Below are 72,089 nucleotides of genomic sequence, written 5' to 3'. Positions count from 1 at the left end.
ATTATTGTGAGTGTGCACTCCTTATTTTACAAACTACTAGATCCACCATCATTTTCTTCCGTTACCGTTGTGCACATAATTAATTAGGCGGTAGATAAGGAGGGGGTCGAATGCATGTCTCGTTCGCATGCAACATTCGTCTGAATTAAAGAGGTACAAACTCTTCTCCACCCCAGCACCTCGCAGAGTAGCGCATACAGTCTGCGTCCTCATTTATTTGCTAAATGTACTGCAGTTATTTTCTCTCTGTTTTCCTCTACAGCTTTTACCCTCTACAGCTCCCTCTAGTACCATGAAAGTCATTCTCTGATGTCTTAACAGATGTCCTATCGTACTGTTCCCTCTTGTTGTCACTGTTTTCCAAATATTCCTCTCGTCTCCGATTCTGCGTCAAACCCCGTCATTCCTTACCTTATCAGTTCACCTAATTTTCAACAATCGTCTGTAGTACCACATCTAAAATACTTCGATTCTCTTCTGTCCCGGTTTTTGCACAGTCCACGTTTCACTACCATACAATGCTGTGCTCCAGACGTACATTCTCACAAGTTTCTTCCTAAAATTAAGGCCTATGTTTGATATTAGTAGATTTCTCTTGGCCAGGAATGCCCTTTTTTGCCAGTGCTAGACTGCTTTTGATGTCCTCCTTGCTCCTTCCTTCATTGGTTATTTTGCTGCCTAAGTATCGTAATTCGTTAACTTTACCTGCTTCGGACCATCGAGCCTGATGTTAAGTTTCTCGCTGTTCTCATTTCTGCTACTTCTCAATACTTTCGCCTTTCTTCGATTTACTTTCGATCCATATTCTGTACTCATCAAACTATTCATGCCATTCAGCAGATCCTGTAATTCTTCTTCACTTTCACTCAGGACACCAGTATCATTAGCGAATCCTTTCTTTGATATCCTTTTACCCTGAATTTTGATTCCACCTTTCTTTTATTTGGTTCATTGCGTCTTCGATGTACAGTTTCAGTAGTAGAGGCCAAAGACTACATCCCTGTCTTACACCTTCTTAGTCCTAGCACTTCGTTTTTGGTTCAAAAATGGTTCAAATAGCTCTGAGCACTATGGGACTCAACATCTTAGGTCATAAGTCCCCTAGAACTTAGAACTACTTAAACCTAACTAACCTAAGGACATCACACACACCCATGCCCGAGGCAGGATTCGAACCTGCGACCGCAGCAGTCCTGCGGTTCCGGACTGCAGCGCCAGAAACGCTAGACCACCGCGGCCGGCCGTTCTTGGTCTTCGACTCCTATTAGCCCCCTTGGCTTTTGTACATATTGTATACTATCGAGCGGTTCTTGGCGTTACAGTCTGGAACCACGCGACCGCTACCGTCGCAGGTTCGAATCCTGCCTCGGGCATGGATGTGTGTGATGTCCTTAGGTTAGTTAAGTTAGGTTAGTTAAGTAAGTTAGTTAAGTAGTTCTAAGTTCTAGAGGACTGATGACCTCAGAAGTTAAGTCCCATAGTGCTCAAATCAATTTTTCTTTGTATATTATCCGTCTCTCCCTATATCTTACCCCTATTTTTCTCAAAATTCCGAACATCTCAAATCATTTTACACTGTGGGACGCTTTTTTCGGGTTGACAAATCCTGTGAACGTATCTTGATTTTCCTTTAGTCTTTCTTCCGTTATGAACTTTTGTAAAACCAAACTGATCGTCATCTAACACGTCCTCAATTTTCTGTTCCATTCTTCTGTATATTATTCTTATCGGCAACTTGGATGCATGAGCTGTTAAGGTGATCGTGCGACAATTCTCGCGCTTGGGCATATTAAAAATCACGTTTTTAGTGACCATACCAGGGCTATCGCTTTAGTCATGGTCCGAATGCGACGACAGTAAGCGGGACCGCGTGGCGATGCCTGTGCTGGGGAGTCGTGTTTCCAGTGTGTCGCAACCCATTGACCGTGTTGCACAGTGCGTTCACTTTATCGTAGAGGCGCCTTGCCTTCTCTCGAACGGACATTTTTAGAGGGACCATATTGGTGTTCTCGTCTAGGATAACAATCCTGGTGAGTGGAGGGGCATGCAGGCTCCACTGAAACCGGCCAAGGTGGGGGAGGGGAGGGGGGGTGTGTGCATCCGCGAGGCACTAATCGTGGCCCACGCAGAGGAACCGTAAGTGAGGGAAGGATGTACAATCGACTGGTACAGTAGGGGCTTGGTGTCTAAGGTTAGTTCCCCGCTGTTGAGGAGCGAGTACAATGGTTTTTATCCGCTTCTGCCCCTTCTGGGTGATGTATTCCGCATGTCGATGGAAGAGCAGTTTTTTATCCGTCCAGACACATAGATATTTGGTATCCGTGAACCATGTGACCTGGAGGCTTGCAATAGTAATGTTGAGGCGGGCGCTAGGTCGCCGTTTGGTGAAGCAGACCGCCGTAGTTTTGGCGGCATTGAGGGCAATCTTGTCTGAACGATACCAGGTGAATGTCGCGCCCGCCTGCCTCTGGAGACGAGCAGTAAGCTGGTCCGCGTTGCGGCGGTCGTATAGAACACCGTATCGTCGGTGTATTGCGCCAGATGACTGTCTGGGATAATGTCATATCATTCACATAAGCGTTAGAGTATAAAATCAGTGAAAAAACAGTCTAGATCTGGATGGTACTTTATTAAAATGACCGATTTTGGTCTACACGTAGGCCATCTTCAGACAGGACCATCAGGTGATGTTGACAATGCGTACAACGGCTTTTCATATCATTCTAATTTTTTTGTTTTTATGGTTCTTAGAATAAGAAGCAGTATTGAAAGTTGACTGCAAGAGGAGCAGTACGGTTTCAGACCGGGAAGATCAACAACGGACCTCATATTTGCGGTAAGGCAACTGCAGGAGAGGCACTATGAGTACGGGAAGGACTTAATCATGGCCTTTTTGGATATTGAGAAGGCGTATGACAGTATCTGTAGGGACAAGCTCTGGGATGTGCTGAACGCAAAAGGGATAGATGAAGAGATAACACGAAAAGTCAGAAAAATGTATGAGGGAAGTGAGAGTTGTGTGAAAGTGGGGAGGGAACGTACTGCATGGTTCAAGCTGGAAAATGGGCTGCGTCAGGGAAGTGCACTTTCGCCTTTATTGTTTATTATTGTTATGGATGAAATCCTACAGCAAGTATCAGATGCAATTGGAGATCATAAAATGAAAGCAGTGCTTTTTGCCGATGACCTGATGTTATGGGGAAATTGCGAGAAGGAGGTGCAAGAGCAGTTAGATGCATGGGAGGCAACGTCAGCACAATATGGAATGCATTTCTCTGCAAAGAAAAGTGAAATAATCGTCACAACAAGGAAGAAGAATAGGCCAAATGTGGGTATAACTTGTGGAGGGGAAAAACTACAAGTGGTAGAGAACTTCAAGTACCTGGGAAGCGTGATTGAAAGTAAGGGGGGAAACGCAATGGAAATAAATGAAAGGTGCAGAAAAGCAGGGCAGTTCTACAAATGCATTAGGGGGCTTATTTGGAGCAAGGAGGTGCCACAGAAATCCAAGGGAATTATATACCGAACCTACTTTGTCCCCATATTGGCATACGGAAGTGAGACATGGGTAATGCACGAAAGCGACAAAAGTAGAATACAGGCTAGTGAAATGAAGTTCCAGAGGAGCAGGTTGGGTGTAACAAGACGATACAGATTGCGAAATGTGTATGTGAGGGAAAGACTAAAGGAGGAACCAGTACAGGACACGATAGAAAAATCAAGACTGCAGTGGTATGGACACATGAAGAGAATGGATGAGGGAAGAATTCCAAAGAGGATGTTTGATCTGCAACTGGAGGGGAAGAGGCCCAGAGGAAGACCAAGGGATAGATGGGTGAAGGGAGTGAAGGAATGTGTGATGAGAAGAGGAGAGAACTGGACGAAGGTGGAAGAGGGGGAATGGTGGAAAGACCGAACACGTTGGAGAGGCTTGTGTTCCCGACAGACCCAGCCAGTGGCTGGAAACTGTCCAAGATGATGATGATTTTAATAATTATGCTATATTGTTCATTTGTGAGCCGTAGGAAAGATGGCTTTGAAAAGAGCGCCGCAGCGCTTAGCGTGAAGCACTCGCCATCCGTTTTCTGGCGGTGGCGCCGTTGTCGCAATTGAAGGCTTCGGTGCCTCTCTCTAGCGGGAAAGGGGAAAAGTGGGCTGTTCGCGTGGGTTTAAGAAGTGGCTGTGTGGGCTCTCGTAGAGAGTTGGAGTCGGGCATCAAGAAGCGACTTCTCTGCTGGGGCTAGAGGGACAGCACGCAGACCACGGCATCAGCGTAAGCGACGCGAGCAGCGGCTCCGTGGTATGGGGCGTTAGCTGCTCGTCACGAAAGGAATCTTCCTGAGCGTGGGTCCGCAAGGGCCCTAATCTGCAGTTCGGCCGTGTGCTGTCGACCGGCGAGGAGGTTCTGAAAATCGGCGCGCCTTCCTGCGTCCGTTGAAACGGCTGGCAGCGGGCGGCTCGGCAGAGCATTTGGAAGTGCTGCGTTGGTTCAGTCCTGGGAGTCGTAACGCACCAGAAGTTGAGTATTGATTGTTAACAGATTTTATGAAGTTTAATTGAATTAAATTTACTTATTCCTGTTAATTATACCAGCCGTACTTTTTTGGGGGGCTTCCCACCATTCATTTTCGTCTGCCCACCCGCAGGAAGGTGGTAATATTAGAAAGGGTGGTCCGTTTGTCACTTTTTGGGGACGAAAGGGGGGGAGTCAGAGTAAATCTGTGGTTCGGATTGGTTCTTTCCCCTCCCAGCTTACTTAGGAGTTTATTCGACTGTTAGCCTCTGCCATGTCTGTGAAAGTCTAAGCCACCTGTGACTGTACTGTTTAAAATGCAAGGCACTAAGACCTGATCCATTCTCTTGCCTGCCATAACTAGTATTACTAGACTCACGTGTAAAAAGGTACTCTAAGAAAGAAGAAAATTTCCTTTTGCCTCGTGGTAAGAATTAGTCAATTGCATTACGAATTCCTGCTCATCTGGAAGGTGTAACTTACGTAAATTTGTTTTTATGTATATTTGGCTATAATAAGCAAGGTTGTTAATGTACGCCGTTGTGGATGTTTATATTGTTTTTTGTCACCATAAACTGTTGTGTGTTTTTCCAATGCAACACCTTTTAAGGCTTTTACTCAACGTGCTTATGTGTTTTACACAGGTAGTTGATTATTAGTGTGTTTTCTTGCCATGCAAAAATTTGCCGTTTATTTTCGGGTAGAAATTATTGCCTTGAAAGGAGAATGTTGTAAAAGTTCGCAAGTCCTACCTGACGAAAGTGTGTGTTTTCCGTAAGTTAACTGCCAGAAATTCGTAAAATTCGTTTTTTATGTATTTTGAAATGTTAACGTTATTAACTGTGAGTGTCCCGCCCAACCCCCGTGTGCATGACTCATACGTTTTGGATTTTTCTGTTTTGAGAACTTTTGTAAACAGGATTGTCTTTATATGTTCCAGACAAGTTATATTCTGCGCCATTTAACGAATGGAATGAAATTCACCTGTAATTTAGATGAGCTTCAAATATTATACAGGGTCGCGTTGTACACTTAAATTGCTTGCCTGTACTTGCCTTTTACTGGCGGGAAATCTTTTATAATAATTCAATAACTTAAAACTCCTTTCCTATCGTAAATTGTGACTTATTTGTTAAATGATTGTTGGCCTTTTTTTTTTCAAAAAATGTCGTAAAGTCTTACACCAAATTTAAATAGTGTTATTGAAAATTGTAATTTCACCAATTATTCCTTGGCACCTACTTCCACTTTACATTTTCTATATTGATTGAGATTAATAACCTTTGGTGAACAGTAGTAATTTTAGCGTTCAATTTGCTAGATTGAGTCTTCTTTCTTTTTATATATATATATACAGGGTGATTCAAAAAGAATACCACAACTTTAAAAATGTGTATTTAATGAAAGAAACATAATATAACCTTCTGTTATACATCATTACAAAGAGTATTTAAAAAGGTTTTTTTTTCACTCAAAAACAAGTTCAGAGATGTTCAATATGATCCCCTCCAGACACTCGAGCAATATCAACCCGATACTCCAACTCGTTCCACACTCTCTGTAGCATATCAGGCGTAACAGTTTGGATAGCTGCTGTTATTTCTCGTTTCAAATCATCAATGGTGACTGGGAGAGGTGGCCGAAATACCATGACCTTAACATACCCCCATAAGAAAAAATAGCAGGGGGTAAGATCAGGGCTTCTTGGAGGCCAGTGATGAAGTGCTCTGTCACGGGCTGCCTGGCGGCCGATCCATCGCCTCGGGTAGTTGACGTTCAGGTAGTTACGGAGAGATAAGTGCCAATGTGGTGGCGCTCCATCCTGCTCTCTGCTAGCTCTGCGAGTCGATTTTCCTGGGCTGCGAACAAATGCTTGCTGGATGCGTGCTACATTTTCATCACTCGTTCTCGGCCGTCCAGAACTTTTCCCTTGCACAAACACCCATTCTCTGTAAACTGTTTATACCAACGTTTAATACACCACCTATCAGGAGGTTTAACACCATACTTCGTTCGAAATGCACGCTGAACAACTGTCGTCGATTCACTTCTGCCGTACTCAATAACACAAAAAGCTTTCTGTTGAGCGGTCGCCATCTTAGCATCAACTGACGCTGACGCCTAGTCAACAACGCCTCAAGCGAACAAATGTACAACTAAAGGAAACTTTATAGCTCCCTTAATTCGCCGACACATAGTGCTTAGCTCTGCCTTCTGTCGTTGCAGAGTTTTAAATTCCTAAAGTTGTGGTATTCTTTTTGAATCACCCTGTATATATATATATAAATTTTTTTTTTTTTTTTTTGAGCCTCAGTCGCTGAAAGTGCTGAAACTGAGTATAGGCCGAAACCGGTCATTTCTATAAAGAACCATCGCGATCTAGACTGCTTTTTCACTGATTTTATGTAGATTACAAGATCGCTACTTCCCGAAAATGTCACAAAAATTTTTGAATACTGAAGAGGCTGGGAGGCGACACTGAGCCTCGAGGGATACCCAGCAACGTGTGGCCTGCTGGGACTGGCACGGTTCTCCGCTTATACTCGTACGATTGCAGCGTCTGGCACCAATCATGGAAGGCCGAAACGACGCATGTGCAGAAGGCAATTTGGGCAGTTCGCAGCAGTTCCGGCCCGTTGTGGGACCGAGTGACATCAAGGGGCCAGCGCCAAGTTTCAAACTGCCACTCCCTCCTCTCTAGAAGCGTGAGGCATCCGTCTTTGCTTTCTTTCGAAACCCAGAGTCCACTCCCACGCCCTACGTGGTCTCTGATAAAACTGTTACTGTTTACTTTAATCTGAGATGTCTCTGTTGTAACGGTATTCCGATATATTGATGCATGAGCCAAGACTCTTATCTCTTCAAACAGAATTTTGTGTCTGTTTTCCAGGCAATGCTCAGCTACGGCCGAATTGTCAAGTTCCCTTTGTTTAATACACTCCTGGAAATTGAAATAAGAACACCGTGAATTCATTGTCCCAGGAAGGGGAAACTTTATTGACACATTCCTGGGGTCAGATACATCACATGATCACACTGACAGAACCACAGGCACATAGACACAGGCAACAGAGCGTGCACAATGTCGGCACTAGTACAGTGTATATCCACCTTTCTCAGCAATGCAGGCTGCTATTCTCCCATGGAGACGATCGTAGAGATGCTGGATGTAGTCCTGTGGAACGACTTGCCATGCCATTTCCACCTGGCGCCTCAGTTGGACCAGCGTTCGTGCTGGACGTGCAGACCGCGTGAGACGACGCTTCATCCAGTCCCAAACATGCTCAATGGGCTACAGATCCGGAGATCTTGCTGGCCAGGGTAGTTGACTTACACCTTCTAGAGCACGTTGGGTGGCACGGGATACATGCGGACGTGCATTGTCCTGTTGGAACAGCAAGTTCCCTTGCCGGTCTAGGAATGGTAGAACGATGGGTTCGATGACGGTTTGGATGTACCGTGCACTATTCAGTGTCCCCTCGACGATCACCAGTGGTGTACGGCCAGTGTAGGAGATCGCTCCCACACCATGATGCCGGGTGTTGGTCCTATGTGCCTCGGTCGTATGCAGTCCTGATTGTGGCGCTCACCTGCACGGCGCCAAACACGCATACGACCATCATTGGCACCAAAGCAGAAGCGACTCTCATCGCTGAAGACGACACGTCTCCATTCGTCCCTCCATTCACGCCTGTCGCGACACCACTGGAGGCGGGCTGCACGATGTTGGGGCGTGAGCGGACGACGGCCTAACGGTGTGCGGGACCGTAGCCCAGCTTCATGGAGACGGTTGCGAATGGTCCTCGCCGATAGCCCAGGAGCAACAGTGTCCCTAATTTGCTGGAAAGTGGCGGTGCGGTCCCCTACGGCACTGCGTAGGATCCTACGGTCTTGGCGTGCATCCGTGCGTCGCTGCGGTCCGGTCCCAGGTCGACGGGCACGTGCACCTTCCACCGACCACTGGCGACAACATCGGTGTACTGTGGAGACCTCACGCCCCACGTGTTGAGCAATTCGGCGGTACGTCCACCCGGCCTCCCGCATGCCCACTATACGCCCTCGCTCAAAGTCCGTCAACTGCACATACGGTTCACGTCCACGATGTCGCGGCATGCTACCAGTGTTAAAGACTGCGATGGAGCTCCGTATGCCACGGCAAACTGGCTGACACTGACGGCGGCGGTGCACAATGCTGCGCAGCTAGCGCCATTCGACGGCCAACACCGCGGTTCCTGGTGTGTCCGCTGTGCCGTGCGTGTGATCATTGCTTGTACAGCCCTCTCGCAGTGTCCGGAGCAAGTATGGTGGGTCTGACACACCGGTGTCAATGTGTTCTTTTTTCCATTTCCAGGAGTGTATGTCTCTTGTGTTCGATACAACGCTCTGCGACTGTGCGAATCGTCTGACCTATATAGATGGGACACCATTCACAGCAGGCACACGAAGGACTATGTCGTCTTTAACACGGCGTCGCATACCTCGTATCTTGAAGACGGGCCAGAAAAGTGGTTTCACTCCACGGCTCTGCAGCACGCGTCCTAACTTGCTGCTCGTTGCCTCACAGAATGATAATAAAGGAGGCGTCTGTGTTCGGTGGCATGCGTAAACGTTTTCAATGTCGTTGTTGCTGAACGGTTCTCTCTGAACAGTTGTCCCAAGTGCTGCAGTACAGATTGTATGTGGTCCTCGTCAGAAGTAAAGTTTGCTCTGTGTACTAACGTGTTAAGGATCGCTTTCTTGGGTACAGTGTGATGGAACCTGTCGGTGTTCGACCCGTGTGCGTCGGCTTCCTGTATAGTGAATGCCCAAGCCGCCTCCTGCCTTCCGCTCAGCTAAAATACGCAAGAACAGTAGCCATCTTTCTCCATCACGATAGAAATCCAACGATCGGATTAACACCGTTCATGATGTGATCGACGAACTGCTGCAGCACAGTTTCACCTTGAGGCCTCATCAGGAAAGTGTCATCAGCGTACCTTAGGCAGCAATACGGACGCAACGCTCTAGATTACAGAGCCTGCTCCTCAAAGTGCGCCGGGTGGAGTAGCCGTGCGGTTCTAGGCGCTACAGTCAGGAAACGCGAGATCTCTACGGTCGCAGGTTCGAATTCTGCCTCGGGCATGGATGTGTGTGATGTCCTTGGGTTAGTTAGGTTTAAGTAGTCCTAAGTTCTAGGGGACTGATGACCTCAGAAGTTGAGTCCCATAGTGCTCAGAGCCATTTGAACCATTTGTACCTCAAAGTGCTCTGTGAAGAAATTCGCGAATGCCGGAGAGACTGGTGATCTGCTATGCCATCCGTTATTTCACAATATTCGCTTCGATACAGGAAGTACATTGTCGTTAGAACATGGCGGAAGGTTGGCGGAGACAGTCACTGAAAGCTCGAGAACTTTATTCGAACTGAAGTGGCTTGAAAACCCAGAAGATTTTATTCAGACTTGCCGCCGCGAAAGACTCCGAAGACACATTGTCACTCCTCTAGTAAGCTTTCTGTCGACGAATTGTTCTTCTGAGGTGTCATTCTGCTAGGTACCGGAGCGTAGGGGAAATCAAAGCACCCAATGCAGCGTGTGTTCTTAAAGTAGGTACTTCGATTTACTGTCTCCTCATCATACTATACCCTCGCTGTTGATGTGCGAGATCAGGTGTCGGTGGGATGAGTGAATGGAATTGCCCGCATCTCGTGGTCGTGTGGTAGCGTTCTCGCTTCCCACGCCCGGGTTCCCGGGTTCGATTCCCGGCGGGGTCAGGGATTTTCTCTGCCTCGTGATGGCTGGGTGTTGTGTGCTGTCCTTAGGTTAGTTAGGTTTAAGTAGTTCTAAGTTCTAGGGGACTGATGACCATAGATGTTAAGTCCCATAGTGCTCAGAGCCATTTGAACCATTTTTTTGAATGGAATTAACAGCTATTAAGCTGCAGTCTGTAAAACAAAATATTTGGCCAGAGGGTCGCTCCTTAACGCCTCCGCACTTGTCTTAGGCTAGGGCACTATCCGACGAGGCACTGGGTCCTCCTTCTGCGAGTGGGGCCTCAAATGTATGGTGCTAGAAGTGTACAGTTTTTAGTATGCCACATTTTAACTGAATGTTTTTGATAGTCACGCAAGAGGTCAGATTATGAGAAGAATGTGGTAGACTTTTAAGATATCGTGAAGTGTCTAACTCACTATCTAAACTATTGGAAAGGATGTTTTGCTGTGATCAGGGTGACTGGCCCAGGAGATAAATTGAATATTTTCATTTTGAAACTGCCGCCATACGATTCTCTCATTGGTCCACCCTGTTCTTAACATTTCCATCCGTGCTGTGCTTGAAACCCCCAGAGTCTCGTTCGTATAGTCGTCCAATCCGTCACACGCGCTGGTCTGTTGTTTTTCGCCCACTTCAGTTGCAACTGCGAAACTAGGTATTTAGAGACGTCTAATAAAATAAATTTGTGGAAATACAGGAAAAATATATGTTATTTATGTATGATTATGAGAAACAATATTTTTCACCGTAATTCTGAACATTAAAAGTAGGGAGAAGTTAGAAATTTTCATGTGATTTGCAATTACTACCGATGCCTGCTATCGACAATGCGGTAATTATGCAATAAAAGTTTTAAATTAGATATAATCATTGCTACAAAAAGAACCAAATTTGGACATGAACTCTCTTTAATGACCTTTCACGAAATCCTTTTACTTCCGTGCGCAGTTTCTACCACAGCAGGTGATCTATACAAAGTGATGAGCTTTAATCCAATTCAATTTCTTCATTCCATAGACCACAGACTAGCTTCCTATAGGATTGAATCAACGTGAATTTCAGCAGTTCCTCAGACGTTTTGACGTTGAGTCTGGTGTTATCTTGTATTTTACGAAAGTAAAGTGCCTCAGACGAGGTCAGATGTAAAAAAGATTTTATTATATAATTAGTGAAATCAAATCTTTCATTATATTCAAAGCAAAATCTGTGCCAGAACTTGACGATGCCAACTGGGTGGCAGTTGCACCAATTTCACTGTATTTGACGCCTCAAATAGGCGACTTAATGGAAGAAACCTATTTGTCAGCGTCTTTCGAGCTACTGAAAACGTTCCACAGTCGATTTCAGAATTTTCGAAAAAAAAAATTTTTTTTTATTTGTGCGCCACGTTTTACAAACAGTGTACAGGGTTATTACAAATGATTGAAGCGATTTCACAGCTCTACAATAACCTTATTATTTGAGATATTTTCACAATGCTTTGCACACAAATACAAAAACTCAAAAAGTTTTATTTAGGCATTCACAAATGTTCGATATGTGCCCCTTTAGTGATTCGGCAGACATCAAGCCGATAATCAAGTTCCTCCCACACTCGGCGCAGCATGTCCCCATCAATGAGTTCGAAAGCATCGTTGATGCGAGCTCGCAGTTCTGGCACGTTTCTTGGTAGAGGAGGTTTAAACACTGAATCTTTCACATAACCCCACAGAAAGAAATCGCATGGGGTTAAGTCGGGAGAGCGTGGAGGCCATGACATGAATTACTGATCATGATCTCCACCACGACCGATCCATCGGTTATCCAATCTCCTGTTTAAGAAATGCCGAACATCATGATGGAAGTGCGGTGGAGCACCATCCTGTTGAAAGATGAAGTCGGCGCTGTCGGTCTCCAGTTCTGGCACGAACCAATTTTCCGCGGGCTACGCGTGAAACTTGCCCGCACGCGTTCAACCGTTTCTTCGCTCACTGCAGGCCGACCCGTTGATTTCCCCTTACAGAGGCATCCAGAAGCTTTAAACTGCGCATACCATCGCCGAATGGAGCTAGCAGTTGGTGGTTCTTTGTTGAACTTCGTCCTGAAGTGTCGTTGCACTGTTATGACTGACTGATGTGAGTGCATTTCAAGCACGACATACGCTTTCTCGGCTCCTGTCGCCATTTTGTCTCACTGCGCTCTCGAGCGCTCTGACGGCAGAAACCTGAAGTGCGGCTTCAGCCGAACAAAACTTTATGAGTTTTCCTACGTATCTGTAGTGTGTCGTGACCATGTGTCAATGAATGGAGCTACAGTGAATTTATGAAATCGCTTCAATCATTTGTAATAGCCCTGTATATACGTGTCAAGAAGATTTTCAGATGGAATTCGTAGATTTTCAGTCTGGCATCTAATTAGAAGAAAACTTTTATCATGTACCTTCTTGGACTCTTCGAATCATATCCACTGAGAGACAAATATCCGTGCTGTGGAGTCAGGCGTTATACTTACTATGAGTAAGACATAATGCCCTGGTGACACATTTGTCTGAGCGCCAATGCAACGACTATACTAATATCCGTAACCAAGCGTCGCGCAACCCTTCATATAAACACGGAATGTTGAAGAAGTTCCGAATACTTTGACAGGTGGTAGTACTCGCCGAAAGAAGAAAAATAAGTTGCAATGGATAACCACAGATCCGGAAAAAGCAAACTTTCTGCGGAACACACATGTTTACAGGGGGAGTTCAACATGGCGTCCATTCGTGATAATGCACCCCTCTGACCTCCGGCGTAAGGAATGACACACTATTTGCAGTACACCCGGTTATTGTACCTGCTGGCACGCATTGAAAAAGCTGTCCTGTAGTGTCCGCACATCGTTGACTGGCGTGGCATAGACCAATTACTTCAAGTATCCCCATAACCAAATGTCTAGGGGATTAGTACTACCTAAACATTTAAATACCTCAAATGAAACTGTAATTGAATATGCTGTGGTATTTATTTTCCAGATTCCTGCCTCCTATCGAAGTGAAACGTTGGACTGTGAGATTCTGGACCATCTCGACCTCTGAAGTTAACACTAGCCGTAGATTTCTGGAACATTTTTTGGCTATGAAGAGCAGTTGAAGCTCTAAAAATTATAATTTCAGGTACATAGCCAGTCAACAACTGCATTTCGTCACAGTACCTGTCAAAAATTATTCACTCTACTATGCTCTGTAAGTCGTTGTCCATTCATAACATTCTTGCCCTGGCGTTAAAATTCACTAGGTTAAGCGGAAAATCTTATTTCAGGATTCACAATCACCTCAGCCGCCTGTGCCAACTGATAGAGTCATAGACAGTTGGATTGAAAGTGAAGCTATTTGATACATTGTGGGGCCGTAGTGGATAACAGTCTTCAACAATTTTATGTCAAGAATAGCATGCCCATTTTTACGATCGTCAGACTAAATAAACATACATACAAAAAGCATGACTTATTTCTAATTAAGCTCCCTTGAAAGTGTTTTACATGATTTCAGTCACTAACACCAATTGCAGTAATACTAATGTCATCTGCACTTCAACAGCCCAACAGAGTAAATAATATGTTAGCACTTGTATTCCTATACTTTTACTTGCAGGATAGCCCTGTTGTGGTAAGTTTGCCACCTGGAGCTGGACAAAGTGCCAGTTCTGAATGTAGAACCCCATTACGTTACTAAAGGCAAGGAAGGAAATGCAGGAGGGAAAATGAAGGCCAAACCATAGTGGCAATAGTGCTGTAAAGAGTGAATGCCAGATTCGAAACAGGTGTGGAAGAACCTATCGCAAAATTTGTTGCCAGTGAACAAAAAGGAATAGAGTGCAAACCCTTTTTTCATTAACAGGTAAAACTAAAATTCTCGAAGCATTCATACAATAGTAGAATGAACCCTGTGCTGAATTGGAAACAATAAAATGGTTTTAAATCATGTTCAAAATCTGAGTTTTTGTATACTTTCAAATTGACTACTGTGTAGTTTCAAATTGACTACTGTACAGTTTCAAATTTCCCACTTCCTTTCCTATACAGTTTACTGATTTGTCCTAGGATTTACTGATTTTATTTACTTCATAAGGTTGCATTGTAACTAAATGTGCATGAGAAAGGTTCCTCCTTTTTGCACTGTTGATAAGCCAACAAGGTGTCGTATCTATTGCCTAGGAGGTTGAAGTCATCTTCTTCGGGACTGAATGCTTACCCACTTTATGAATGTTTTATTCAGGAAGCATTTTCCTACTACATATGGAATGTGAATGTTGTCATAATGTAACATTGCCAAGGGATATACAGCCTGTAGTGGTGATCACAAAATTATTTGCCGCAGTCTAGTTATACCAAGTTGCACGTATTTCTGATAAATCAAACCATATGATCAGGAAATAGGAACTTTATTACACAGAATTAAGTCAGGTAATAAAAATGAAGGGTTAATGGTATGTATACAACAGTGGCAACTTGTCTATATCATGTCTCCAGCCATGATGCAATGCTCTTTAACTTATATTTTAATCACAACCTTCCTGCATAGTCTTGTTCATGAATTCAGCAACCTGAATTACATTTTTCAGTTGGCTGAAAATAACTTGACTGACTTCGGAATTCATTTGAATGACTTAATAGATTCTATGTACTTATGAAAAATATGTAAGTCCAAGAAGTCATTGTGGTACACTTGTGTTTCTAATTATTACCAAAGTACAGCACATACTATAGAATCACGATAAACATTTGAGGGTACTTACTGAAATATTGCATACAGAAGTAACTGACATTTACATTTGCAGCTAAGACTGTATTGCTTTGAACCATTATCAGATATGTTGCATACACCTATTTTGTTTTTGACACCGAAACACTGGATATTAGTTGTGAGGATATGATGGAAATATTTCAGGCACACAGATAAAATGCCTGGCCTTTCTTTACTACTCATGCTACATTATTACAGAAAATGTTGTGGAATACATACAGAAAAACTTTCATCGGTGTGGGATGATACTAGCAAATGGAGGAAACATAAATACTACTACCTGACATGAAACTTAGTAATGGAAAATGGAATCCGTTAGCTGAACTTTATTGATATTGGGAGATGCTGATTACATACAATTACATTAAGAAAATTCTCCAAAACTCTCATTTTATTTAATGGGCAAAGAAAGACTATTAAAAAAGATTTTTTCAATAGCGTTTTCTCTTTTTTGAATTGGCTTCCAAATTTTTAACACACACTATGCATTTTAAATTCATTGCCTGACAAACCTTAATAGAAAATCTATCATTCAATAAATTTCTGATCAGTGGAGGAGGTAACCCATATGCTTACAAGCAGGAATAAAATGTATCTGATATACAGTTTTGCTGAACTAAATTATGAATCACTTGTTTAGCACAGATGCTTATTTATTTCTTTATTACCTGTTTCGGGGACGACTACTATCCACTTTCAGATTACAAATTTACAAGGGAGAAAATTTAATTGTGATTTGAAGATGGAGAGTAGTCATCACCAAAACTGGTAATACATAAATTAAAAGGCATCAGCTGCTGAATAAAATTGCTCTATAATGAAACCATATAGAAGTATTATAGTAGAACAACGAATTGTACTTTTAGTGTGTGTGTAAGTCTGTCTATGCACCAGGGCTTTTTCCCCTCAAAACTGAATCTATTATTAAACTAACACTTTATGCACAATATATACACTAAATTTTACAATCATACTGACAATGCATATATCTAATGATAATACATGTATGTATTGTACTACATCTAATGGCTGTCAAACAAAATTAAATACAAAGGTTTACTTCTTAATAATTAAATTTCTTATCGACTCCCATTGCCATGGGACATACCTGTTACTATTAAAAAACCGACGACACCAGTCATGAACATCTCTCACAGTACATGATGTTCGATTTCGACCCTGTTGAGCAATGCCTGACAGAGTAGTCTCCAGCCTCCAAGCTCCTTGCACTACTGTGCACAAGTCTGTGTCCTCACAATCTGCAGCCAGCAAATAGGTGCCAACTGTTCATCAACTAACAAATTGTGCAAGATGTACAATTAGTTCTACTGTCTCAACTGGCATCCATATTGCACCAAGAAAAAATTCTGAATCATTTACGAGGATGCCAAATGTATTTGCTGCCACTCTCCTTGCAGTTGATAGACAGTAATTTAATATTTTTGGCTTTATCACCTCCACAATCTGGGAATGGTTTCACGATTTGTGGCTTCAACCTAAAAGCATCATCAGCCACAAATCACTTATGGTACAGTAATACTGCTGCACCCCAAGGATTTTGCCTGTGTGGCACTCATTCTCCCGCGGGGCAGCTCGTACTTTACACTTATTAAAACTGCACAGTTACTCACGCGTCCATTGCACGAAGTCCACAAGCTGAAATCTGTAACTTGTATCCACCACTGCAAGTAGCACAAGACTAACGCATTTTTTTTATAGCTGTAGTATTGTGAACCTGCGGTTCGTGGAGGTGTGAATGCAAGTGTTTACCATCCTTGGCACCTAAGAAAAAATTGAAGTTTGAAAAAATTCGTAATTCTGTGAGGTAGCACCAAATTTAATCGGAACTCGAAAAACTTAACGTACCAGATCCAAATTATGCGGATCCTAGTACAAAGGAAAACAGTAGTGTTGAATTTACAAGGTTTCACATGAATAAAGCCAAATGGCTACAGTGGTCATGGTGAACTAAGTACTTGTGCTTTATATGGTGCTTATTCCATAGAAAATAATTGCAGGTGTACTTTCCCACAAGTATGAAGTATCAAATTATTCTGTGAAGCTCAGTATAAGAGTAAAATACTACGTTTGAAATAGGTTTTTTCTTGTATACTGAGGTAATAACAAGCAAATCGATACTTGCCAAAGCAGTACCAATCACATTACAATGCAGACAGTGGGTTCTGTTTTAGAGCAACCATACTTTTTTATTTAAAAAAAATCATTCCAACTTAGTACCAAATACTGGAGTGGAGTTACAGTCAATGTGTGCTGCCAAACACACACACACACACAAATTTTGTCTATGTAGTCAAACAATTTTTTGGAATGTTTAAGGTGTTCACAAGGGATATAATTTAATCAAATGAACATCTTGCATACCACGCGATGTGAACATCATGAAATACATATTTCTGCTGCATAGAATGTGTCAACTACGGCATATGTAGTAATAAAACAGTCAACGTAAATATGTCTGACGAAGTGGTCTATTACACTATATGAAATGCATAGAAAATTTTTGCATACCTTTGTTTATGTAATTTCTCAATACTTAATTTAAAGTATTTATATTTCTTTAGCAGAGTTGCCTCAGTACGAATTACATGGGAGAGTGACATTTTAGAACTGTTGCATGTATACTGAATGTATATGACAGGTATGCAGGAAGTACACCAAACTGCAGAATACGGCTACACATGGAATAAATTCCATAATTAGCCCAGTAAGTATGGGACATTCCAGTAAGTCCTTGACTGGCAAAAAAAAAAAGGCAAGCTTGAACACCTTTAAAAATTACAACAGGAACTGAATTTTTCTGCTTTACATTACTTGAAAGTTGGATAAGAGAACTGCAGTCTGAAATTCAAGTCTGAATGCATTTTCCTAAGTAAACCTAATTCTGTAGCCTTACTCTGCAGGTACAGTATTCTACAGTTTAGGGGCACCGTTTTATAGAGACAGCTGGTGGGCTCTGAGCAGCCATCTTGTAGCGCGACGTGGTCGCTCCACGCAGGACACCCGAACTGTTCGCCCGATGCTGCTGCTTGTCGCTGGAGTGTCGCGTATCCATAAGTTGCTCGCTGTCGGTCACTTCTGTCGCTCACGTAGGATACGGCCATAATGCTGGATACGGCGTCAACACCTCGCTTTGCTCCAGCTGCGGCGGTACAACCGGACGGTCAACAACTACCCGCAGCCATCGCGCTAACTCGGCCACACTATCCGATGTATCGGCACCCCGTACACTTACTTCTTACAGTGGTTCCTCCGTCCGCAACTCAGACACCCCAGTCACCTCTCTGGCTGCCATGCAGAAACTATACAACACCAAACTACTATTGGCTTTACCAAAGATAACAGTTGAATCTTAGTGAACTGTCATTAAAAAAATAACATACTTCGTACCACCCCTACGGCCTCACACCACAACCAAGCTCTGCTACCATTGTGCTACAGAGCATTAAGTGGAAGGGGTGGGGGTGAGGAGGTAGGTGTAATACAACAGTTGCTGCTTATACCACGCTTGTCCGCCCTATTCTAGAGTATTGCTGTGAAATTTCAATCACCAGTTTTTTCACGAGAAGATCCCGACGCAACGATAAACGACTTTGTTTTAATGATCACGTATCATGTCTGTGACGCTATCTTCCCTATTTCACGATAATGCCAAACGAGCCGCCCTTTTATGTCCTTTTTGAATGTCATACGTCAGTCCTACCTGATACGGATCCCACACCGCACAGCAATACTCTAGAATAGGGCGGACAAGCGTGGTATAAGCAGTCTCTGTAGTAGACCTGTTGCAATTTCTAAGTGTTCTGCCAATGAATTGCCGTCTTTGGTTTGCTCTACCCACAACATTATCTATGTGATCGTTCCAATTTAGGTTATTTGTAATTGTAATCCCTAAGTATTTAGTTGAAGTTAGAGCCTTCAGATTTGTGTGACTTATCGCGTAATCGATATTGAGTGGGTTTCTTTTAGAACTCATGTGAATAGCTTCATACTTTTCTTCATTCAAGGTCAATTGCTACTTTTCGCACCATACAAATACCTTATCTAAATCATTTTGAAATTCGTTTTGGTCATCTAATGACTTTACAACGGGTAAATGACAGCATCATCTGCAAACAATCTAAGAGGGCTACTAAGATTGTCTCCTATAAAGTTAATATAGATCAGAAACAATAGAGGGCCTCTAACACTTACTTGGGGAACGCCGAATATTACTTCTGTTTTACACGATGACTTTCCGTCTATTACTACGAACTGGAACCTTTCTGACGGGAAATTACGAATCCAGTAGCACAACTGAGGCAGTATTCCATAGGCACGCACTTTGGTTAGAAGAAGCTTGTGAGGATTGGTGTCAAAAGTGTTCTGGAAATCTAAAAATATGGAATCAGTTTGATATTCCCCGTCAATAGCACTCATTACTTCACGAGTATAAAGAGCTAGTTGTGTTTCGCAAGAACGATATTTTCTGAATCCGTGCTATTTGTCAATAAATCGTTTTCTTCGAGGTACTTCATAATGTTCGAATACAGTATATGTTCCCAAACCCTACTGCAAATCGACGTTAATGACATGGGTTTGTAATTGAACGGATTACTCCTACTTCCCCTTTTGGGTATTGGTTCACTTGAGCAAATTTCCAGTCTTCAGGTACGGATCTTTCTGTGAGAGAGCGGTTGTATATAATTGCTAAATATGGAGCTATTGTATCGGAATACTCTGAGAAGAACCTGACCGGTATACAATCTGGACCAGAAGCCTTGCCTTTATTAAGTGATTTAAGCTCCTTTCCGACAACGAGGATATCTACTTCTATGTTTCTCATCTTGGCAGTTGTTCTTGATTGGATTTCAGGAATATTTACTTCGTCTTCTCAGGTGAAGGAGTTTCGGAAAACCGTGTTTAATAACTCTGATTTAGTGGCACTGTCATCAGTGACTTCACCGTTGTTATCGCGCAGTGAAGGTATTGATTACGTCTTGCCACTGATTCAAATGGTTCAAACGGCTCTGAGCGCTATGGAACTTAACATCTGAGCTCATCAGTCCCCTAGAGCTTAGAACTACCTAAACCTAACTAACCTAAGGACATCACACACATCCATGCCCGAGTCAGGATTCGAACCTGCGACCGTAGTGGTCGCGCGGTTTCAGACTGAAGCGCCTAGAACCGCTCGGTCACACCGGCCGGCCTTGCCATTAATGTGCATTATTTATGACCAGAATCTCTTTGGCTTTTCTACCAGATTTCGTTATTATTAAAAGCATCTCGCATTGAAGTACGCTCTATATTTCGAACTTCCGTAAAACTTTGCCAGTCTTGGGGATTTTGGGTTCTTTTAAATTTGGCATGCTTTTTTCGCTGCTTTTGCAACAGCGATCTGACACATTTTGTGTAGCATGGGGGATCAGTACCATCACTTGTTAGTTTATGTGGTATATATCTTTCAATTGCTGTCGATACTGTCTCTCTGAAATCATTCCACAACTTTTCTACGCTTACATGATCAGATCGGAAGGAGAGAAGACTGTCTCTTAATACGGCGTTAAGAGCATTTTTATCAGCTTTTTAAAAAATAGATATATTTTACGTTTCTTTTTTATGTTTGTAGGTGTTACGGCATTCAGCCTAGCAGCAACTGCCCTGTGGTTGCTAATCCCTGTATTCGTCACGATACTCACTATTTGTCCAGGATTATTTGTTCCCAAGAGGTCAAGTATTCTTTCGCAACCATTTACGCTTCGAGTGAGCTCATGAAATAATTGTTCAAAATAAGTTTCGAGAAAGAAATTATGGATGACGTTTTATGCCTGCCGCCGGCTTAAAACGTATAATTTTCCATCATATCGAGGGTAGATTGAAATCACCACCGGCTATCACTGTGTGAGTGGGATACGTATTTGAAATAAGATTCAAGTTTTCTTTGAACTATTTAGCAACTAATCAAATGAATCATCCCGGCATTTGCTTGAAGTGATTTGGGGAAATCACGGAAACATAAATCGGGATGGCCGGAAGTGTGGTTGAACCATCGTCCTTCCGAATGCGAGTCCAGTGTGCTAACCACTGCGCAACCTCGCTCGGTCGTAATTCAGATATAAGTTTTATAAACACTGTATCACTGTGTAAGACGTCGTGGTCTCCTGACCTTCATTGCTTACATGTTCCGCCCTCACAACTATATTCCGCACATCAAGACGCTTCATTCGAACCCAAACTCGATTAGATAAAGTCAATGTTGTATGAATTCATGCAAACGATACACAAATAACAAGTGCGCACTGGGGTTGAGATACTCGAGGCTGTCATACACACACACATTCAAGACACGACGGTCACAAGAGCTTTTAGTTCAGGAGATGGTGGTGGTGGTTGTTGGGATGTTTAAGGGGGACTAAACAGCTAAGGTCATCAGTCCAGTTCAGGAGAAGTGGATCGCCGTTCCCTTCAGAGGACGATTCAGCCTATCTACGTTGGACGTCGACCGCGCGTGGAGCGGACAGCGTTTGCCCGAATGAAAGGGGACAACGACCCCGTGTTTGGCTTAAAAGCAAATTCCGCTACATTGTGCGGGAGCGCCCAGCCTACGCATTCTTTACAAACATAGCACGCAGTTTCAGAGGTTTTCACACAGAGACAGCAAACGCCAAACGCCGATGCTACAGATTTCCGGATTGGTCGCCTTAAACGAAACGTCATTCTCCCATTTTAGAAGAGCAATGTTGATTGGCAGACGATATTCCTGACGCCTTGAGCTGAAGGAATAATGGAAGAGACCAAAAGATATACCCCTTCTCATGTGGAGAGGGGGCCGTTCCGTTGTCGTTCTTGGAGCGAGAACACGTAACAAGAGAGTGCGCGGTCGTACATGTACTCAAAGAGCGAGGAACAAGTCTCTCCTCAGTACTTCACTGGGAGAGCAACTCTGTCGAGAGCAAATCAGAGTGCGACTCTCTGTTGAGTCCATGCGATTAAGCGTTGTTCACTGTGTTGGCCGCCACACTTATTGTGCGGTGTGAACGGACAGAGTTATAGTTAAACGTCTGTGAGCGAATTTTTTAGTGGCATCACGGTGGACTGGTTATCTGACAGGTGTACCATGCCAGTAGTTAGACTAGGGGCGAATAGGAGTCCTTCATCAAGGCATAGGGAGAGTTTGATTAGCAATGGTCAATCCAGATAGAACGAGAGTTATCTTATTTGTCAGTAGCGAGCGGCGCAGACAGCAGTCATCGCAGCTTACGGTACTGTGCACTACAGCTCTTGCAGGCCCCATATTTTCTCCACAACAGTACACTTCACTGCATTTGACATGCGACTGCCTCCCATTCTGCCAAGTCAATAACAGTCTTAAACTTTGTACAGAAATTCCATTAGCGAATCCTATCCTTAAGAGGTAACTTCACACTCCGAAAAGAACCCAGGAATAACTTGTTCAGTTCACAACTAAAGGTACAATTATGATTTCTCAGAATTTTTGCAAAATAATTTTCGTTAGTTTCATGTTTTTCTTACACTGACTAGCACTACTCCAGTACCCAAGCATCTCACTAGTTACGTAAGAAATTTTGTGAATTTTTGTGTCATTTCCTTACAGTGGACGACTCCAGAAGATATTTATTGCTGAAAGTTTTTCAGGCATTTCTCTTTAGAACATTAGGAGCGTCTGTCTGACTTCTGTAGTAGTGTGAGGGTGGAAATTGCGTATTGCGGGAGCCATGGAGTAAAGAGTACATATCAGATTAATCCTTTGCGCAGAATGACAGAATAGCAAAATCGCACGCTCACAGCTGGTACTGGTAGAAACTAGAGATGGGCAAAACTGTTCTTTTCAGAGATCGGATCAGAACTGTTCACTCCCTGAAATGAATTAGCTCTTTTTCATGACTCACCACTCATTTACAATAGAAAATAAATGGAAGGCACATTGCCCTTTAAACTTGGTTTATTCCAGTACTATACCTGTATTTTGATCTTATTTGATCCTATTTTGAAGTAACACAGATAATGAGTAAGAATTTTGTATTGTTTATTGAAATTTCCAGAATATGACAAAGTTTTTGATTATTGATTTATTTTGCACTATCATGGTTTTTTGGGTGATCGGAAAATGTTGTAACTTGAGATTTACATCAACAATATATTTGGCTATAAAGTATTAAAATTTCATTAACCTCATACAAATACATCACAAGCCATATATTTTTAAAGTGAATGTTTCCTTCCGAAGACGACTAAAATCACAAAATCCGTACCAGAATAAGAAAAAAATATATAAATTTGACTGTAAAACGAAAGTGCTGCATATAGCCTTACGCAGAATAAAACAAGGAAAATATTGGTGTATCACATTTTGCGATACGTTTATCGGTTCGCTCGTAATTAAAGCGAAAATTCGAGTGTCCATAATAAAAATCCTATAGTAAGAGGAGTCGTCAGGAACCTAATCTGATCAGTTTAAACAAATAAAAATAAAATAAAAACAAATGATATATACATAACATAATAATGTAATATACATAGCGGTATTACTACGAAGAACAATACCCAGTAGAGACGAACTCCGATGCAGAAGCACTGAGTCGAGCAGGTCGAGCCGCGAGCTGTATTACTGCGTGAACTAAGACCGCAGAGACCAGAGTGACACCAGAGTTGCTTTGCTCAACGCTCTGGCTAGAGCCGAGAATGGTGGGGTGAGCGTTGAGCGGGCGAGTTCCGTGGGTGGGGGGAGCGGTGAACGGCCACCACTCACCCGCTCCGAGACAAATCGTCCGTTCTCTTGCGAGCAGGTTGTTGCAAGTAGTTCCTATGTTATCCGCTAGGTGGCTCTCTGTCCTGTTGCTCGCATCAACTGCCCAGAGGGCAGGACGTGCGACTGAAATGATCGCCGACAGAGTACGATGCGAAGTTAAGCTGCGCCAGACACTGCACGCGGCAGACGATGCACAGAGACAGCACGGCATATGTGAAACACAAAATCCAATGGGGCACTGCACAATGCAGGCAGCCAAGGTAGAAGCAGGTCAGAGGCCGGCGCTGGCTGTGTTGTGTGGCGTGCACTGTGCTGTGACCAGCAGAGGCGCTGCTGATATGCTGCGTCTCTCTCTCTCTCTCTCTCTCTCTCTCTCTCTCTCTCTCTATCTCTCTCTCTGCCGTGGGAAACATTTGGAGCTACCGTTCTTTTTTTCTGAATCACTGATTGTTCACTCCTTTGAAAGATTCAACTCTATGAATCAGTTCAAGAGCCGATCCCCCATCTCTAGTAGAAACGCAACGCCAGTGACACACACTGTGTGCTACTCCCAAGGTCGACGAGACGGACGTGTCACCCCGCTGCGAACCCTGCCGAGGCCGCCTTCTCTTCCGAGGCGCAGTGCGCCGTATTTATCGCCTGGGGAAAACTGCCGCCGCGCTGCCAAAGTGCGGCCTGATCTCTTCCACAATATCGGCCGCTTCTCCGCGCCGGCATTAGAATACAGGCCTCCCGTGGCGGCGCGCAGCTCTGCCGCGCGGCGCCTAAAGCGAAATCAATGTCGAGGGCTGAGGTCCCCGCTGGGTCCGCGCCAGGCCGCCGAAGGAACCGCCGGAGGGCAGGGACCCCGGCGCTCGTAAACTGGAGAGCGACTGTCGCGGGAGCTGTGCCCCGCAAAGCCGCTTTTGCTGTCGACCGTTTCCAGGGGCTAGCGCACTATCGATGCCTTAATGTCCATGTGGTGTGCGTGCTGTAAGAACTTTGGTACACACATCATCAGATTATTTGACTTGTCGCTCTAACAAAGTAGGCGAGTGTCAGCAATATGTCTCGTGATCTTATCGTGGCGTGTTTATCTTCAGCCATTAGGTCAGACGATAGAAATGCCACTTGCACGCTTAGAGTAGCAGATTGACGGTGACCAACCTTAAACAGAACTTGATTAATTTTCACACACATTTATTAAAATAATAAAAATCATAGATATTGCGTAACTTGATTCTGGATGCTATTTACAATTGACAATATGAAGTTCCTTTGGTCTTGGTACATTAATCTTACTCTCACATATCTCTGATACTTGACAAAATTATCTATACATTTGTCTTCATGGCTATGTACAAGAATATGGTAATCTTATTAGGTGCAGACTGAAACTTGACTGCAGACAAATGCAGACTAATGCAGACTGACTAATCGGAGGTCTGTACACTCGTTATAATACCTCGAGCGTTCAGGTATCACTGCGCGAGTGTGATCCGCGAGGAGAAAAGGTTCTACGTTAGCAGCAATCTCATTGGCTGAATTACATATTAATACGCGGATCGGCGGAAGCAGAATTTGGTCCGTCTCTAAGACAGCACCATCTCGTAGTGCGGAGATGGACGACCGCTGCGCCTCGCTGTTGTGCTTCGCGGGGCGCACTCTATTGGGAAAGTTGTGTACGGGCTGACTACGCGGAACTATGTACACAACAGTCCAACATTTTAAACCTGCTATACATCTTCAGAAAAAATTGGTACTACAAAGAGCTTTTTCTCATCATTCGTTGTGTTTGATTGTTACACTATCCTTCTGTATTTTTTGATAAGAAAAGCTCTCCATGCCCGCTATCAAATGATAGCTTAAAGTTTCAAAATCCAGTGTTAAATGATGGATCCAGGGATGTACAGGGTCTCCACAATAAAAGCTCTACACTTATGCTCATAAATTAAGGATAACGTGGTGCCACACAATGAGGCACTACACAGAACTGGCGCTAATGGCATAGGCACATAGGGAACACATACGACACAGATCTGTAAGTCCACGGTACTGGTGATAAGTTGAGAAAACCGTCCTGAAACACATGTGCTACAAAACGCCACTGTTTCCTGCGCATGTGCCCCGACATCAATATGGGATATGATCGCCATGCACTCGTAGGTAACAGGCCGATCAACGGCTTGGCATACTCTGCATCAGGTGATCGAGCAGCTGCTGGGATATAGCCTCCCAGTGCCTGTTGCACGTCCTGAAGTGCCCAAAAAAAAAAAAAAAAAAAATTCAGATGTGTGTGAAATCTTCTTGAGACTTAACTGCTATGATCAGTCCCAAAGCTTACACACTACTTAACCCAAATTAGCCTAAAGACAAACACACACACACACGCATGCCCGAGGGAGGACTCGAACCTCCGCCGGGACCAGCCGCACAGTCCCTGACTGCAGCGCCTGAGAACGCTCGGCTAATCCCGCGCGGCCCTGAAGTGTCGTAGTGATTTAAGACGTGCAGCGATACATCGACTGAGAGCATCCCAGATGTGCTCGATGGGGTTTAGTTCTGGAGAACAGGCAGGCCACTCCATTCGCCTGATATCTTCTGTTTCGAGGTACTCCTCCATGATGACAGCTCGGTGGGGTCGTGTGTTATCATCCACCAGGAGGAAGGTTGGACCCACTGCACACCTTAAAAAATTCGGATACTGGTGCAAAATTACGACCCAATACACCTGACCTGTTACAGTTCCTGCGTCAAAGACATGCAGGGGTGTAAGTGAACCAATCATAATCCCATCCCACACCATCAAGCCACGGCTTCCACACAGGCCCCTTTCAAGGACATTAAGGGATTGGTATCTGGTTCCTGGTGCACGCCAGATGAAAACCCGGCGAGGATCACTGTTCAGACTGTACCTGGACTCGTCCGTGAATATAACCTGGGACCGTTGTTCCAGTGACCATGTACTGTGTTCTTGGCACCAGGCTTTAAGGGCTCTCCTGTGACCAGCGGTCAGCGGAATGCATCTTGCAGGTCTCTGGGCGAATAAACCATGTCTGTTCAGTCGCCTGTAGACTGTGTGTCTGGAGACAACTATTCTAGTGGCTGCGATAAGGTCCCGAGCAAGGCTACCTGCAGTACTCCGTGGCCGTCTGCAGGCACTGGTGGTGAGATATCGGTCTTCTTGTGGTGCTGTACACTGTGGACATCCTGTAGTGTAGCGTCTGGACACGTTTCCTGTCTGCTGGAATCGTTGCCATAATCTTGAGATCACACTTTACGGCACACGGAGGGCCCGTGCTACGACCTGCTGTGTTTAACCAGCCTCCAGTCACCCTAGTATTCTACCCCTCATAACGTCATCAATATGTGTTCTTTGAGCCATTTTCAACACACAGTCACAATTAGCACGTCTGAAAACGTTTGCACACTTACTCGCTGCACCGTAAACTGACAAGCACCAACACACCTCTGCGTATGTGGACTGCTGCCAGCGCCACCGTGCGACGACCGCAGATCAAATGCCCTGCATGGTCATACCCCAAGGTGATTTGAATCCGCAAACCGCCCACCAGAGCGTTTTTCCACCCTGTATCTGCATTATCCTTACTTTATGAGCATGAGCGTAGTTTACAAATACAGTATAAATATGTGAAATTTGCACAGCATACTACTGACGCTGGGGGAAGCGTCATGGGAAAAAAATTAATGAAAATTTTACCAATAGATGGCGCTCTAGTGTCCTAACATCAATAGAGTCCGCTACAAATGACAGATGGATGGCATACAACAGCTATAGTTTGCGCTGCACATTACATTGTCCATACTATTCAATGTATGTAACTACGCAAGTTCAGAAGTCAACAGTTATGGCACTGTTAGCTACTTAAGCCCAGGCACCAAGTCAAGGTCGTATCATATCGGATGGGAAAAATCGGTTGTTAACTGTCCTGAGGCCAAACATCGCATAAAAATCAAAATGACATCATTTTTTTACTTTCCTGTGGCCAAAAGCCGCAACAAATCAAAATTATATCAGTTTTAACTGTCGTGAGAGTGGCGCAAGACATGTTCGATCTCCTAACCACCGTTTGCTGCCACAAGGTGAAATTCATAAACGGCATGTTCCGAAACACATCGTAGTGTCTCAGGGGTCACATTCGGAATGCGTTCCGCAAGGCGTGCCATTAATTCAGCTACGATCGTAATTACAGCATTGCATGCAACATCTTTCAGTTAACTCCACAGCCAGAAGTTATACGGATTAAGATCATTTGATCTGGATGGCTAAGCTGTAGTGAAATGATGGCTGATAAATATAGCATTTCCGAATTGCCTCTGCAGCAGCTGCTTCACTCGCTGTGCAGTGTGCGTAGGAGGGCCTTCTTGCATAAAATTGATTTTGTCCACGTAACACGTTATTGAAGGCTTGGAATGATGTCGGTGTCCAAAAGACATTCATAGCGTTTACCAGTGACGGTACGGTAAGAGGACTGGTAGGACTCACCTCCTCGTAAAAATGTACGCCGGCAGCAGTAGAATCGATCTGCAGTTGGCTTCAAATGCTGATTCTCTAAATCTACGCAGAATTGCCTCGGCGAAAATAGCGTCGTCTTCCCTTCAGGGATACCCATTTGAATTCGCAAAGTATCTCCGTAACACTTGCGTAACCGGTAACAAACTTCGCAGCACGCCTCTGAACTGCTTCGATATCCAGGGTGATTCAAAAAGAATACCACAACTTTAGGAATTTAAAACTCTGCAACGACAAAAGGCAGAGCTAAGCACTATCTGTCGGCGAATTAAGGGAGCTATAAAGTTTCATTTAGTTGTACATTTGTTCGCTTGAGGCGCTGTTGACTAGGCGTCAGCGTCAGTTGATGCTAAGATGGCGACCGCTCAACAGAAAGCTTTTTGTGTTATTGAGTACGGCAGAAGTGAATCGACGACAGTTGTTCAGCGTGCATTTCGAACGAAGTATGGTGTTAAACCTCCTGATAGGTGGTGTATTAAACGTTGGTATAAACAGTTTACAGAGAATGGGTGTTTGTGCAAAGGGAAAAGTTCTGGACAGCAGAGCACTTCATCACTGGCCTCCAAGAAGCCCTGATCTTACCCCCTGCGATTTTTTCTTATGGGGGTATGTTAAGGATATGGTGTTTCGGCCACCTCTCCCAGCCACCATTGATGATTTGAAACGAGAAATAGCAGCAGCTATCCAAACAGTTACGCCTGATATGCTACAGAGAGTGTGGAACGAGTTGGAGTATCGGGTTGATATTGCTCGAGTGTCTGGAGGGGACCATATTGAACATCTCTGAACTTGTTTTTGAGTGAAAAAAAACCTTTTTAAATGCTCTATGTAATGATGTATAACAGAAGGTTATATTATGTTTCTTTCATTAAATACACATTTTTAAAGTTGTGGTATTCTTTTTCAATCACCCTGTCTTTTTTGAATCTGGCCTGGTGAGAATCCCAGACACACGAGCAGTGCTCAAGAGCGAGTCGCGCTAGCGTTCTACAATACGTCTCTTTTATACATGATTACACTTTCCCAAAATTCTTCCAATAAAACCAGGATGAGCATTCGCTTTCCTTATAAGCAATCTGATTTTTCCATTCCATTTCACATTGCTTTGCAACGTTACGCCTAGATATTTAACCGATGTGGCTGTGTCAAGCAGCATGCTACTCATGCTGTATTCTAACGTTAGGTGATTCTTTTTCTTACTCATGCGCATTAACTTAGTTTTTTTTGCATTTAGGGCAAGAGGTAGTTTATAATACCAACTAGAAATTCTATCTGAGTCAGGCAATATCCTTCTAAAGTCACCGAACGACGACATCTTCCCGCACACCGCAGCGTCATCAGCGAACAGCCGTAAATTGCTGTTCACCGTGTCCGTGAGATCATTTATGCATATAGAGAACAAAAGCGGTCATATCACACTTCCTAACGATACCATCGTCTCCGATGAACACTAACCATAGAGGACAAAGTTTTTGGTTCTGTTGCTCACATGTCTGGGAAATTAATCCGTATGCTCGAACTTCCGACAACAGTCTGTAGTTGGTGGACAGCGTCATACGATTTCCCAGAATATGGGAATATGGAGTCTATCTGTCACCCTCCTTCCGTAGGTCGGAGTATACCTAGAGAGAAAAGGGCAAGCTGAACTTCGCGCGTGTGATATTTTCTAAGTTGTGGACAGAAGCTCTTCTGTCTCAAGGAAACTTGTTATATTTAGACACAGAATGCGTTCAAGAATTTTACAGCAAATCGATTTTGATGAGATTGTTCTGCAATTATGCGGGACCGTTCTTTTACTTTTCTGATACACAGGAGTCACATGTACTTTCTTCCAGTCGCTTGGCGATTTGCACTCGGAGAGAGGGACTCGCGATAAAGGCGAACAAAGAAAGAAGCAAGCGTGGTCTACTGGTAGCGTCTTTGAGTAGTAATCAAAACGTCGTTGGTCCTAGGTTCGAACCCCTCCAGTGCTTAAATCCTGAATAAAAGTCATCAGCAATGGCGGCCGAAGACTTCCGGCATGAGAAGTCACATTCTGCCGGTGGCCTTGTCAAAGAGAGCAGAGGAGCGAACAGAGGTTGAGGTTACCCTCTTGCCCTCGGAGTGGAAAAGTGGAAGAATCAAGAATGATCAACAGCATGAGCGTGTAGAAAAAAAAAAGCACTCCGTCTTCAGGCCACGAGTGGCCTACCGGGACAATCCGACCGCCGTGTCATCCTCAGAGGAGGATGCGGATAGGAGGGGCGTAGGGTCAGCACACTGCTTTCCCAGACGTTAGGATGGTATTCTTGACCGAAGCCGCTACTATTCGGTCGAGTAGCTCCTCAATTGGCATCGCGAGGCTGAGTGCTCCCGAAAAATGGCAACAGCGAATGGCGGCCGGGATGGTCACCCATCGAAGTGCCGACCACACCCGACAGCGCTTAACTTCAGTGATATCACGGGAACCAGTATACCCACTGCGGCAAGGCTGTCGCATGAGCGTGCAGAAGGCAATGGAAACCACTGCATTAAAGGTACACACCGTCTATCCGCAGGACATGTGGCCTGTAAACGAAAAAATGTCATGGCTAAAGATTACGGATCTCCGGAAGGGAACTGCCAAGGGGGAGGTGACCACGAGAAATAGATTGAATAACCAACGAAAGAATAATGTTCTACGAGTCGGGGAGTGAAATGTCAGATGTTTGAATGTCGTAGGAAAACTTGAAAATCAGAAAAGGGAAATGCTAAGGCGCAATCTAAATATAGCTGGCGTCAGTGAAAGGAAATGGAAAGAAGACAAGGATTTCTGTTCAGACGAGTATAGGGTAATATCAACAGCACCAGAAGAGGTATAACCAGGGCCGGCCACGGCGTGCCAAACATCACATTGTTCTGTATATCAAGAAGCACTCTGTGCTAAATTTGCATGTATGGAGTACTTGACGAAATCGATAGTATGAATACAAAAGTTTTGAAGTCGTATCCACTATTCTATATTAGTTGCAAACATTTTTCAGTGGAAATGAATGAAGAGTATGGACACTTCATGTATTACTGCAAAGTAAGGGGCATGCCTGGAACGATTTATCGATTTAAATCTCGCTATCGTTGAATTTGTGAAGGGAAAAGGAGCGCAGGAACGAAAGTCAAAACATCCGGAATCGATTGCAGATTTTACATTTGAAGTGGACTTGACTGCACGCTGTCCACACTAAGACACTGTAAGATAACTTCTTTCTGATTTAATGGGGATGCTTTTAAAAAGAAAATAATGTTGCAGAAGGGACGCATTCTGACAAAGACAATCCAGCTCCCTAAGTTCACTGGCGTTAAAGAGAGTGCGAGGTTTGAAGAATTCATTGTGGCCTTGCAAGAATTACGATAGTTTTATAAAGGTTTTGAGGACACTGTCACTCTTACATCTGTTTCCAAACTATTTTCGGGACCATTTGATTATTCATTTGAAAGCGCCCCTGTGCATCTGCAGAAGTAACTGATTCAACTGCAAGGTAACGCCACTTTTAATTACAAATCTTTTTACCTCAAAAATGTCCATTACAGTCTACTTTGCTTTTCTCAGGTAGATTTTCCAAGTCTGCATAATGAATTTGCAATAGTGCTACAATATTTCAATCGACATAGTAGTGTGAAAGATCTTGTTACGATTATGGAACTAAGTAAGTCACAATTACGTAGCAACCCGAGTGCGAAACTCCGTGAAATTGTCTATGTCTGTCCATATGCCAACGGTTTATACCAAATAAAAGATATATTATGTCTTTAGCGGGCTAAAATAATTAATTAATACTGAAAACATGTTTTGTTTGCACTATGTTGTTGAGAAATGTGAAATATAAAAGAAAGTCGTACGCAGTACGACTGTAGTGCCATTTAAATGTAGCACATTCGCTTTTTCCAGTGAGGCGTGGTGGTGGGGGAAATGCGAAGCGAGACTGAGTGTTTTTACACTTGACCCCGGACATCTCCCGTGAGCTGAATGCTTGGCTACCCTTGTTATAACGGGAGTAGAATTTTAATTCAGAGATATGGTTATTCTCATGAGAACCGACAGCAAGAAATCACCGACAACAATAGTTCAGGTATACATGCCGACGTCACAAGAGGAAGATGAAGAGACAGCGAAAGTATGTGAGGCTACTGGACGGGTACTTCAAAACGTAAAGGGAATGAAAGTCTTAATAGTCATGCGGGACTGGAATGCAGTTGTAGGGGAAGTAGCAGTAGAGAGGGTTACATGATAATATGGACGTGGTAGTAGGAATGAGAGAGGAGAGAGACTGATTGAGTTGCGCAATAAATTTCAGCTAGTAATAGCGAATGCTCTGTTTAAGAATCACAAGATGAGCAGGTGTACTTGGGAAAGACTGGATGATACAGGATGATTTCAGCTAGTTAACATCATGATCAGGCAGAGATTCCGAAATCAGGTACAGGGTTGTAAGGCGTACCCAGGGGCAGATATGGACTCAAATCAAAATTTGGTAGTGATGATGAGTAGGCTGAAGTTTTAAGATACTAGTGAGGCAAAATCAATCCGCAAAGAAATATGATATGGAACTGTTAAGCAATGAAGAGATGTGCTTAACGTTCACTGAGGCTATAGATACTGCCGTAATGAATAGCTCAGTGGGCAGTACAGTTGAAAAGGAATGGACATCACTAAAAAAAGGCAATCACAGAAGTTGGAGAAAAAACGTAGCTGCAAGGAAAGTATCTGAAAGAAACCATGGGTAGGAGAGGAAATAATCCGGGTTAATGACGGCAGATGGAAGTACAAAAATGTTTAGGAACCTTCAGTGAAATTAAAAGCAAGGCCAGTAAGACTGAAGAGTGCAAGGTAATTCCATTGTTAAATGCAGAGGAGAGTGCGAATAGTTGGAAAGAGCACATTGACAGCCTCTATCAAATTGTGGACTAGCCTTATGGCCCGATAGGAGATGAAACATGATTCGATAGGAAAGAGACAGGGAATCCAGCATTAGAATCAGCATTTCGAAGAGGCCTGGAAGATTTACAATCAAATAAGGCAGAAGAGACAGATAACATTCCGTCGGCATTTCCAAAATCACTCACGGAAGTGGCAATAAAACAATTATTCAGTTTGGTGTGTAGAATCTACTAGTCTGGCTATATACCATGGCACTTACAGAAAAAAATCATCCCCACTGTTCCGACAAGCGCGAGAACTATCACACAGTCATCTTAACAGCTCGTGCATCCAAGTTGCTGACAAGCATAACAAACAGAATAACGCAAAAGAAAATTAACGCTACTTTAGACGACGATCAGTTTGGCCTTAGGAAAGTTAAAGGGACTAGAGAGGCAGTTCTGCGTTGTGGATGAGTCTGGAAGTCAGAATGAAGAAAAATCAAGACACGTTCATGGGATTTGCAGACCTGAAAAGGCGTTGGACAGCGTAAAATGACGCAAGGTATTCGAAATCATGAGAAAGATAGGGGTAATATGTCGGGGAGACGGGTATTAATTATACAATGTGTACAAGATCTAAGAGAGAACAATATTAGTGGAAGACCAAGAACGAAGTTCTCGGATTAAAAAGGGTGTAAGGCAGAGACGTCTCTCCCCCCTGCCGTGCAGTCTACACGTAAAAGGAGCAATGACGGAAATAAAATAAAAGATCAAGAGTAGGACTATAATTCATGGTAAAAGGATACCATTGTTAAGATTCGTTGGTGTCGTTACTATCCTTAGCGAAAGTGAAGAACAATTTCGGGACTTCTTGAATGTAGTGGTCTAATGAGTAAGGAATATGGGCATAAAATAAATCGAAGAAAGATGAAAGTAATAAGAAGTAGCTAAAATGAGAACAGGAAGAAACGTAACATCGTTATTGGTGATTACGAAGTAGATAAAGTTAAGGAGTTCTGCTGCCTAGGCAGCAAAATAACCTATGACGGACAGAGCAAGAAGGACATAAAAAGCAGACTGGTACTGTCAAAAAGGGCATTTCGGCGAAGAGAAGTCTACTATTATCAAACATAGATCTTATTTTCAGTACGAAATTTCTCAAAATATACGTTTGGAGCACAGCATTGTGTGGCAGTCAGACATGGACTGGGAGAAACCCGGAAAAGAAGAGAATCGAAGAACTTGAGATGTGATGCTACAGAAGAATGTTGAGAATTAGCTGGACCGATGAGGTAAGGTACGAGGAGTTTCTCAGCAGAATCGGCGAGGAAAGGATGATAGGACACCTGTTGAGACATCAGAGAATAACTTCCAAAGTACTAGGTCTGTAAAGGTTAAAATATGTAGAGGAAGACAGAAATTGGGCTACATCCAGCAAATAATAGAACACTTAAGTTGCAAGTGCTATTCTGTTATGAAAAGTTTCGCGCAGGAGGGGAATTCGTGGTAGGCCGCATCATACCAGTCAGAAGACTGATAACTCAAGGGGAAAAAAAGGTGAGGGCCCGTTCTGCAAAATCGAAATGGGATTTCATCAATGTTTTTTGTTTTCAGCTCCTTCAGTTGCTTCTCTATGCCAGGGATGCCTATTTCTATCCTCCAAGCGGGAGGCTGCACGACTGTTAAACGGTGGTATGTTTGTACGATCCTCCTGTGGGACTAATTTCTTAAACGCGAAGTTTAAAACGTCAGCGTTCTCTTACTGTCTTCAATTTTCAGCCGTGACTGGTCGAGGGAGGAGTGGATAGATGTCTTCGACCTGCTTAGTTATTTTACGTTCGACCAGTATTTTCTCGAGTTCTCGACAAGATCATTCGCTAGGGTATGACGGCGAAAGTTACTGTGTGCTTCGCGGATTGATTCTTCCAGTATGAATCGAGAGAGGAAGTTTAATTACAGCCGGCCGTGGTGGCCAAGCGGTTAAAGGCGCTACAGTCTGGAACCGCGCGGCCGCTATGGTCGCAGGTTCGAATCCTGCCTCGGGCATGGATGTGTGTGATGTCCTTAGGTTAGTTAGGTTTAAGTAGTTCTAAGTTCTAGGGGACTGATGACCTTAGAAGTTAAGTCCCATAGTGCTCAGAGCCATTTGAACAATTTTAATTACAGTGCGCCGAGAGTCATTTAATCAGTGGTTCTTTACGTGTCAGACCCTACAGTGGTACTGTATTCGCCTTTGTTTGTCTTTCGTTCGGCCTAGACAATCTCCCATTTAACATACGCACTCATATGAAAATCACGTTCTTTTGTGCTACCACGTGGAACAAACAACTGTCAGTGTTGACAGTGTTCATACTACGGTATCTCGTAAATCACTTGCTCTAGACTCCTTCATAAACACCACTGACGTTGTAATTTAGTCCACTTTGATTACGGTATTGTCAGTTGGCACTGTTCCATTCAAATATTTGTACCTTTTGACCCAGGCGTGGCTCGTGTTCGTGCCATATCTTATGTGACATCCTGTTTTTACTGTACTACCATCTAGTTATGTTAATTTCAATTACTGGTGTCACTGAATTGCCGCCTTGCCTGCCCGTGAGCGGCAACGGCGGCGCTTATCGATATAAGCCCTGGCGTATTATCTTTGCTGACTACTATCACTTCCTGGTTGTCGTGTGATCAGGTTAGTTCGTATCTGCCAGTGAATTGGGAGACACTAGCAGTGCAGTTCGGACCTGGCAGTGTTTCACTTGGGACGCGGCAGAAGTTCACTCGGGGAGCGCGTGCAGCAGGGGCGGGCAGGAATCCTGCACATGTGCGGTGCACTTGCACGCGTGCAGTTAACAGGTGTTTCGCGTGCACACAGGGGCAAGCTGGCCACCCGCTTATCTCCAATCCCCACCATACCTTCTGTCCGCTCCTTGCTCTGTAATGCGTTTTGTTTCCTAGCTTGCTTTATTGAGTGAATGAATAAGGTTAGTAGGAGTGCTTGAAAGAAATCATGGTTTGAAAGAGTACCTATTACCTACGATACGTTTTATTTAATTATCACAGGTGGAGTTTACAATACGTTTAATAACTGGAACAAAATTTCTACATACAGACAAACACAAACAGTTACGTAAATTTTCATCACTGATGTTTGCTCTTAACCGAGACTTATTAATTCAGCAAACGGTTTTCCAGCTCTCGCTATATTAAGCGCAGTCTTATAACTTGCACATACCGCTGGGCTATTATTGTTGTCGTCCTGAAAACTTGAAAACAGTGCTCCATAAAATGTTAAATCAGTTAGATGAGAGACATGACGAGAGGAAGTCGCAGATCTCTCGTGACAACAGCAACTACGACAAATTCAAATGGCTCTGAGCACTATGGGACTTAAATGCTGTGGTCATCAGTCCCCTAGAACTTAGAACTACTTAAACTAACCCAAGGGCATCACACACATCAATGCCCGAGGCAGGATTCGAACCTGCGACCATAGGGGTCGCGCGGTTCCAGACGTAGTGCCTAGAACCGCTCGGCCACCCCGGCCGGCCAACTACGACAGATTCATCTGATATCGTCAGATCGCTCTTCTTAAGCTCAATCAATTCCCCATCCGCTTAGAATCCGACAATAAATTGTACTCGTCCTTGTGAAATTTATTATAATGGCCTTCAATACTAAACATCCGTTGACCAGCGAGAATACTGCCACATATTAAACATTTCGAATTTTCACGTTTTTGCACAACGAAAAAATGATTCTCCCATTACTTTTTAAAAGGTAGCAAATCTCCACTACTCCGTTTCTTGAAATACAACGTTCACTACATAGTGCTCGCTTCGCATCAACGTCCGCAGCTTAGCCTGGCACTACACTGCCGCAACCTGCCGGCTGTCTCCACAGCCCCGGTCGACGCCTGCACGCGAGCAGCACACGTGCAGCGCTGTGCACTCATGAGCCGCGTGCAACGTTTGCCCGCCCCTGGCCTGCAGTGAGGTGCGGAAAGCCATGACTCGCCCGACGGTTGCCCATAAATACCACTTGAGTGCGGGTCACCTTGGTTGGTCGTCGGTCGGCCGTCTTCTCGGACGACGTGTATTTGGCTGGCGATCGCTTGTGGGTTGGCTGTGTGTGCCGACTCGTGATTCGTCCCTGTTATTATACAGTCACGGCCATTGGCGTTGTTTAGTTCTTCGTGCAAGTGTTCGTGAAACTGTGTGTAGTTTGTGTGATTTTGACTGACAAGTTATTTTAAAAGTCGGCGTACTGGCTCTGAATGGTCGGTCGTCTCATCGGGCGACGTGTAACTGGATCTCTGAGCGCTTCTGCGCCCCCTTCAATTACCATCTTGTGGAACTTGGATCGGTCTTTTCCTGGTGCAGGGATGTCGCTTAGCCAGTGGGCGTGTTTCCTCTTCATGGTTGGGTCCGGGCCAGTATTTACGCCGTCGTGTGTCTGTGAGTGGGAGACGTACCAGCGGTGCTGTCGCGACGGAGCAGCAGTCGCAGACGGACCAGCAGGCAGTTGGTCGGTTGGCACGGAGTAGCGAGGAAACCTCGGCGCGTGTTTTGGCCGACCCCGATGGCCGCGCCCACACGCTGTCGGAGTCTGTACTGCTGTTCCCACTGCTACGAGGTCCGTGGCTCACCGATCCAGGACACGAAAGTCAAGTTTAACTTAGTCTACCAGCAAGTCACGACTGTTCGCGTTGTGTCGTTTGGATTTCTTTGTCGCCTGCTGGGACATGTTATCTTGTCGGTGTGTCCGTTGACTGTCGGTCGGTTGGGTTGCCGGTGGATTTTATTTTATTTATTTATTTATTGCCAAATTATAGACCTGTTACCCGATGTTTAAAACAGGTCGTACATCTTACAATTTTCGTTTTTCATCTTTTTACAGTTTTCTTTCCTTTTGTTTTATCTATAAAATTTACAAAGAATGACACTTTTCAAAATAACAATAATTTAAGGTTGAAATATAAATAAAATTTTGTTGTTTTTTAAGAAGAATATAGAAAGAAGTAGGATAGATGAGAGATTTGTTAGTACCATTGTAACGTCTACGCTCGGGCGTACGTTAACTCTTTAAAGCCTGTACTATGGTAAGTTGACGGGCTTCACCTTATAAGAAAGGATTTTAGTAAATATGTTGACCGCGTGTACCTGAATGGAGGCAAAATCAGACTTACACCCACTCAGTAACAACAATGATACGTCAAGCAAGTCTAAAGTGCAACTACACATTAGAATGGACAAGAAACATACACAGCAGTTGCTACCAATTGTTAATAATACGGTCGCCAGCCTAATTAGGAATTAACTGAGTTTCTTCTCTGTACAAGAGGAAGTATGTTCAAGCATAACAACACATAGTAACATTGCATTATATGGTAAATTTTAGAACCAGAAAAATGTACTGAACTAATATTTTCACTTTCTGTACTAATATGGACAAGCTATAAATACACAACATTACACTGCAATGTTTACTACAAACTTCGTATTGTCTATTGACCTGACTGAAATCGGGCATAGGTTACCCTAGAAATAGCGCTTTTGAAACACACATACAAAGTCAGTTGTAAGGAGGGAAAATACTGATAAATTTAGGTTTTATATTGACTTTAACTTTGCTGGTCGGATCAGTTCAGTACACTTCAGAATTCAAATGAATAGAAATGAAAGAAAAGGGGGGGGGACCCTGAAACTATTATGATCACTGTAGTGAAAGTTTGATTATTGAGAGCATTAAGCATTCAAGATTTTCAAAATATGATTTACCACTCTTTTTGTCTTATTTCCTGCTCATTTAACTACCGTTATTTTTGTCTCAATTTAAATAAACTTCATTACTAAACCAATTTCAACATTATCTTTCAACTTTGTCATACCTATATTATTCGTCAAGTATTCATTAACAACAAAGTTCTTTAAACATCATTTTAACATTGATAGGTCTGCAGGTAATTATTATTAACATAAACTTTAAATCTTCATCATGGGACACTCGGATTGCACAACATATGGAAAGGACCCTGTCTAGGTTAGTTGTGAGGATAATTAATTGATAGGACAGTTCTGGTAAAATTTAAGTTATTATTGAATAGTATGTAGAAAAAGTAACACTGGTCCACACGAATACAGTACTAAAAGTTTCAACCTGTTCGTATCGATGAGGCGGTCGGCAGGCGGCGAGGCACAAAGCAGACGTGCAATTACAGCAATGGCTCATGAAATATCGGCACTTTACTTCTTCATGGCGTCGCAATGCTTTTCCATTTAGTGCCTATGGAATATTGTCATGCTGTATAGACGTCGAAAACAGCGCATCCGAGGCTCAACGAAACCACTTTTTCCAGGAGAGCCTCCTCGATCCAGCACGTGTTTCTCAGATCGATGCCCAACTCCGACTACTACTGCTGACCCCGTTATGCCGTACAGCGCCCGTGTGCATTTTCCCGTGCTCGCCTGCCTCCACCTTTTACCGCTCCCCTACAGACAGGGTATTCACCAAAGGTTTTACATTCTACTTATCCTAATACATTGCCTACGTATGGACCAGGCATACAATTACAACTTCCACATCTTACAATATTTCCAACATTAGTTACACTTCACTACGATTACAACATTACTTGAAATTGAACATAAATATTAAATTTTACATCGAAAATTGTTTATAGCTTCTTTAACATAATGGAATGAAACAAAAAAGAAATGAAACCAGAATATCGATTATACTAATTTATCGAAATTCAGAAGAAAAAAATTTATTATATATACAATTGTATAACGTTAGTGTTGTTACATCATCACCGATGTGACTGACGGTGAATACCTCGGAATGGTTTCTTCGAGCCGTTGACCGTCAGTCATACACAAATGATTATTAATAGAGAAATAATGTTGCTTATCCTATTTGTTACTAATCCTATGTATTAACTACCGGCGGATCGGATATAGTTGGGCCGACTACCTGTCTGCCCATAGCGAACGTTAATATTCCAAGTGGAGACCAACCCCCAGAAACTTCTCAGCGCCGCTGGCTGTACTGCCTTTTCTTATTGGTTTATAGCCGATGGTTTGAATTTGTATGCTTTTAGTTGGGTTTTTAATAATGGGCCTTCAGCCGCTTTAAAACTGAAATTTCCTTACTTGTCAAGTATTGCAGTGTTTGGGCCTCCTGCCTTTTGAAAATTTATTGTTGTTGTGTTTCTCAAGAATGGGCCTTCAGCCACTTTAAAATTTAAATTCCTTATTTGTTAAATCTTAAATTGTTTTGGCCTTCAGCCTGTGTAAAATATTGTTTAAAGATAAGCTTCGGGCCTTCTGCCTACTTAAAATTATTTTAGTTGTCTTCAGTCATCGGCCTTCAGCCGTTTTTAAATTAAAGTTCTTGTCTTTCAGGTATCAGACTGTATGGGGCCTTCAGCCTAATTGAAGATAAGGCCTTCTGCCTTGTGCTTTTTTAAATTAATTTTACCTGCAGTTTTAAATCATGGGCCTTCAGCCGTCTTTAAATTAAACTTGTTTGCTTTTCAAGTGTTAGATTTGTTGGGTCTTCAGCAAAGTTATATAACTTACTTACGTAAGGCCTTCTGCGTTATAAATGTTCTGAGTCTGAATTTTAAGTTAATGGTTTTCTGACGTTTGTAAATTTAAGTGGTTGTGCCCTTAAGGCTATTTACCCGATAACTAAGTTCAAAACCTTTTTCTGTATTATTTGGACAACTAAATGAGATTATGTGTGTTTGAGTGTGACTGACAGCCCCCTTTTGGCCCCTTTCCACAATTCCAACTACCTGTTCTGACCTGCGGATTTAAGCAGGACGTTTAACCCTTTTTTTAAATAAATACATATGTGATATTCATAACACTCTGTCATTGGGCTGCATGGGCGGACCCGTGCCTACCATTCCAATCTGTGAATTCCGCACGTCACTGGCGCCTTCTGTTATTGAAATATTTGCGATGCAAGTTATAGGCCATTCACCCTGTATACTACAAAAGCTGGTTATCGAAACCGAACACGGTGTTAATAAACACGAAGAGGACGAAAAGTAAATATTGCAATGTTGTGTACATTATTTTATAGTAGTTCATTGCATTCAGGAATTAGAAGAGGAAAATTAAAGAAGAAATTCGACGAGACGGAGGCAGACGAAACAAGTTGGCAAGGTGTGTGTAGTAGAACAGTCATTTACTGTATGTTAAAGCAGTTTTTAGCCGTTAAAACAAGAACACATTTCTTATACAAAGTAACACAATTTATCTGGCGCCGTGTGCAGTGCAGTGTGGATAACGGGAATCACGAGACAGAAAGTAGTCGCTTCGTTTCCCGGTGTAATATCAGCCAGTGCGGCGCGTGTCTACGTTTCCCACACACAGCTACTGGAGACGGGGTTGACACGTGACGCCACGGCCAACTCGCTCCTCATCTGAAGGAACAACAAACGCCAAGATCGACCAAGACGGCAAGAGAAACTTGGGTCGGCCCAGCACAATATGCAGGGCGGCGCATCCGCCGCAAACTCCTCCACACCTCCTATCCCCCGCCCAACACACCCCCCTCTACGCCCCACGTTTTCCCGTACCAACAGCCCGGCTCCGCCATTATAATTATAAGCCGGTCCGCTGCGCCGCGCGACTATGAGATGGCGAGGGCATCACTAAATGCTACAGCAATCCATCATCCCGCCATTTTTACTTGTCTCCGCGTCATCCCTGCTGCGCTCCCCTGTGTCCTGCGGCCCGCCCCCGCTCTCAAAACACGGACGCCGCGGCCGCCGGCGTGGCCCGAGCGATGTCCCTGCTCATATAGGCGCCCGTCCTCTCCTATTTAATTGGGTTTAATAATTAGTTGCGTGCCTTACACTCTTGGTAATTGCAGACAATAGGACGGGGCGGTCGCGGCGCGCCTCGCCTCGAAGCGGCGCTGCTGTCGCGCGCGGGTGTTGGGGGTGGGGGAGGCCGGGTAGTGGAGGCGGCAGTGATTCCTCCCCCACTCTCCTCCGCACGGTCTCATCAGTGGCCAGTTCCACCCCGCTCCACCGCAGCTTCGCTCCCGCCGCAGAGCCCTCGCGCTCGCAAAGTCACTTAAAATATGCCGAAGCTCCGCAGATTTTCCAAGTGGACATCGCGCGGCGGATGGGAAACGTCACCGGAGAGAAAAGACGAGAACGCTGCCGGGCCCCGTCTGGCACTCATCACCGTGCCGGGGGGGGGGGGGGGGGAGCGAGAGTGCGAAGAAGGCGAGAAAGCGAGGAGAGGCGCGCAGCGCCGGAAGAGGAGGGGCGGGGAACAAAAGAGCAGCGCGCAGCAGTTTCCTTTGTCAATTAAAAACGCCTCTCATTGGCGGCGCCCGCGCCCGCCGTTCTTTTATCTCGGCAGCCTCTCGGCGCGGCGCGGCCCTCTCGATGTGCGGATTAGAGCGGCTTATCGAGAGTCCCAGCAGATCCCAAAGTAGGCCAGGGCGACGAGAGACCACTCGTACCGGCCGCCAGTCGATAGCGAGTAGTCGACTCTCACGCGGCTACGTCAGCAGCCAGCGACTCCTTTTATTTCCGCCCCCACTCGCTGCGCCACCCCTGCCGGCTACTTAGCACACCTGACCTACTTTCTCAGCATGATACGAGGACGTCTGGCTGGATTGCACCGTCCTTCCACGCAGTTATCATTTGGCTCACACTTAAACAGAGTGCACGACTACGTAAGCCGAATAAATAGTTTCAGCAAGAAAGTGAGGTGGGCAACAAGATTAGGGGTTCAATGCCCCGTCGACAGCGAAGTCATTAGACGCGGAGAAAAAAAAAAACAAAAGGAAAAAAAACAGATAACCCACGGGTGAGGAAGGCAATGCCCGTCCGCTTTCAGAGGAACCATCTCGGCAACCAGCTTAAAGCATTTTTAGGATGTAAGGGTAAATCTAAATCCGAAATTTCGTAACATATGTTTGGACTATTGCCCTTCTAAACACGAGTCCAGTGTCTTCAGCTATGCTTATGGCTGCACTCTACCAAAACTACGGTTCGTAGATTTCGTACACCAAATAAATGACGTAGTTAACCGTAAGATTATCAGTACTATTGACAACACTGGTGGGGCAAGAAATATAAATGAATGTGTAAGAGAGAAACAGAAAGCCGTCAATAACTCTGTGTTTTTTTCATTTCTTTGGTCGTTTTTCACGTAACTAAAACGGCACACCACTCGGTCTTAGTTCATTGTGTATATTATATCTTCCCTGAATATAAATTGCACTTTATAAGTTGTAAAAATTAGTTGATCGCGTAACTTCTGCGCTTTTATGTAACCAAAGCAATTACTTTTGATGCAAGTAGAGTTTACATGCACATACATTATATATAAGGGCAACGGCCTTGCCGCAATGGATACACCGGTTCCCGTGAGATCACCGAAGTTAAGCGCTGTCGAGCGTGGTCGGCACTTGGATGGGTGACCATCCAGGCCGCCACGTGCTGTTGACATTTGTCGGGGTGCACTCAGCCTCGTGATGCCAATTGAGGAGCTACTCGACCAAATAGTAGGGGCTTCGGTCAAGAATACCATCACAACGACCGGGAGAGCGGTGTGCTGACCACACGCCCGTCGTATCTGCATCCTACACCGAGGATGACACGCCGATCGGATGGTGCCGGTAGGCCACTCGTGGCCTGAAGACGGAGTGCATATATATATATATATATATATATATATATATATATATAATTGTTATTTAGTTCTCTATTGAACTCCTTCATCATGGTCAATGCAGAAGTATCCTGTTATTACTGATAACAATGAAAGATGTTTGAGAGGAACAGAAGCACGGTTTTTACAAGTTCGACAACTACTGAAGCGATGTCTGGTATATTTTTGTTTTGAATTTTTTAAATTTTAACTTCTTTTTGAGGAAACAGAGCATTCTAATACTAAATTGGAAATCTATGCAGTTTTCCCCATTTTTGCTACAGCAACCCGTTGTTGCACATTACATATCGAAAATTGTCGAATGAAACCTGAATTAAACATTGGCAAATTCAGTTTTGCCATATATTGTTAATTTTAAGTAACATGTAGGCAGATAAATATTTAGAACAAAAATTTACCGTACGTTACGTTGTTGTTGTTGTTGTAGTCTTCAGTCCTGAGACTGGTTTGATGCAGCTCTCCATGCTACTCTATCCTGTGCAAGCTTCTTCATCTCCCAGTAGCTACTGCAACCTACATCCTTCTGAATCTGCTTAGTGTATTCATCTCTTGGTCTCCCTCTACGATTTTTACCCTCCACGCTGCCCTCCAATACTAAATTGGTGATCCCTTGATGCCTCAGAACATGTCCTACCAACCGATCCCTTCTTCTGGTCAAGTTGTGCCACAAACTTCTCTTCTCCGCAATCCTATTCAATACTTCCTCATTAGTTATGTGATCTACCCATCAAATCTTCAGCATTCTTCTGTAGCACCACATTTCGAAAGCCTCTATTCTCTTCTTGTCCAAACTATTTACCGTCCATGTTTCACTTCCATACATGGCTACACTCCATACAAATACTTTCAGAAATGACTTCCTGACACTTAAATCTATACTCGATGTTAACAAATTTCTCTTCTTCAGAAACGCTTTCCTTGCCTTTGCCAGGCTACATTTTATATCCTCTCTACTTCGACCATCATCAGTTATTTTGCTCCCCAAATAGCAAAACTCCTTTACTACTTTAAGTGTCTCATTTCCTAATCTAATACCCTCAACATCACCCGACTTAATTCGACTAAATTCCATTATCCTCGTTTTGCTTTTGTTGATGTTCATCTTATATCCTCCCTTCAAGACACCATCCATTCCGTTCAACTGCTCTTCCAGGTCCTTTGCTGTCTCTGACAGAATTACAATGTCATCGGCGAACCTCAAGGTTTTTATTTCTTCTCCATGGATTTTAATACCTATTCCGAATTTTTCTTTTGTTTCCTTTACTGCTTGCTCAATATACAGATTGAATAACATCGGGGAGAGGCTGCAATCCTGTCTTCCTCCCTTCCCAACCACTGCTTTCCTTTCATGTCCCTCGACTCTTATAACTGCCATCTGGTTTCTGTACAAATTGTAAATAGCCGTTCGCTCCCTGTATTTTACCCCTGCCACCTTTAGAATTTGAAAGAGAGTATTCCAGTCAACATTGTCAAAAGCTTTCTCTAGGTCTACAAATGCTAGAAACGTAGGTTTGCCTTTCCTTAATCTTTCCTCTAAGATAAGTCGTAGCGTCAGTATTGCCTCACGTGTTCCAATATTTCTACGGAATCCAAACTGATCTTCCCCGAGTTCGGCTTCTACTAGTTTTACCATTCGTCTGTAAAGAATTCGTGTTAGTATTTTGCAGCTGTGGCTTATTAAACTGATTTTTCGGTAATTTTCACATCTGTCAACACCTGCTTTCTTTGGTATTGGAATTATTATATTCTTCTTGAAGTCTGAGGGTATTTCACCTGTCTCATACATCTTGCTCACCAGATGGTAGAGTTTTGTCAGGACAGGATCTCCCAAGGCCGTCAGTAGTTCCAATGGAATGTTGTCTACTCCGGGGGCCTTGTTTCGACTCAGGGCTTCCAGTGCTCTGTCAAACTCTTCACGCAGTACCATATCTCCCATTTCATCTTCATCTACATCCTCTTCCATTTCCATAATACTGTCCTCAAGTACACCGCCCTCGTATAGACCCTCTATATACTCCTTCCACCTTTCTGCTTTCCCTTCTTTGCTTAGAACTGGGTTTCCATCTGAGATCTTAATATTCATACAAGTTGCTCTCCAAAGGTCTCTTTAATTTTCCTGTATGCAGTATCTATCTTACCGCTAGTGAGATAAGCCTCTACATCCTTACATTTGTCCTCTAGCCATCCCTGCTTAGCCATTTTGCACTTCCTGTCGATCTGTATTCCTTTTTGCCTGCTTCATTTACTGCATTTTTGGATTTTATCCTTTCGTCAATTAAGTTCAATAATTCTTCTGTTACCCAAGGATTTCTACTAGCCCTCGTCTTTTTACTTACTTGATCCTTTGCTACCTTCACTACTTCATCCCTCAGAGCTACCCATTCTTCAAGGCTGTACTTCTTTCCACCATTCCTGTCAATTGTTCCCTTATGCTCTCCCTGAAACGCTGTACAACCTCTGGTATAGTCAGTTTATCCAGGTCCCATCTCCTTAAATTCGCACCTTTTTGCAGTTTCTTCAGTTTTAATCTACAGTTCATAACCAATAGATTGTGGTCAGAGTCCACATCTGCCCCTGGAAATGTCTTACAATTTAAAACCTGGTTCCTAAATCTCTGTCTCACCATTATATAATCTATCTGACACCTTCTAGTATCTCCAGGATTCTTCCATGTATACAACCTTCTTTCATGATTCTTGAACGAAGTGTTAGCTATGATTAAGTTGTGCTCTGTACAAAATTCTACCAGGCGGCTTCCTCTTTCGTTTCTTACCCCCAATCCATATTCGCCTACTACGTTTCCTTCTCTCCCTTTTCCTAGTCTCGAATTCCAGTCACCCATGACTATTAAATTTTCGTCGACCTTCACTACCTGAACAATTTCTTTTATCTCATCATATATTTCTTCAATTTCTTCATCATCTGCAGAGCTAGTTGACATATAAAGTTGTACTACTGTAGTAGCCATGGGCTTCGTGTCTATCTTGGCCACAATAATGCGTTCACTATGCTGTTTGTAGTGGCTTACCCGCAAACCTATTTTTTTATTCATTATTAAACCTACTCCTGCATTACCACTATTTGATTGTGTGTTTATAAACCTGCATTCACCTGACCAAAAGTCTTGTTCCTCCTGCCACCGAACTTCACTAATTCCCACTATATCTAACTTTAACCTATCCATTTCCATTTTTAAATTTTCTAATCTACCTGCCCGGTTAAGGGATCTGACATTCCACGCTCCGATCCGTAGAACGCCAGTTTTCTTTTTCCTGATAACGACGTCCTCCTGAGTAGTCCCCGCCCGGATATCCGATTGGGGGACTATTTTACCTCCGGAATATTTTACCCAAGAGGACGCCATCATCATTTATCCATACAGTAAAGCTGCATGACCTCGGGAAAAATTACGGCCGTAGTTTCCCCTTGCTTTCAGCCGTTCGCAGTACCAGCACAGCAAGGCCGTTTTGGTTAATGTTGCAAGGCCAGGTCAGTCAATCATCCAGACTGTTGCCCCTGCAACTACTGAAAAGGCTACTGCCCCTCTTCAGGAACCACACGTTTGTCTGGCCTCTCAACAGATACCCCTCCGTTGTGGTTGCACCTACGGTACGGCTATCTGTATCGTTGAGGCACGCAAGCATCCCCATCAACGGCAAGGTCCATGGTTCATGGGGAAGCATATAAATCACTTAGAATGACATAAATCGTAGTGCAGGAAACTCGTGACGATAAGGTTTGCAAGAAAAATGTGAGAGAATAGAAAAAGAAATAACCGTCGTAAGGACTGACTCAGCATATAGAAAAGTCAAATCAATCTTTGGTGAAATTAAAAACCAGAGTGGCAATATAAGAATACAACGTTAATTGCACTGTTAAACGCAGAGGAAAAGGCGGATGGGTGAAAAGCGTGTATTGGAAGTCTCTTTTTTAAGGGGGATGTTTGTCTGATGACATGGGAGATGAAGAAACTTGAGTCGATGAGGTTGTCATAGGAGTTCCAGTGTTATCGTCAGAATTTAATGTAACTATGAAAGATTTGAAATCGAATAAGGCAGAAGGGGTCGATAACATTACATTACATCGAAATATCTAAAATCCTTGGAGGAAAACACAAACGACTTTTTAACTCAGTGTCTAGAATCTGATAGACTGTGGACAAACCGTTACAATTCGGAAAAAATCATCCACACAATTTCGGAGATAGCAAGGGCAGATAAGTGTTAAAACTGTTGCCCAGTCAGCTAAACAACTCATTCATCCGAGATGCTGACGAGTGATACACTATATGGAAAAGAATCAAGAGGGAACAAGAAGATTAAAAGACCAAGAACGAAGCGCTCTGCTTGACATGCGTGTAAGGCAGGGAAGCAGTCCTTCGCCCCTACCCTCCTAGGCATCTAATAAGAAATAGTGGAAATGAGTGACATTTCTGGATGAAAGGATATCAATCATCAGCTTCGCTGATGACATTTCTATCCTTATTGAAAGTGAATAAGGGTTGCAGGATATGTTGAATGAAACGAGCGGTCTAATGAGCACGGAATATGGATAGAGAGTAAACATGAGAAGTAGCAGAAACGACAAATCGAAATTAGTGGTCACGAAGTAGACAAAGTTAAGGAATCATTCTACCTAGGAAGCAAAATAACCCATAATACTCGAAGCAAGGACGACATAAAAAGCACGGCCAAAGAGCGCAATCCTGGCCAATAGTAGTCGATTGCTATCAGACATAGGTCTTAGTGTGAGGAAGACATTTCTGAGAATGTACGTCTGCAGCACAGCATTCCATGGCAGTGAATCATGGGAGTGTAAAAACCGGAACATAAGGTAATCAAAGCGTTGAGTTATGATGCTACAGAAAAATGTTGAAAATTAGGTGAACTGGCAAGATAAGGAATAAGGAGGTTCTCCACAGAATACGAGAAGGAGGGAACATATGGAAAACACTGATAAGACGAAGGGACAGAATGATAGGGCATGTGTTATAGCATCAGGGAATAACGTCCATGATTCTAGAAGGACCTACAGAAGGTAAAACATGTAGGGGAAGTCAGAGATAAGAATACATTCAGAAAAGAATCGAGGACACTGAGAGCAAGGAGTACTCTAAGCCGAAAAGTTTGCCGCAGGAGAGGAATTCATGGCGGGTTTCATCGAACCATTCAAAGCAATGATGACGAACATTCGACAAAGGATTCACAGTTTAACGGTAGATCTCCACTGACTACTGGTACTAGTGTCGTTGGTGGGATAACAACGTCTTCCACCGCTGACCATCTTTCTAACGAGTGCTTACTGGAATAGCTTCGTCAATTTGTAGCTCTAATCTTCCACCGTCTGTGACTGTTTGAGATGCCTGCAAGAAGTCCCAGCCGACAATGGTTCAGATGGCTCTGAGCACTATGGGACTTAACATCTGAGGTCATCAGTCCCCTAGAACTTAGAACTACGTAAACCTAACTAACCTACGGACATCACACAAATCCATGCCCGAGGCAGGATTCCAACCTGCGACCGCAGCAGCAGCGTAGGTCAGGGCTGAAGGGCCTAGAACCGCTCGGCCACAGCGGCTGGCCATTCCTGTTTCGTCAGACCCCCTGTTTTCTGGCGCATTCCTCTGATTCACTGTCACCATATGATGAATTCCTGTGTGACATCCTTTAGCAGAAGTGCTCGGTAAATTTCTTCTGTGGGTCGGTTCATCAAGAGTGAGACTTAGCCTGCTTCTGTTATGTTAGGATTCACGATGTGGCGCAGGATCGAAACATTCTTCATGTACGACTGTATGTTTCCCCACGATTTTGGGACCGTCTACTTTAACTGTTCTTCTGCTAAGCGGACTTTCTGCTGACTGTCACTAGTTGTTTTCTTCAGATCTGCCTGGAATGTCTCCTCTTCTCTTCGTCGTTCTCAAACCACTGTTGGATTGCGCCGTCATAAAACTATAAATTTGCCAAAAACATCACGTCAACCCACCTGTTGTATTTGGCGGGTCCTGACTAGTTTCTCTGGAATTCACTGATCGATGCCTCATGTGCAGATGATTTACTGCTGGTTTGGGATTCATCTTTTCCGGAATACAGAGATATTAGAATATATGTACTCCTTGTATTCCGATTCCTGTCCGTGTAGGCGACAACTTTTTCGTTGCCTAATTGCAGTCATAATATTGTAGATATTTTGAACTGCCCGGCGTCGCCGACAGACAGTTCCACGTTTAACCCACAATTAAGTTCAAATTCTAAGGTGGGATCGTCAGTCAAATTCAATACTTAGGACACAGAGCACTTTCATTACTGACACCAAACGTACAGTCGGAACCTCCTGGATGGAGAGTGCAGATACTGACATAAACGTCGAATATTCCAGAACGCTGATATTTGTATCAACATCGAATAGTAAATGATGGGTACTACACAACAAATAACTGTTGGTAGTAAGGTGTGAACTGGCAACAAACAGCTCGTCATCCAACGACGGAAATCACTACACCAATGAACCAAAACTTGCGGCAAAATTCAGCAAATATCACTCTACGGAGAAAGAGACAAAAGTACAGCTTTTTCGGTGAGGACAGCAGATATCTTGCTCGATAACCTATGTTAAAACCGATGTAGTAATAGCTCCCGAACGCTGGTCAGATGGTGTTCACTTTTTCCAGCACTATAACCACCACCTTAATATCGATACATGCAGTCATTCGTGAATGAAATGTTTTTACAAGATATTACTAAACCCCACGTAAAACAGCTTCGAACAAGTGATTAGTTTATAAATGAGTTAACACCTTAGGTACGTGAGGTTAAGCATGTAAAAGAGAAAAAGTTTAGAAAGAATTTGCAATTATGTTTAAAGTTTGTTTGAAGGCTCTAAACAGTTCTTGCTCTATAGTTTGGGTAATTTGCCCTCCAATCTAAGAAAATCTAGTTTTTCACGCGTTTCAACGTTTGTGAAATGATATATCCTGATATATGGGTCTTACAGTGATATTATTTAGCAATGCTCTTTGTACATACCGTCCGCAGAGAATGCGCAATTCCAAGATTCGCACCTTTATTACAAATTAACATTGGATCATGAGTAATACAGACACTTGCACTTAACCTACTTCCAGACTGAAAGTTTGCTTCTAAACCAACAGGAGTTAAGGAGATCCATAATTTCTTTGTAAATGAATTGTGCGGCAATGAATCAAATTTAGCTTTACTCAAAAACTGGCTTAATTCATTTGTCGTGAATTGTGCTCCAGATGAAAAAAACTTTTTGCTACAACTTTGTTATTATTTTCAGGAGCAACAACATCAGATCTCTTATACGCATAACCCCATACAAAAATACATGTGTATTAACAATTATAGTACTATTTTGTTTAATTTGCTCCACTGATTTCCATAGTTGAAATGGACAAGATTGTGCAAATTTAGTACCACTAGTTGATGATTCGGCATTATTACTACCGTGACGTAGTTGTTGAGCAGGTCGCTGTTGTTCATCAACTTCCATTTCAGCATATGCAGGGGTACTGGGAATGTGTAACCCTTGATCTTGTAATTCGTTGTCTATTAAAGTCGGTTGATTGTCGGATCTTGAAGATGGACCTGGTGTAGGTTCGTTGCCTTGAGAGTATGCTTCGTGTCTGAAGGATCCTCATTAAATGAATCACTCAAATGAAGATCTTGCAAAGGTCGAAAAAGTATTGATCACCGGTAGACAGTTCTAAACTCTCCTCTAAATTGCCTCTTTTGCGTTTTAGTCGTTCTCTAGCTTCCTTATATTTTCTATTAATTTCTCTTATTGCTAACGACGCTAATTGTTTTAATTCGCCGGCCGCTATGGCCGAGCGGTTCTAGGCGCTTCAGTCTGGAACCGCACGACCGCTACGGTCGCAGGTTCGAATCTGCCTCGGGCATTGATGTGCGTCATGTCCTTAGGTTAGTTAGGTTTAAGTAGTTCTAAGTTCTAGGGAACTGATAACCTCAGAAGTTAAGTCACATAGTGCTCAGAGTCATTTGTTTTACTTCACCATGGACAAAACAACTTTTAAACTTCGTACCGCTTTTACGACGACGTGTATCCATTACCCATCGTAATATTGACAGATACTGACAAAGAGAAGGGTCCTCTTATATACACGCTTAATATCTGATTAGCAATGTGAAACGCTAATTTGCGTAACCGATTACTTACCAACGACTCGCAGTGACCAGCCGAATCTCATCCGTGACGTCACGGCTTCCATCCAGGTTTTAAACTCGTGCTTTCGGCAGCGGCAGCCGTGACAGAATTAGTAGTAAAGGATTATTAAATCAGAACATCATGTCTCACGCTGAAGTTTGCTGCATGAAAGTGAAAATGTACTATGCGCCAAACTTTTTTCCTTTCATCGTTTTGTGGGCATGAAAAAGCATGAAAAAGTTTCGTAAAGATTTGAAATTATGTATAAAGTTCTTTGGAAACCGGTAAGTGCTCTTGTTCTCAAGTACAAGATCAAAAGTGCTGCATCCACACAAACAAACTGTGTGTAACTTTAATACTTGTCTTATTGTGTTCAATTTTAGCATAACATTATACCCCTCTTGTGGAGATTACGACAACATTTTACATTTTTATATTCTGCCAATAATTACAAGAAACACTGAAAGCCAAATTTTTGTTGCTCCTGGAAATAACTAGACAAGCAACATGCAATTGGCGTTGGGTTCCTGGTGGTCGCTTAGTAATATACTGTAGATAATTCTATGGGTTAATCTTCTAATTTCTGTAATTCAATCCTTTCGTAGCTTAAGTATCATGCAGATTATGATAATTATTATAGCATCGTGAGAAACTGTTGGCCTACGACTTTGTGATTTCCAGTTCAGTAACTTGCAAAGATGGAGTCGTTACATGTCACAGCACAGTAAAAACTGGTTGAGCAACTGGCTAACTAATTCCGACGGAAAAGAAGTCTAACTTAAACGAGTGGAGTGTTACCTAAATATCCAATACGGAAATTGTTTTTGACTATGAAATCTCTGATCTGCGGAACAGAGTGCATCAACTATAATTGAATGGTACAAGTGGCTGAAGACAGGGAAGGACGGTTGTATCAAGATAGTGTTGCTTTTAGTGTCTGATGACAAACCTCTACTACCAATTTCTATATACATTATTTGAAGCTATATTTTATGGATATTTGCTACTGCGTAGGTGTCAGTTTGAATGCAATTATACTGATAGAATTATCCTGAATAAAGAATATTTCATAGGATTCAGAGGTCTACTTCTTGTTACGCGATCGAGCATTAACCTGAATGTTCTGCACAATCGTGATCTTGTCTTGTCCGAATGACGCTTTTGCCTTACTGCACTGCGCTATGTTTCACTTTGTTGCAGAAAGATACGGCAACGATTTTTGATAGCTAGCAGTTCATTATATATGAAATTAAGTATAGACTTAGTGAGCGTTGCAATACAAATTAGTCTTCTTTATCTGTCAGTGATCTCTTAAGTGGTCTTTTTACCTTATTTACGTTTTTTTTGCGAAGATATGATTGTACCGAGATTGTTTTGTTAGTTTTCAATATAAAAGTGTTGTTGATGTAGTAAGTCAGATGCATCGTAACGGCGGTGTTGGCAACATTGTTATTCAGCATATTGTTGTTGTCTTCTAGTGTAACAATCATTTTCTTTCTTTTCCTAAGGTGTCTCTTGGAGATTGTAACGGATCTATGGGCTATTATACTATTGTATTTCCCTTATTATAAGGTGTACTAGCTAGAAAGAAAGAAAGTTCATCAGTTAGATTTGGTGTGGTATTGTTCTTCATACTTTTTTAAATGCAGTAATTTACTTCGCGTTGAAATTGATGGTAGAAATGTGTAGTACTCCTTTGAAGAATAAAGTTTTATTATGGATGAGTAACCGGATGCATCACCTTGATTTTTTTGGGGGGAAGAAAGTTTTCTTTGTCTCATGTATACCTGTGTATACGTCGTCTAGAGTGGAGTGTGACAGCAATTTAGGACTCACGCAATTCATTGGTTCTACAGATAACGTATGCGAGTACAGTTGTTTGTTCAGTGAATCCTTCGGTTTGTAACGTGATTCTGTTTCAGATTCTACCTGCTTGATTTGAAATTTGGCCTCAGACATTTGCGCAACTTTACTCTTCTTAGCGTCGTTTACAGTGATGTGTTTGGCAATGACTTTCGCTGTTAGATATTTCTTATTACATTTTATAGTTAGATTACATTCTTCTCGTTTGATAATTAGTTGACTCAAAGAACAAACATGATGCAAGGCTGCCTTGGTCTTCCCAACTGCTTCAGCATACGCTGATAATACGCAGTTCGTGATCATCTCGTGAATCGAATATTTTAATTTTGAGCAGTGAATGCGCTTTAAAAAACAATTCGATGAATAACAAAAAGAAACGTCGTCAGTTTACAGATTGATACTCCGCAAACAGAAATTTTTGCAGTGAACTGAAATGTCTTCGCAGACTCTGTCTCCCTTTTTATAATTTCAATTCGCACCGATAGCCACTCCCATATATCTGGAACTCTTTTTACTTCCTACTTCCGGCAGGTGTACTGTAAATTCCGAAGACGATGTTTCCAATCTGCCTTGCATAACTGTATTTGGCATCAAATTTTCCCGTTAATACGTTTCCGCAAATGTTATCAAGTTCGATCCCTTTCACTGATGGGTAAACGCCGGTAGTGCAGGTAGCTTGTCAGGCCTGCTACCTTTTAAGATCCTGCTTTAAATTCACGTTACTAATGCACATGATCGATGACTCTCCTCTGAAAACTGCGGCTTACTTCACGAGTAATGACTTCAGATAAATGTGCGACACTTTTCCACTTCAGTTTAACGACATAATGCCACGAGAATAATCGAAATGCACGTGCTTTTAATATGGTAGCTTGGCTTAGCTCGCTTTGCTCCGACCCCCACGCCCAATTTACTCCGAGACGTACATCCTGTGGTTCTACACGCCTCTTACCATTTCCGTTAGTGATACGTCCGTCCTAACGAATGTAATATATCTCAACTAAGATGGTGATGAATAGCTTCCCAGAAAGGTTACAATTACGCACATGATTACAAGGAGCGTAAATGCACCCGTCCCCAGTTACTAGCACCTGTCACAACAGCCGGTGACTGGCCGCTCCGTTTGCTATGTCGCAGTTTTGTCTGAATGATTGCACACTCGCTACCGAACACAGACTGACAGAAATTTCTTCGTCTGGAAGTGTTGCGTACTTGAGTTATCGGTTAGCAGAAAAAATTATTCTTTCGTAACGCTCATGAACTATACGTAATGAGGAAATAACGATCGCTTAATCAGTCACATTGAAAGTAGTCACAATTTATTCACTTTTAATGGAACGCTACAACAGCTGACTTCTCAGCGTGTCAAGTTGTCATGCGGATGACATTTCGCTGTTCACGGCACAAGTTGAATCGGAGTGCACCTACCCATAAAGGACAGCTGCGGAGTCTCTTGAAGGAAAGTAGCGGCATCCAATCGTTGAGTGCGTGGAGAACATGCTTATTTATTACTTTATAAGTCCTCTTAAATTACACCATCCTTCCGGAACACTATATCCCAAACGCTTAGATTCTCTTATTCTCTCATTATTTTACAGACTATGGTCCATTTACATAAAATATGTATATTCTCAATTTTTTCTTTTAATTTTGAGGCATGTTTGATGTTAGTGGACTTCTTCTACTGATCAGTTCTTTCCTCGCCCCCTTGGTTAGATTTTCGTGCGTTTTTTTTTTTTTTCAAGTTTACAGGGTTATTCCCTTCGCCTACTACGTGATCATCAATATCGATATACTGTTAATCACTTGTTTCATTTCTGCTACTCCTCATTTCTATGGTTTTTCTTTGATGTAGCGAGAGTTCATGTTCTTTGACGTTAACTGGGTACTGATGTCACATGACAGCATAGATCGAGAGTGATAATTCCGGGCGTAACGGCCAACTTTACGTCCACGGACAACTTTCAAACATATCCCTCCCCATACAAATGAGTTCTTTCCTTTGTTACCTGTGTTACCTAACATAAAGGGTGTCCCAAAAGGTACTATACGAGGTTAGTGTCATATAACTAAATTTATAATTAACTTAGAGAAAAAAAGAATAGTTTGTCTGAAGCATAAACACAAAAAGTTTTTTTTTTCTGGCACTTTAATCAAGTTTTATACGTGTTCATTAGTGCTTCCACACCACACGGGAGGTAACAGAGGATTGTTTTATGAGGCCGACACACGCAGCAGTAAGAACCGTAAAAGAGGGAATTACTAGTTATAGATTACACAGACGATCGACGGAATGTTACACCGAAAATTTTAAATATTCACCCAGCAGACTAGCATGAAAACCCAAACAACATATGTATATTTTCGAGGGCTTGACAGATGAGGAAAGTACAGATTACTTCACTGTCCAGATTTTAAGTCCAGATTTTAAGCATGGGTCAACCTTCTGCAGAAGCTGAAGCATTAATCAAGTATGAGCGGTTTTCCTCTTCGATACTTTACAATTGTTTTACGTATTGTTTTGCTTTACTTCCACTTACTTAGACTATGTTTATGGCATGATTTCAATAATACTGTGCAGGTTTTCGACCTTGGACGGATCACGGTTTCCCTCACATAAGAGGGGTATTCTGTAGTACCTTAATCCAAATCTGCTAGGGACCCAGTATCCTAGAATACGGCAGGTTTGATCGGCAAGATGCCTCTATTTCCGTGTTCTGTTTTTTGCCGTTAGTGATCCATAAAAATAGCTACGTGAATGAAGCATATTTTCAACAACAGATGCGAATACTGTTGCAAATAATTAAATCATATAACATACGGTAAAATATCAACAGTACTTTTTATAAGCCCATCAAAGTGTTTATGTTCACTTTGCTTTCATACTTGAAATACCCATATTTTGTTTAGCAACTAAGGCTAAAAAATAACAGATTTTTGTGATTAGTACAAAAAAGCGAGATCAGTGAGATGAATCGCTAAACTGAAATGTTTAAATATACTTTTAATATAGATGGTGTCAATAGGAAATTACATGTCGCGATGGCCTTTTACTTTTGTTTAAAGTTCACACCATGTATGTAGAGAAATCCTGAAAGGGCTAATATCTAATAGATATGGTTCAAATGGCTCTGAGCACTATGGGACTTAGCATCTGAGGTCATCAGTCCCCTAGAACGTAGAAATACTTAAACCTAACTAACCTAAGGACATCACACACATCCATGCCCGAGGCAGGATTCGAACCAGCGACCGTAGCAATTATGTGATATCTCCGTATGCTTAACAGTACTACAGCAGACCGAAGACGTACTTTTTTCCAAGTTCTCAGAGCTATGGGCTCCATCAATGAAACGGGAAGGTACACCTAAGAACTCTCAGACGTGCTGCCTGTTTCTGCTAGACTGCTGTTCAAGCCTTGATACTGACGTGAGAAAAACAACATTGTAGGTAGACTAGTCTTCACTGGAAGTTACAGCAAAGACGATACCTACTGAGAAAGAAAGAATAAATCTGGACAGGGATTCGAACGCAGTTCCACTCGATCACGAGACTCCACCAGCCCACACGTCATAAAGTCCCGGAAAAGAATTTAACAGTAGTAGGATTTTGACATGTGAGGTGATAGGTAGTAGGAGTATATGATGACAAATACAAAACAAATGCTACACACATATCACAACAATGGTCGCATAAGTACACAGTGTACACCCCACTGGTGGCAACGCAGGCGTGAGACGTGTAGTCTCGCATGCAGACGATCATAAAGATGCCGAATGGCATCCTGTGATTGTTTGTTCAACCATTTTGAGCCTTTTGTTGAAATTCGACAGTGATTCTTGCTGGCTCTCAAGAAGGTATATTCCTGTTTCGTCATGTTCCATACGTGTTCTATTGGTGAGAGATTTGGTGATCTTGGTGAGACGGGCAGTTGTTATACAACACGAAGGGACATGCACCGTCCAGTGGAAGCAATGGCAGTTGCACGGAGATAACTGCCCGTGCAATGCGGGGGGTACTGGTTGCTTTACCCGGCAGCAACGTGAAATGTGACGGCGAGCTACAACTAATGGCCCCTCACAATAAGAGCCTGGAATGGGATCTCTGTGAAAGAGGGATAGGCAGCTTATCATGTCTACGACTCACTTGTGTACGTTCATCACTCACATACAGACAAAACCTACGCCCATCACAGGAAACAGCATAGCGCCATTCCACTCTCCAGTCACCTGATTCAAGACCCAAAGTAGCTATGCTTGGCGATGTCACTAGAAGCCTGACCAGCAGCACACGTGATCTCAATCATGCTGCAAGCAGACGTTTCCCGATGGTCCCTGATGAGATAGCAGATAGAACACTGTGCCCGGGTTTCGTAACTGCATGACGTTCGGTTCGTCACCAGCACTCACACAATCCGTCGATTCTGATGTGTGTCTGTGCTACTCGGACAATCAAAACCTGGTCTGCAGATGTGGGAACGTTCCAACAGAACGCTGCTGAAAGCAACGAACCACCGCCAATACATTGTGCCCAGCACGTGCAGCAGTACGTCAAAACGTCCAACCAGCTTCTCGTAGGCCCACAATGCGATCCTGTTTTACTTAAGAATGAGTGCTGCTAGCACTGCTCACCTCTACACTCACAACACTGCAGAGGCAAATCAAAGGGTGCACAAACACTCCTCTAGAGCGCCGTCTGATCGCTGATGGCAGTGGCAGATGAATCAGCAACATTACAGACTCTCATTGTCAGTATGCTAATTACGCCCTGTTGCCTCTGAACACGGTAGTTGAGGGAGATCCACGTTTTTTTTTCGGGCAACAAATATACGCTGAAGATCCAAAGAAACTGGTACACCTGCCTAACATCGAGAAGGGTTCCCGCGAACACGCAGAATTGTCGCAACATGACATGGCGTGGATTCGACTAATGTCTCAAGTAGTGCGGAAGGGGACTGACCACGAATCCTGCAGGGCTGTCTATAAAATCGTAAGAGCACTAGGGGGTGGAACTCTCTTCTGAACAGCACGCTGCAAGGCATCCCAGATATACTCAGTAATGTTCATGTCCTGGGAAGTTGGTGGTCAGCGGAACTGTTTAAACTCAAAAAAGAGTGGTTCTGGAGCCACTCTGTAGCAATTCTGCACGTGTGGTGTGTCGCATTGTCCTGCTGAAATTTCCCAACTACTTCGGAATGCACAACGGACATATATGTATGGAGGTGATCAGACAGGATGCTTACGTACGAGTCACCTGTCAGAGTCCAACCTGGACGTATCAGGGGTCCCATATCACTTCAACTGCACACATCCCACGCCATTCCCGAGCACGGGGTCCCGGGTTCCATTCCCGGCGGGGTCAGGGATTTTCACCTGCCTCGAGATGACTGGGTGTTTGTGTTGTCCTCATCATTTCATCATCATCCAGGAAAGTGGCGAAATTGGACTGAGCAAAGATTGGGTAATTGTATGGGCGCTGATAACCACGCAGTTGAGCGCCCCACAAAACCAAACATCATCTCATCATCATCCCACGCCATTAAAGAGCATATGTCGTCTTGAATAATCCCCTGCTTACATGCAGGGTCCATGGATTCTTGAGGTTGTCTCTACAGGGTATTACAAAAAGGTACGGCCAAACTTTCAGGAAACATTCCTCACACACAAAGAAAGAAAATATGTTATGTGGATATGTGTCCGGAAACGCTTACTTTCCATGTTAGAGCTCATTTTATTACTTCTCTTCAAATCACATTAATCATGGAATGGAAACACACAGCAATAGAACGTACCAGCGTGACTTCAAACACTTTGTTACAGGAAATGTTCAAAATGTCCTTCGTTAGCGAGGATACATGCATCCACCCCCCGTCGCATGGAATCCCTGATGCGCTGATGCAGCCCTGGAGAATGGCGTATTGTATCACAGCCGTCCACAATACGAGCACGAAGAGTCTCTACATTTCGTACCGGGGTTGCGTAGACAAGAGCTTTCAAATGCCCCCATAAATGAAAATCAAGAGGGTTGAGGTCAGGAGAGCGTGGAGGCCATGGAATTGGTCCGCCTCTACCAATCCATCGGCCACCGAATCTGTTGTTGAGAAGCGTACGAACACTTCGACTGAAATGTGCAGGAGCTCCATCGTGCATGAACCACATGTTGTGTCGTATTTGTAAAGGCACATGTTCTAGCAGCACAGGTAGAGTATCCCGTATGAAATCATGATAACGTGCTCCATTGAGCGTAGGTGGGAGAACATGGGGCCCAATCAAGACATCACCATCATGCCTGTCCAAACGTTCACAGAAAATCTGTGTTGATGACGTGATTGCACAATTGCGTGCGGATTCTCGTCAGCCCACACATGTTGATTGTGAAAATTTACAATTTGATCACTTTGGAATGAAGCCTCATCCGTAAAGAGAACATTTGCACTGAAATGAGGATTGACACATTGTTGGATGAACCATTCGCAGAAGTGTACCCGTGGAAGCCAATCAGCTGCTGATAGTGCCTGCACACGCTGTACATGGTACGGCAACAACTGGTTCTCCCGTAGCACTCTCCATACAGTGACATGGTCAACGTTACCTTGTACAGCAGCAACTTCTCTGACGCTGACGTTAGGGTTATCGTCAACTGCACGAAGAATTGCCTCGTCCATTGCAGGTGTCCTCGTCGTTCTAGGTCTTCCCCAGTCGCGAGTCATAGGCTGGAATGTTCCGTGCTCCCTAAGACGCCGATCAATTGCTTCGAAATTCTCCCTGTCGGGACACCTTCGTTCTGGAAATCTGTCTCGATACAAGCTTACCGCGCCACGGCTATTGCCCCGTGCTAATCCATACATCAAATGGGCATCTGCCAACTCCGCATTTGTAAACGTTGCACTGACTGCAAAACCACGTTCGTGATGAACACTAACCTGTTGATGCTACGTACTGATGTGTTTGATGCTAGTACTGTAGAGCAATGAGTCGTATGTCAACACAAGCAACGAAGTCAACATTACCTTCCTTCAATTGGGCCAACTGGCGGTGAATCGAGGAAGTACAGTACATACTGACGAAACTAAAACGAGCTCTAACATGGAAATTAATCGTTTCCGGACACATGTTCACATAACATCTTTTCTTTATTTGTGTGTGAGGAATGTTTCCTGAAAGTTTGGCCGTACCTTTTTGTAACACCCTGTATACCCGTACACGTCCATCCGCTCGATACAATAGTTGGCAAGCTGACACTTGTTGATGGCCTAGCATTGAAATCTCCAGAAATTTGCGGAAGGGTTGCTCTTCTGTCACGCTGAACGATTCTCTCCAGTCGTCGTTGGTCCTGTTCTTGCAGGATCCTTTTCCGTCCGCAGCGATGTCGGAGATTTGATGTTTTGCCGGATTCCTGATATTCACGGTACACTCGAAAAATGGTAGCACGGGAAAATCTCCACTTCATCCCTACCTCGGAGATACTGTGTCCCATCGCTCGTGCGCCGACTATAACACCACATTCATACTTAATTAACTCTTGATAACCTGCTATTGTAGCAGCAGGAGCCGAGGTAACAGTTGCACCAGACACCTATTTTCTTGTGTAGGCGTTGCCGACCGCAGCACCGTATTCTGCCTGTTTACACATCTCTATATTTGAATACGCATGCCTATACCAGTTTCTTGGGCGCTTCAGTATATATATACAAAGGTGTGTGAGGATCACTTTGCAGTCGCACTGCATGTACGGAGAGCAGCCTTTAACAATAGATTTTGTAATCGCTGCAGCAGGTAGTCGCCGGGCGCCAGAGAGAACCGTAATTGCTCGTAATTGTTATTCTCTTACTTACGTAATCACTCAGAACGTGGATAATTACAGGTGAGAGAATTTCCGTTTCATGAATATGTATACGCCAAGGTGCAGCGCGATGGAGCATTTGTTTTTGTTGCCGCAGCGTTCTGAAATGTCTTGAGTTATAAACATTAGTTTCAAAAACGCATTAAAGCCGAGCGCCTCGCCTTTATTATTTTCTCGGTAGGGATTTTTTTTATGTACGCCTTCGGGTGGCTCTCTCAGTAAGCGTGAGCTACAGTCGAGCTGAAATAACACAGAGGAACGGCGCCTGCACAGCCGTAATAAACGCTTCTAACTGTGCACGCTGGCCTCCGTTCAAACAGAGGTGTGTGTTCTCAGCTCACCTGCGAAAGCGGTTCTCGTTATTACGAGGTATTCACGATACATATTACTTGCAATCTAATTTTGTTTTTGTGGCAGTAAATTTCAGGTAGTGAAATTTCATCTATATGCGACACACAAATAAAAAAACTGACGATTTGTTTCTCGAATAGCCAACTCAATTGAACCTAGCATTTCAATGATTTGCGGTGGTATAATTCGGGTGAACCCATGCTTGCTCATACTCCCGCCTCTCGTCTCGCTAAACACCGTAATTAAATGCTAATTATTTTCTTCCACCACTACAGCACAACTATTCGCCTGGTATTGAACAAGTGATAGCAAAAACCAACGGTTAAAGCTGACTCTTGATTTAAGACGCCATATTGTCATAGGTTCTAGATATTTAAGCAAATAGCAGCAATGTGATCAACAGGTGGGACATCGTAATAGTTACACTCTCATCTTAACCAGTCTGACATGATAAAGTTAAGACAGATTTTACTTGTAGTCAGGTTTATCGCCTCTCTGGAATATTTGTTAACTGGAAAATATACATAGTAGAGAGAGTTCTACCTGGAGCATAGTGTACTTACGGACACCTGTTATTACATGGTCGATGTTTCAGTCTACAGACTGATTTTAGGATCGCACTGTAATCTCCCCTCTCCTTCCTATTTCCAGCCATTGTCCACAATAAACAAAGTCCTTCATGAAAAATTTGAGATGTACGAAGATTACAGTAAATTTTCTAGTTTACTTAGCTTTTCGTGTAGAGTTAGTTCAAATGGTTCAAATGGCTCTGAGCACTATGCGACTTAACTTCTGAGGTCATCAATCATCTAGAACTTAGAACTAATTAAACCTAACTAACCTAAGGACATCACACACATCCATGCGCGAGGCAGGACTGGAACCTGCGACCGTAGCGTTCGCTCGGCTCCAGACTGTAGCGCCTAGAACCGCACGGCCACTCCGGCCGGCGTGTAGAGTTGGTTACAGTTCTTTTTGTCAAGGGGTCTGATTCTTGAGGCTGGAATTCTTACATTTTAGGCCCTCATATTTGAGTTGCTCTAAATACATTTGAATATTGTGTTGCAGTATTTTCGTTGTTAGGTTAATATATTTTATCACATTTTAGTATATCATACGGTCATTTGGATTTTCACATTAACAAAATCGAAATTACATTGTTCGCCAAAAATACAAAAATACGTCCGTTCACGTCAGAGGCATGCTTACTACTACTTCACTCTGCGGTAATACCAATATTCCGAAGGGTTTACAGTTTTTCTTGACAAATTAATTGCCGGTCTCTGTGGCCGAGCGGTTCTAGGCGCTTCAGTCCGGAACCACGCTACTGCTACGGTCGCAGGTTCGGATCCTGCTTCGGGCATGGGTGTGTGTGATGTCCTTTGGTTAGTTAGGTTTAAGTAGTTCTAAGTCTAGGGGACTGATGACCTCAGATGTTAAGTCCAATAGTTCTTAGAGCCATTTGAATCCTTTTTTTGACAAATGAATTTCTATTAGTTTCTATGATTATTTCATAAGTGAATCCAGAAATAAACATAATAAACAGTACTAGATTGCTTAATTAATAATAGAGGTTTTAAGTGTGCCAAATAATTCGTACTTCAAAATGTTTTTCCAAAAATATTTTGAAGTGTACATTCAGAACTAGTATTTATCGATTGTAACATTCAGAACAAACTAATTCCCTTTCATAAATTTAACATGTTTCTTGTATTGGCCATTTTCGCAGCAGCTGTATATAAACTGCAGTTATTTCAAAGAGAATGCCTTTTTTGCATGCTGCGCATCGAAATTTTTACTTTTATTTGTACATCCGGACGCGTTTCGTCTTCTTTACAAGGCATCTTCAGTGAGTGTCCTGAAATATTACATGATTTGTCCATTTTTACACATAGGTTATGGTTTCACATCTAGATTATACATTTAAAAACAGTTCCTTAATGGTTTTTTTAATGAAATGAAAGTTTTTTTTTGTCATCAGTCTAGTGACTGGTTTGATGCGGCCCACCACGAATTCCTTTCCTGTGCTAACCTCTTCATCTCAGAATAGCACTTGCAACCTACGTCCTCAATTATTTGCTTGACGTATTCCAATCTCTGTCTTCCACTACAGTTTTTGCCCTCCCCTCTACAGCTCCCTCTAGTACTATGGAAGTCATTCCCTCATGTCTTAGCAGATGTCCTATCATCCTGTCCCTTCTCCTTATCAGTGTTTTCCACATATTCCTTTCCTCTCCGATTATGTGTAGAACCTCCTCATTCCTTACCTTATCAGTCCATCTAATTTTCAACATTCGTCTATAGTACCACATCTCAAATGCTTCGATTCTCTTCTGTTCCGGTTTTCCCACAGTCCATGTTTCACTACCATACAATGCTGTACTCCAGACGTACATCCTCAGAAATTTCTTCCTCAAATTAAGGCCGGTATTTGATATTAGTAGACTTCTCTTGGCCAGAAATGCCTTTTTTGCCATAGCGAGACTGCTTTTGATGTCCTCCTTGCTCCGTCCGTCATTGCTTATTTTACTGCCAAGGTAGCAGAATTCCTTAACTTCATTGACTTCGTGACCATCAATCCTGATGTTAAGTTTCTCGCTGTTCTCGTTTCTACTACTTCTCATTACCTTCGTCTTTCTCCGATTTACTCTCAAACCGTACTGTGTACTCATTAGACTGTTCATTGCGTTCAGCAGATCATTTAATTCTTCTTCACTTTCACTCAGGATAGCAATGTCATCAGCGAATCGTATCATTGATATCCTTTCACCTTGTATTTTAATTCCATTCTTGAACCTTCCTTTTATTTCCATCATTGCTTCTTCGATGTACAGATTGAAGAGTAGGGGCGAAAGGCTACAGCCTTGTCTTACACCCTTCTTAATACGAGTACTTCGTTCTTGATCGTCCACTCTTATTATTCCCTCTGGGTTGTTGTACATATTGTATATGACCCGTCTCTCCCTATAACTTACCCCTACTTTTTTCAGACTCTCGAACAGCTTGCACCATTTTATATTGTCGAACGCTGTTTCCAGGTCGACACATCCTATGAAAGTGTCTTGATTTTTCTTTAGCCTTGCTTCCATTATTAGCCGTAACGTCAGAATTGCCTCTCCCGTCCCTTTACTTTTCCTAAAGCCAAACTGATCGTCACCTAGCGCATTCTCAATTTTCTTTTCCATTCTTCTATATATTATTCTTGTAAGCAGCTTCGATGCATGAGCTGTTAAGTTGATTGTGCGATAATTCTCGCACTTGTCAGCTCTTGCCGTCTTCGGAATTGTGTGGATGATGCTTTTACGAATGTCATGTGGTATATCACCAGACTCATATATTCTACACACCAGCGTGAATAGTCGTTTTGTTGCCACTTCCCCCAATGATTTTAGAAATTCTGATGGAATGTTATCTATACCTTCTGCCTTATTTGACCGTAAGTCCTCCAAAGCTCTTTTAAATTGCGATTCTAATACTGGATCCCTTATCTCTTCTAAATTGACTCCTGCTTCTTCTTCTATCACATCAGACAAATCTTCACCCTCATAGAGGCTTTCAATGTATTCTTTCCACCTATCTGCTCTCTCCTCTGCATTTAACAGTGGAATTTCCGTTGCACTCTTAATGTTACCACCGTTGCTTTTAATGTCACCAAAGGTTGTTTTGACTTTCCTGTATGCTGAGTCTGTCCTTCCGACAATCATATCTTTTTCGATGTCTTCATATTTTTCCTGCAGCCATTTCGTCTTAGCTTCCCTGCACTTCCTATTTATTTCGTTCCTCAGCGACTTGTATTTCTGTATTCCTGATTTTCCCGGAACATGTTTGTACATCCTCCTTTCATCAGTCAACTGAAGTATATCTTCTGTTACTTCGCAGCTACCTTCTTTGTACCTATGTTTTCCTTCCCAACTTCTGTGATGGCCCTTTTTAGAGATGTCCATTCCTCTTCAACTGTACTGCCTACTGCGCTATTCCTTATTGCTGTATCTATAGCGTTAGAGAACTTCAAACGTATCTCGTCATTCCTTAGTACTTCCGTATCCCACTTCTTTGCGTATTGATTCTTTCTGACTAATGTCTTGAACTTCAGCCTACTCTTCATCACTATTACATTGTGATCTGAGTCTATATCTGCTCCTGGGTACGCCTTACAATCCAGTATCTGATTTCAGAATCTCTGTCTGACCATGATGTAATCTAATTGAAATCTTCCCGTATCTCCCGGCCTTTTCCAAGTATACTTCCTCCTCTTGTGATTCTTGAACAGGGTATTCGCTATTACCAGCTGAAACTTGCTACAGAACTCAATTAGTGTTTCTCCTCTTTCAATGCTTGTCCCAAGCCCATATTCTCCTTAACCTTTTCATCTACTCCTTCCCCTACAACTGCATTCCAGTCGCCCATGAATATTAGATTTTCGTCCCCCTTTACATACTGCATTACCCTTTCAATATCCTCATACACTTTCTCTATCTATTCATCTTCAGCTTGCGACGTGGGCATGTATACCTGAACTATCGTTGTCGGTGTTGGTCTGCTGTCGATTCTGATTAGAACAACCCGGTCACTGAACTGTTCACAGTAACACACCGTCTGCCCTACCTTCCTATTCATAACGAATCCTACACCTGTTATACCATTTTCTGCTGCTGTTGATATTACCCGATACTCATCTGACCAGAAATCCTTGTCTTCCTTCCACTTCACTTCACTGACCCCTACTATATCTAGATTGAGCCTTTGCATTTCCCTTTTCATATTTTCTAGTTCCCCTACCACGTTCAAGCTTCTGACATTCCACGCCCTGACTCGTAGAACGTTATCCTTTCGTTGATTATTATGAAAAGGTACTTACAGGTAACTTCTAATTCATTGCATCTAGGCAAACTGCTTTTTTTCGTCTGGTAACCAGGTGAACTGTAAGATGTCCACCTGGATGCCAGATAAGGTAAAGCAGTTTGCTTAGATGCAATGAGTTAGAAGTTACCTGTAAGAGCCTTTCCATTTCATAAAAAAAAGTTTAGGAACTGTTTTCAAATCTATAAGCTAGATGTGAAACCATAACGTATGTGTAAAAATGGACAAATCATGTAATATTTCAGTTGTCTTGTAAAAAAGGCGAAACGCATGTGGGTGCATAAATAAAAATAAAAATTTCGATGAGCAGCATGGAAAAAAGGGCATTTTCTTTGAAACAACTGCATTTCATAAATTTTATCTTGACACATAACATACGGTGTATAAAATTATATGAAAATTTTCAGATAAGCAGCTGAGATAATACTGCCCTGTGCAAAATTCGAAAAATAATACTGGTATCGACAACTGCTGTCGAGAAAAAGTAATGCTAGACGAGGAAGTCCCATTGCAACGTGAAGGAACCCCTTTTTGTGCAGCGTTTGTAAATATTACGAGTTCCACATATTTAAGCGCTGTACAACACATTTGGGGTCACAAAAGTCACCTCCTTTTGCCTATCATGGCCAGAACCCAGTCCTTTCCCTGTAGACACAGCCCACAGCATTATAGAGCCACCGCCAGCATGCACAGTGCCTTATGGCCACCTTCGGTCTATGGCTTCGTGGGGTGTAAGCCACACTCGAACCCTACCACAAGCTCTTACCAACTAAAGTCCACATGACTAGGTCACAGTTTTCCTATCGTCTAGGGTCCAACCCATAAGATCACGATTGCAGGCAACGTCGTGCTGTTAGCGAAGGCATTTGCGTCTGTCGTCTTCTGCCATAGCCCATTAACGCCAGATTGTGCCGCACTGTCTTAAGGGATGCGTCCGTCGTTAGTCTGCGTTTATTTCAAGCAGTGTTGCTTTTCTGTTAGCACTGGCGACTCTCGCCGCGCTCGGTCGTTAAGTGAAGGCCATCGGCCAGCGTTGTCCGTGTTGAGAAGTTATGCCTGGAATTTGGTGTTCTCAGCACACTCTTGACACTGCGAATCTCGGAATTTTGAATACCCGAGCAGTTTTCGAACTGGAATGTCCCATGCGTCTAGCTCCAATTACTATTCTGCGTTCAGTCTGCTAATCCCCGTCGTGTGACTATCATTACGGCGGAACCTTTTAGAATGAATCACCTGTGTACGAACGACGACTATGCCAGAGCACTGTGCTTTTGTACCTTGTGTACGCGATACTACCGCCATTTGTATATGAGCATTTTCCCAGCGCACGACTTTTGTGACCTCAGTGCTTTATAGATATTTAAAGGCTATTGTCAATTTTTCAGGTATAGAGTTTTTGCTATCTAGGAACACGTGATATTTGCGAATGAACTGAGTTTTGTCTAAAGTCTTCTTTTTAAATGTTTTAAAGAGTGCATGGAAGAGTAAATTCACTGCTTACATTAATAGATAAAATAGTAGAATAGTATTTCAACAGATGATTATTATCAGAATACTATCACCCAACCCCTTTGTCCTCACTCTTTGACGCCCCATAATACGTCCTGTCAACTAACCCCTATTGTTGTCAAAGTTGTGCCGTAATTACCTCTTCCTCCTCTATTTAATTCCGTACCTCTTCTTTAGTCACACGATCCTCGTATCTAATGTTCAGCATTCTTATGAATCACCACGTTTTGAAAGCATCCATTGTCTTCTTGACAGAACTGTTCATCGTCCACGTTTAACTTACATACAAGGCTGCACTCCACACAAATACCTTTGTAAAATAGTATCCAACCATTAGCATTTATATTCGGTGTGAACAAATTTTCTTTTTCAGAACGCTTTTCTTGCTATTGACAGTCTTCAGTCAGGTTTGCGTCTGCACCAGGAAATGCCTTACAATTTAAAATCTGGTTTCGAAAACTGTTCCAAATATATATTATTCTTTCGTGATTCTTAAGCAAGGTGCTGGCGATGATTACATTATGCTCTGTGGGAAATTCTATCAGGTGGCTTCCACTTTCATCCCTTCCACCTAGCCTTTGTGTTCTTACTGTTTTCGTGTACCTGCTACTGTACCACATTTTAAATTTTTGTCTCGCTTAACTATCTGAATAATCTCTCTTGTTGTACATTGTTTCAATGTGTTAGGAGATAGTGAACAATCGTGAACGGTAGTCATGAAATCTGTTTGTGGTTAAATGATAAAACATGAATAATGAAATATGTGAAAGAGTACATTGTACAGAAAATGAATAATTGGTATGTCTTCACGCAACTTCGTCTTTCCTTCATGTAGGTGTAAGATATAGTTAATCAAACGCACCGCGCGTTTCAGTGGGTCCTGCCCCGTACCTCAGTGGCTGTCCGTCATTGGCTACCGCTAACGTCTGCCGCTTCCAGATGGGAACGCCAATTCCGCGAGCCGCCGCGTCAACGCGGAAAACGCTTGCCGCTGCCGTTTCCGCACGCCGCGCTGCCGCGCTCTAGTGGGAACCGGCCGCGAGCTCGACTCCAGTCCACCACCAGCAATGGAGGATGAAAATTTGACATTGCCAGTCACTTGTGGTGGCTAAACGTCAGAAAAATTATGAAACAAATCTCGGCTGAAGAACCGGAGGCAGAAGCGAACAGGCAGTTTGTCAATAAGTGGCCACTATAGCCTTAACAACACTGTAATTTGAATTTTGTAAGCGTCCAAGTGAAGTCGTTTATGCACCACCCCGTTAACTGCTCAGAGATGGAGTTTAGCGCTTATAACGTCCAAATTGTTCAGATGGCTCTAAGCATTATGGGACTTAACGTCTGAGGTCATAAGTCCCCTAGACTACTTAAACCTAACTAACCTACGGACATCACACACATCCATGCCCGACGCAGGATTCGAACCTGCCACCGTAGAAGCAGTGCGGTTCCGGACTGTAGCGCCTAGAACCGCTCGGCCACAACGGCTGGCCATAACGTTCAGCGAACTTATTTTGTGGAGCTTTCTCGATCGAACAGTCCGGTCACCTCCCCCATTTCATCAGATGCGCGTTTTCTGTCAGTATCTGACTCTCTGTTTACACTACAAGTTTCTAGTAACTTGTCAAGCTTTAATGGTCTTAACGTTTGGTAGCTCCCATGGATGCTCATGTTGAAAAAGCAATGAGGGATTTCGATTCGGTACGTCTGCAGAAATTAATGATGCCAAGAAAGCGCCATAATTCATGATAGCTCGTAAACCTTGGTAGTCGACGAATAAGCCCTGTGCGTTGTATCAGGGTCAAACTTCAGTTGGTTTGATGAAGTGTTCTAGAAATATTACTTCTGTTTGTCAAAGCTGGCATTTGTCTTCATTCGTCACTACTCAGAAACGTGTGCTCTTTCGGAGATGGCTAAAAACTAAAATGTGGAAGTATGAGAAACAGAACGGAAATCTGAGGAGAATTTTGTCACCGAAGCGTTCGCATGTTTGGACTATATCCACATCTACATCTACATCCATACTCCGCAATCCACCTGACGGTGTGTGGTGGAGGGTACTTTGAGTACCTCTATCAATTCTCCCTTCTATTCCAGTCTCGTATTGTTCGTGGAAAGAAAGATTGTCGGGATGCCTCTGTGTGGCCTCTAATCTCTCTGATTTTATCCTCATGCTCTCTTCGTGAGATATAAGTAGGAGGGAACAATATACTGCTTGACTCCACGGTGAAGGTATGTTCTCAAAATTCAACAAAAGCCCGTACCGAGCTACTGAGCGTCTCTCCTGCAGAGTCTTCCACTGGAGTTTATCTATCATCTCCGCAACGCTTTCGCGATTACTAAATGATCCCGTAACGAAGCGCGCTGCTCACCGTTGGATCTTCTCTATCTCTTCTATCAACCCTATCTGGTACGGATCCCACACCGGTGAGCAGTATTCAAGCAGTGGGCGAACAAGTGTACTGTACCCTACTTCCTTCGTTTTCGGATTACATTTCCTTAGGATTCTTCCAATGAATCTCAGTCTGGCATCTGCTTTATCGACGATTAATTTTATATGGTGATTCCATTTTAAATCACTCCTAATGCGTACTCCCAGATAATTTATGGAATTAACTGCTTCCAGTTGCTGACCTGCTATATTGTAGCTAAATGATAAAGCATCTTTCTTTCTATGTATTCGCAGCACATTACACTTGTCTACATTGATATTCAATTGCCATTCCCTGCACCATGCGTCAATCCGTTGCAGATCCTCCTGCATTTCAGTACAATCTTCCATTGTTACAACCTCTCGATATACTACAGCATCATCCTAAAAAAGCCTCAGTGAACTTCCGATGTTAACCACAAGGTGATTTATGTATATTGTGAATAGCATCGGTCCTACGACACTCCCCTGCGGCACACCTGAAATCACTCTTACTTTGGAAGACTTCTCTCCATTGAGAATGACATGCTACGTTGTGTTATCTAGGAACTCTTCAGTCCAATCACACAATTGGTCTGACAGTCCAAATGCTCTTACTCTGTTCAGTAAACGACTGTGGGGAACTGTATCGAACGCCTTTCGGAAATCAAGAAACACGGCATCTACCTGGGAACCCGTGTCTACGGCCCTCTGAGTCTCATGGACGAATAACGGGAGCTGGTTTCACACGATTGTCTCTTTTGAAACTCATGCTGATTCCTACAGAGTAGATTTCTAGTCTCCAGAAAAGTCATTATACTCTAATACGTGTTCCAAAATTTTATTTACAACCATAGGCCGTGAATGAGAATTTTTTAGAGCCCGAATGATCTTATTATAGCAGTAGCCATGGGTATTAGCTGCTTTGGTATTTTAAAGTCTAGAACGGAGAACGTGGAAGCATTTGCGAAAGTGTCAGTAAGGCCTTGGATATTCGATTTGGCGCAACAGTCTGGTACTGTAGGGGCATTCAGAGCTCGGTACTCAACACATAGTCTGTATGATCACTCTTTCTTAGGAACTAAATGTATGAGTGAAGGCCACAGGTTGTCCTTTAGCCGGACTATGCCTGCCAGTAGCAATTCACCGACAGTGGATTTAGCTGACTGGAGTCTGTCTGGTACC

The 72,089-nt window shown here is 43.1% G+C and overlaps 1 pseudogene; it reads left to right on the top strand.

The window, feature by feature from the left end:
- Positions 1-43,547: 43,547 nt before the first annotated feature.
- Positions 43,548-43,665, top strand: LOC126093850 (5S ribosomal RNA; annotated as a pseudogene).
- The last annotated feature ends 28,424 nt before the right edge of the window (positions 43,666-72,089 follow it).

The sequence above is a fragment of the Schistocerca cancellata genome, chromosome 7 (assembly GCF_023864275.1).
Source record: "Schistocerca cancellata isolate TAMUIC-IGC-003103 chromosome 7, iqSchCanc2.1, whole genome shotgun sequence".
NCBI lineage: Eukaryota > Metazoa > Arthropoda > Insecta > Orthoptera > Acrididae > Schistocerca > Schistocerca cancellata.
The sequence above is the reverse complement of the archived record's forward strand: the minus strand, read 5'-3'. Positions and strand labels throughout refer to the sequence as shown.